We start from the raw sequence: 69,411 nt of genomic DNA, 5'->3' as shown, positions 1-69,411 counted from the left end.
AATATTATCCTACTTAAGATACAACTTTAAACCTTCATTATGTGATCAAGGAGGTAGGTCCCAACACCTTGCTCTTGTTCAAAACTGTCACACTCTTCTCAGCTTTTTAATCTCCAGCAGGACTTTGAAAATCATTTTTCCTTGTCTTTAGGAAATCCCTATTGAAATCTAGAATGCCATAGCCTTGAATGTGTAGCTTAGTTTTAGAAGAACTGACATGTTCATAGGGTTCTCTTTTTGTTGGTCAGTTTTAAACATATTCTAATTTCGACCATTAGTTCCTTTTTTTTTAAGAGTTTATTTATTTATTTGTCATAGAGAGAGAAGTGAGAGCAAGCACAGGCAGACAGAGAGGCAGGCAGAGGCAGAGGGAGAAGCAGGCTCCCCGCCAAGCAAGGAGCCTGATGTGGGACTCGATCCCAGGACGCTGGGATCATGACCTGAGCCGAAGGCAGTCGCTTAACCCACTGAGCCACCCAGGCATCCCTCAACCATTAGTTCTTTTTGATTCATAAATTTGGAGAAGTGATTACCAAATTTAAAAATGTATTGGGAGACTTGCTATATTTTTATTTATTTCTAATATTATTACTCTCTGGCCAGAGAACAACATCTGTATAAAATGTTTGTCACTGGTCAAGATCTACTTTTTTTTTTTTTTTAAGATTTTACTTATTTATTTGACAGAAAGAGACACAGAGAGAAGGAACACAAGCGGCGGGGAGCGGGGAGAGGGAGAAGCAGACTTCCCGCTAAGCAGGAAGCCCAATGTGGGCCTCGATCCCAGAACCCTGGGATCATGACCTGAGCTGAAGGCAGACACTTAAAGGCTGAGCCCTCAGGTGCCCGAGATCTACTTTTTTTTTTTTTTTTTAACACAATAAAATTTTTGTAAATGTTTCACGTGGGCTTAAAAAGAATGTGTAGCCTGCATTTGGGGATGCCTTTCCTGATCAGAGACCCCACCTCGAGTCTACCAGCTAGGCTCCAGGTGTCCAGAAGGTCCAGTAAGTCCTTCCCTGCACCAGTCTCCTCTGAAAACTCCCCATTCTTCACCACTTAGCAGAAATGTCACCTCCATGTCAAGCCTGTCATCATTTTTCCAGATTGAACTGATCATGAGCTCCTCACTGGACTTCTGCAGTGCCACTGTCACTGGTCCCCTGCTTCCATCCTTCAGGAACCTACTGTCCATCAGCAGCCAGTGTGCTCCTACCAAAGCAAGAGACAGATAATGTCCTCCGTCACTCCAAAATCCCCCAATGCCTTCCCAAGTACTTGAAGTAACAGGCAAAGCCTTTGCAGTGGTCGACAAGACCGTAAGCAATCTGGGCTCTAGCTGCCTCTCCAATCCCATCCCCCGCCCCCCTCCACCTTGCTTTGTCTGGTGCAGTCACATCAGCCTCCCTTCTATTCCCCAAACATGCAACCTTGGGGCTCTATGCTGATTACTCATCTGAACTAGAACATTCTCCCCCCAGTGTTGTGCAAGGTGGCTTCCCTTCCTTTAGGTCTTTGCCGTATTGTCCCTGTAATGCAGAAGGCATTCTGCAGTCATCCTATAATTAAGGGCAACCCTCCCTGCTGCCCCACCAGCCCTGGCGTCCCCCCTCCCCCATTCTATTTTTCTCCCCAGCAACCACGACAACCACCTTTCACACTGTGCACCGACTTGCTTATTGCTTTATTTTTTGTCTTCCCACCACTGAAAGGTAAGTCCCGGGAGAAGGAGGACTTGCCCTGGCTTATTCACCACATCTACAGCTTAGAGAAGACATTTGCGGCTAGTACCTGCCTGTGACAGAGTGGATGGCTATGAACTTGAAGAACAAAGACTGGCAGCTGAAAGACCTGAAGAGTGGGATGGGAGAGCCCTGGCTGGGAGAAGCCAGGAAAGGCAGTGCTCAGACTCCTCCTCCCAGAAGCCCACCATGAATAAAAGTTAATGGACTGAGTGGGGATCAGAGAAGCTACCACAGATGGAGGCCTGGGTTGGCGTCTCCAGATCTCCACAGGATGCAGGAGGCAAAGCTGCCTCACCTGGACACACACCTCAGAGCTGTCACACCAAGGAGAAACAGCCTTCTTGGCAGCTGAGGTCTAGTCACCGCTGGGATGCTCCCAAGAGGACCCCGACATGTGTCTGAATGAAGAGACCCTCCCCTGAACTCTCCATCCCCCTTAATCTCCTTGACTTTGCTCACGATGCTATTCCTATCTGACAGTACTTACTGTGTCTAGCTTCTATGTTCTCTTTTCTCTCTACCGCTCTTTTTTTTTTAATACTATCTTTTTTTTTTTAAGATTTTATTTATTTATTTGACAGAGAGAGATTACAAGTAGGCAGAGAAGCAGGCAGAGAGAAAGAGAGGAGGAAGCAGGCTCCCTGCTGAGCAGAGAGCCTGATGCGGGACTCGATCCCAGGACCCTGAGATCATGACCTGAGCCGAAGGCAGCGGCTTAACCCACTGAGCCACCCAGGCGCCCCCTCTCTACCGCTCTTAATATGAAACTCCTTAAGCGCAGAGACCGCTCCTGTCTTGTTCTGTGTCCCGAGGTCCCACTCCTGTGCCTGGTACATAGCATACACTCCATAAACGTTGTTAAATGAATGATTGTAGGGGAGAGGAAGAAAGGAGGAAAGGAGGAAAAACAGTTTTTAGGAATGAAGAGGGAGATAAAAGTGACATCACCTTTTTTTTTTCATTTCCATTCACTTTATTATTTATTTTATTTTCATCTTTTTAAAAAAGATTTTATTATTTATTTATTTCAGAGAGAGCATGAGCTGGGGGAGGAGAGAGGGAGAAGCAGACTCCCCTCAGTCCATTAAGCCTCTACCTTTGGCTCAGATCATGATCCCAGTGTCCTGGGATGAAGCCCAGTGTCCTTCTCCCTCTCCCTCTGCCTGCGGCTACCCCTGCATGTGCTCTCTGTCTCTCTCTGTCAAATAAAATCTTAAAAAGAGAGAGAGAGAGAAATCTTATATTGTATCCCGAGCCAGTGAAGTGGTATTTTTTTTTGTACATCAATTTTTTTAAGTAAGAAAAAAAAATACACTAGTGGGTAAATAGGTGAAGGAAGCAGACACCTCCAGCAGATCTGAAGAAGAAAGGAATTTATTTCCCACCTAAGCTCCGCTGTTTTACATGATTGCCCATCCTAGTGACTAACTTAGTCTTTGCTAAACTCCTAGCCAGGCTGCTATATTGAACCAGGACGCCACTTCCCCGTGTGGACAGTTGCCAATTTTCTCCCCAGGATATAAAAACACATTTAAGGACAAATAGGAGCCAACCCCCCCTCAGTTCCCCTTTAGGCTGCCCCCCATCATCTCTCAGACCTGTCTGCAGACCCCAGCGGGTTACTGGAGAGGGAAAAAGAGAACTTTCTCTCCAGAACTTCAGTTGCGACTCCCCATCAGCCCTCAGGTCTCAGGATAGGGCCTGAAGGGGGCGTGGCTTCAGCCATCGGAGCAAAGCTCCCAACCGTGTGGGGACCTGTCCCACATTAAGGGGCAGTTCGCACCCACAGAAAAAGATGGCCAGAGACGCTTCCAGAGCTCAGTCTGGGGAGGACTCCGTCCCAGCCCAGCAGGTCAGTCATCAGGAGGAGGAGACAGAGTTCAAAAGTGAGAGCCCGAGAGGCTTAAAAGTAGATAAAATCAGTCTTGTTTCTGGCAACCACTGGCACCTTCAGTGCTCAGTTAACGGGACCCAAAAGGGCACGGGAAGGAAAATACTAGAAAAGTGAACCTGGAAGACGGGCGTCCCACCTGCTAGCTTCGCAGGGAGGCTGGGTGGCCTCCCGCGGGCTCCTTCCCACCCAGACCTGGCCCTGCCATCGGTCCCTAAGTGGGGTGGGGGCGCCCGCGAGGACGCCCTCCCCCTGGAAGGCCACTGACCCGCGGGCCAGCCGCCGAGCCTCCCCGTCCCCCACCCCAGGGCCGGGCCTGAGCGGCTGGTGGCCGGGGAGCCCGAGCCCGCTGCCCGCCCTCCAGGGGACCCCGCTGCCTGCCCTGGCCGCCGCGGTCTCGACAATGCGCCAGTGCGCAAGCACCTCGATCCGGTCCCCGCGCGCGTCGCAGGCTCCGTGGCTCCGGGGAAGCCCCCGAGGTCCCCGCGGGCAGCGTGGAGAGAAAGCAGCGGCGAGCACCGAGAGGTCTGCGCTCTGCTGTCCGCTGGGGTGGGGGGTGGCGTTCGCACCGGTGCCAGGCTGGCGCCACCCGGGACCCGCGGGAAGGAGCGGACGCGCGCGCGGAGCCTCGGTCTGGAGGGGCGGCGCCGGGGCTGGAGCCCAGGCCGAGCTCCGGGAGGGTCCCCAGAGAGGGTCACTGTGCAGGGGCCACCCACCCCGGGACAGACTCGCGGCGCCGGCAGAGGCTGAACCCGGCCAGGGCGGGGACCGCGCCCAGCCGGCGGTTCTTCTCCAGGTGACCTCCGCCACCCCGACCCCAGACCCCTTCCCGGACCTCGGAAACCGGGCAGACGCTGCTTTCTCTCTCCCTCTCCCACCTCCAGCAGCCCGACCTGGGGAGCGCGCCGCGTCCGGGCCAAGAGACTCCTTCCTAGAGCTGGGGAAGCGCTCGCAATGCTAGAGCTCCCTGGCTTCCCAGTCGTTTGTAAAAAACAAAAACAAAGTTTTTTTTTTTTAAAGATCTTATTTACTTATTTGACAGACGGAGATCACAGGTAGGCAGAGAGGCAGGCAGAGAGAGAGGGGGAACCAGGCTCCCTGCTGAGCAGAGAGCCCGAGGGGTCCTCCCCAAGACCCCGAGATCATGAGCTGATCCTGGCAGAGGCTTAACCCACTGAGCCACCCAGGCAGCCCCATAAAAGAAACTTCTGCGAGTGGTAATGGTTTCCGAAAGCCCCCTACTGCGGAAGGCAGTCGAACGCTGAGCCTTACTTTATTATGGTTTTTAAAAAGGCAACACACGCATAACATTACATAAATTTACCATCTTAGCTATTTTTAAGTGCACAGTGAGGAGCCTCAAGTACATTCCTTGTTTGCAAAGAGCTCCGCAACTTTCCCATCCTAGGACAGTGAAACTCTGTTCCCATTAGCCTCCAGTTCCCCTCCCCCAGCCCCTGGTAACCACCTCCCTACTTTGTTTCTTTTCTTTTCTTTTCTTTTCTTTCTTTCTTTCTTTCTTTCTTTCTTTCTTTCTTTCTTTCTTTCTTTCTTTCTTTCTTTCTTTCTTTTTTTAAGACTTTATTTATTTATTTGACCGCGGGGGGAGCTCGCTGGAGGGGCGGAGGGAGAGGGAAAAGCAGGCTTCCCCCTGAGCAGGGAGTCCCTCGCAGGCACCACCCCCCTGGGGGCTCCACCCGAGAACTCGGAGATAGAAACCCCAGCCAAAGGCAGATGAGTCACGCAGGCGCCCCTCTCCTTTCTGTTTCTACGATTTTGAGGGCTTCATATGCTTCCTATGAGTGGAATCAGACACTGTTTTTGCCCTTTTTAGGTCGCGTCCTAGAGGGTCATCCCTGTGACAACACGTTTAATGGGAAGGTGGAAGCTGATGGTCCTTGGACTGGAGCTCCCACCATCACACCAGGCTTGGTCTTTGAAATGTCTCAGGTGGTGCTGAGACTTCCAGAGGGAGACTGGGGGAGGGGGCGGGGGGGGCACACTGAGCTGGCTTTGAGGGGCTGCTCTGTCCTAAGGGGTCCATCTCCCCTCTGGGCTGGTCTTCATGTTCCCCCACATTAAGAAACCAAAGAAAACCTGGAGATGTGGCCTTGCCCACCAAGAACTTGAGTCTGCACAGGCCACATCTTGGTGAGAAGAATCTCTCCCAGGGACTCCTGGGTGGCTCAGTCAGTTCAGCATCCACCTTCCAGCTTAGGTCAGGATCCCAGCATCCTGGGATCGAGCCCGTGTCAGGCTCCATTGGAAGTCTGCTTCTCTCCTTGCCCCTCTCTGCTCTTTCTCTCCCTCTCTTTCTCTCTCACTCACTCACTCACTCACTCAAAAACATAAATAAAATCTTAGGAAAAAAGAAAAAAAGCAGCCTCTCCCCTTCCCCACCCAATTTACACCCCTAGTGAGAAGGTCCTTTCTAGAAACAATCCCCACCCCTCTGGGGTGCTAGGTCAATTCACATAAAATCAATTAATTATCCTTGGGGGCAACTAATACATTATATGTTAATAAAAGTAATTAAAAAATAAAAATAAGAAAAGTAAATGTGTACTGTCGGGCGAAAAATCAGTTCATTAAAATAATCAGACAAAAGCCTTCAATCCCACCTTGTGATCATCCCAGCTGTGTCCTCTCAGGAGTGAAGGTCAGTTCAGGGGCACAGAGTCACAGCCTTGTGGACTATCATTTCCCCAGAATAGAGAAATTAGGAAACCGAGATCAGGAAAAGCTCACTTCTGAAACATGAAGCATTTGGGGAGCATTCTGAGTAAAACCACGGCTTCAAATAATTCCTCACTGATTTAGCAAGCTATCTGCTGAGCTGACCATTTTTGCAAAATGATCTTTCAGCACACGGGCTCCTAGAAAATTGAATTCTGGGGGGAAGGCTGGTTGGGCTGGCATCTAGGGAAGGATGGGGGTTTCCTGCCCCCTAGTGGCTTTGTGGCTAATGACAAGGGCGGCGAGACCACTTCCAGGCACTTCTCCCTTCCTCTCAGAGGAGGTGAGGAGGGAGAGGGCTGGCCTTCCCCAAATCATATACGCCTGGAAGACAGAAACTATGCAAATATCTACCGGCCCCTATTAGACACAGGGGCTCAAAGAACCTGCAAGACGGATCTCCATTGAAGCAGGTCAGTCAAATGATAGGAAGAGGGACGGAACCATGGTTACGGAGCAATGGGACAGGAACTGTCATATGGCACCGTCCCGGGTGCCACGGGAGCCAAGAGGAAGCCCCGTAAATCCTACAAGATGGTGAAACAGCACAGTGGGGACACAAACTTAGAAACAAATCCATAAACCGTTCATTTTCTGCGGCAGGTTACCGTCATGGAGAACATCAGCAGACTCATGGGAGAACGAATCCACACAGCAGAGCCTGTGCCTGTCCGAAGCCATGAAGGGCATGTAGACATTTCCCTGCAAAAGACACGCAGGCAGAGGGAGAAGGCAAACCCCGCAGGCGCTGGGCATGCTGTGAGCAGCTTGGGCGCGTGGGGAGACAGGGTCAGGCTGGAGGTAGGAAGACCAGCTAGAGGGTACTGCAGTAGTCCCAGCTCGACGTGCCTTGGAAAAAGGAACAGATCAATGATATATCTAAACGATGGCGACAAGGAAATAATTTTTAAAGAGGCTAATTCAGGGTTGCTCTGGCAAGTGTTCGGGCTGCCACATCAAAGGGAGGTCTGTTCACCGCACAGGCGATGCCTTATTTCAAAAAGCTGTGTTATTGTTGTTTAACTTCACTGATGGGAATTGTATGTTTACTACAACTTTGGCCAGATGGTAGTAAAGTGCCTTGTAACTAAATTCGCATATTTTGACAGTTTTTTGATGGAATGAAATGTCCTTGTTTGTTACAGTACTTATTAAGAAATAATACGCTCATTCGAAATAAGTCAATCAGAGAAAGACAATTATCATATGATCTCCCTGATATGATGAATTTGAGAGGCAATGTGGGGGTTTGGGGGGTAGGGAAGGAAAAAGGAAACAAAGCATAAGAGACTCTTAATCTCACAAAACAAACTGAGGGTTGTTGGGGGGAGGGGGGGTGGGGTGATGGACACGGGGGAGGGTACGTGCTGTGGTGAGTGCTGTGAAGTGTGTAAACCTGGCGATTCACAGACCTGTACCCCTGGGGCTAATAATACATGATATGTTAATAAAAAATAAAAAAATTTAAAAAAGAAAGAATATGCTCATTTATAAATGTTTCACTTGAAGTAGAGACACCATTTTCTCATTCACATAAAGGCTGGTAGCCATCCCAGACCGATTGGCTGTGGAATGTCTGGGGTCAAAGCCCTTCTAGTGGCCTTCTGGGAGACAGAGCTGTGGGAGACTCATGTTTGGGAGGGGTTGGGGGAGAGGGGGCACTTTAGCTTGGGGACACTGAGTCTCAGGCACTAGAGAAGTCCCAAAGGTCATGACTGATTCCTCCTTCCCTTTTAATTCATGTCAACCCCCCAATGGAAACAACCGAAATTAAGCAGGATAAACATGCTGTCTTCTCAAAAGCATCCAGGAAGCATTAAAGCAATAAGGAACTATGAGGCCAGAGCAAGAACTGAAATGCAAGGACTATGTGTTCCCTGTGGCCTGCGCCCCACCCCACCCCACTCCTGGAAAGATGAGAACTTTGATTTGCAGCCTCCCTGGGAGAGCAGATCAGAAACCAAAGCCCAGGGGGAAGGGTCAAAGCGACCTTTTTGTCCCTTCCCTGGACAAAGCAACCCCATCAGGGAAGACCGCTCGGGGCTCTGGTGGCCGCAGGAGAGGCTAGGTGCTGAAGCTTTGTCAGGGACTTGAAGGATTCGGGTAAGCTGGCGGCAACGTGCTGGAGGGGCACACTGTCACCTGACTGGGCCAGGTGTGTTCGCAGAGTGGTGCCCCATCAATTAGGCGTCTACCCTCCCACGGAGACTGGGAGATGGGCCACTCCCTGGTGGGTACAGTTCAAAGGGACGATACCCACATCCTTGAGAATGACAGTTCTGGGTCGTAGGACTGGGAGGCGGCTTTTTAAAAGATTGACATCTCCAAGGGGCGGAGACAGAATTGCAATGACAAGGTTTGTACAGTAAGTTCTCTAAGAAGGGGGAGATGGGGGGGCCGGAGTAGAGACAGACCAGTGTCAAGTTTGAAAACAACCGGCGACCCCTATGTCTGCGTGGCGGGAGTGGGTGGCGGGAGCACACACACCTGCTGGCGGGCTTCTCCTCACGCTCCTGTTACCGTCCCGTTCTGGCTGTCACCCTGGTGTCGGTTTCACAGCCCTAGCCCCCCCCCCACTGCCCCAGCCAACTACTTCTCAGCTTCTCCTCTCTTCTAACACTCTCCCAACTCCCCGTCCCCACTCAGTGGGTGACCTTGTCTTCTTCATTCTTTTTTTTTTTTTTCTTAAAGATTTATTTATTTATTTGACAGGCAGAGATCACAAGTAGGCAGAGAGGCAGGCAGAGAGAGAGAAAGAGGAAGGGAAGCAGGCTCCCTGCTGAGCAGAGACTCGGATTTGGGATCATGACCTGAGCTGAAGGCAGAGGCTTTAACCCACTGAGCCACCCAGGCGCCCATGTCTTCTTCATTCTTAAGGAAAACAGAAAGGGTGGGTCCAAGCACCCCACCGCTAAGCACCCCCCATCCATACCCACCGCACCTCCCAACCCCCGCACCTCCCCCCACCTCACCCCCTCCCGGCCTTGGGCTGTGCCATGGACTCCACCTGCCTTCCCAATACCTCGACGGACCTGTCTGACCTGGCCTGAGTCCAGCTCCTCTGACTGTACGCCAACCTCTCTTCTTGCCCCTTCTCAGGCACCCGGCTCTGACAAGTGCCCCTCGCCTGAGGCCATCTGTGTCCCCTGTCTCCAGGACCACTGCCAACAGCCTTCAACCAGGCGTGTTCTCTCATCCTCAAAAAAGAAAACTCCCTTACCCCACTCTCCCCTCGGACTACCACCCAATTTCTCTCCTCTTTACTGCAAATTTTGCTGGTGTTGTATCTAGACACAAGATCACCTTGGGAAGAAGCAATCTTTCCAAGTAATTACAATTTCCAAGTAATCTCTACACCCAGTGCGGGGCTCAAACCCACAACCCAGAGATTGAGAGTCAAGATCAAGAGTTGCAGACTCTACCGACTGAGCCAGCCAGGCGCCCTGCCCCCCAGCTTTAATCCCCCAGGCCTGGGGAGTTGGACAGGAAGAGCGGCGCCATCTGCAAATGACTGTGGGGGCCTAGCAGGCTGCGGGCTGGAGCAGAAGCGAGCGTGAGTCCCCCTGGAGCGTCGGGGCTGCCTCTCCCGGCTGCTGCCCCCAGCCCCACTCTGTGATTCCCCCAGGGAGCTCTTGATGTGTTTTCTTTCCTGTGCGTTTTGGTTTGGGGTTTTCTGAGTGGTTTGTTTTGTTTTTGTTTTTGTTTTTTCCGCTGATGCTGCTGCTATTTTTGGTTTTGTTTCCTGAACTCTTTGTTTTTCTGTCCCTTCTTCTCCAAAGGAGAGACTCAGCAGAGGGGACGAGCTCCAGGCAGCGAGGCTGGCATCTGGCAGGACCAGGCTGACCTTGCCCTCTGGCCAGGAAGCAGGAAGCCCCCCCCCCCAACCCCCTGCTGCCATCAAGGGCTGAGCAGGCAGAAGTGTTTGGAAAGCCTAGCAGGCCTAGGAGAAGAGCTGCTCCTTGACACCCGGTGCGTAGAGACCAAGAAAAAACACCAGAAACAGATGCCTTGTGCTCCTGCTTCTCTACTTCCCGAGGGAAAACTGTCCTGAGACACTTTCCTCTGACTTCTGCGACTGGGAGAACGCTCCACCCCCCACACTCCACCTCCCCACTCCATGAGGCCCACAATGGCCTCTTCCAGTGAGGTTCCGGAGCACAGGGCAGGGAGAGTCGTGCTGGCCCCTTGCAGAGAAGGGCCACCAAGGGCTGTCCTGCAGGCTGGCTGGCTGTGTCCTGCCGCGTTAATTGTAGGCAAGACCAAGGGCTCCCTTGTTGTTATGGAGATGGTCATTCTCTCTCCACCTCAGCTGGCAGCAAAGAAATGGAAGAGCTGAATTGCTTCTGGAAGGTTCTAGAGAAACCCAGACCAGACACAAGAGTCCTAGAGACCTGAATCAGTAGTGAAAATAGGAAGTTCTTAAACTGCAAGTGATCGATAATGGTAGCGAAACAGCTTTTTGGAGGTTAAAAGCGTGTTTGTATCAGGCCTCTGAAAGGTCAAGAGTGGTTAAAAGCTAGTGAGAGACCAGACTTTAACGTAAAGAAAACCACCCAGAGAGAAGGAACGCGGCAGCCTAAGGGGAAGGGGAATTTCTATGCCCTCCCAGGGCTTCTGTGAGGGGGGACAGCTTCACACTGGTTCTTCTCCCAGAAGTTTCTCCGAATTCTTCAACTTTGTTCACCTATAAAAAGCAAAGCTTTCGGGAGAGGGGAATGGGAAATCACGGTTTTACAGACGCGGAGTTTCCGCTTTACAAGACAGGAAGAGCACCGGGGACGGGTGGCTGGGATGGTTGCACAGGTCCTCGACTGCAAGAACCCTGCCGAACTCGAGATGGAAAGGGAAGGCTTTCGGCCGTGACGCGACCTCCACAGCAAGCTGTTCCTCCGCGGTGTCTGGGTCATTCCCCATCTTCGGAACACCGCTACGCACGAGGAGAGCTCCCGGCAGGCAAGGACCCCGCCTTGGCTTCCCGTGGCAACTCCATGGCTTCCCCCACAAAGCCGGCCCATGAGGGAGAGTGCCCCTATCCCGGGATGAATGAATGAGTGAGGGAAAGAATGAAGGAGTAAATGAGAAAAAACCCACACTCCTCCATTCTGGGTTTCTGGACGTATATCCCAGGAGTTACACATTCTCTGCCTCTGGCTTACCTTGGGATCCTGGCGCCGGGCCAGCTCCCCCGAGCTGCAGACTCAGCACAGCTCCCCCTCACTGCCCCCCGAGCTGCTGCATGCAGGGACCCCGTGAGCACATGCTGTCCTCCAGTGCCCAGCTTCCTGGGCTCCCACCAGACCCGCACCCCTGTCCCCAGAGGACCCTTCCAGAGCGGTGTCCAGGTGTCCCTGCTGCTGGGATCCCTGGGGACTTGTTCTGCAGACAAGGAAGTGGACATCTGGCCGCCAATGTTGGCTTCCCCAGCAGATGACGTCTCCTCTTAGGGCCGTAGTGGGCCTGGCTCCTGGCCCTTTAGTGGGGACCTGAGACTTGAGGAGATGGCGGCCGTGGGAGGGAATTCGAGGTGGAGACCAGTGGCTTGGGGGACGAGTGGCGGGTGCTGCTGACTCGGGCCTGCAGGGACTGAAGCGCGGGGGTAGGTCAGACCTCCCCGGCTCAGGGCTGAGCCCTGTGGGGCAGAAAATGAGCATCTGGAGGAAAAGGGCTACGAGAGGAGAGGAGAGACCCAGAGACCCAGAGTCTGTGAGACCCAAAGGCCTCCCTCACCTCCAGCCTGAGGCTTTGCTGGGGAACCAGATGCTGAGCCCTGGGCCTCAGCCTGGAGACTGAGTGTCACATCCACTCTGACAGCCTGGACCAGGTCACTGCCAGAGCAGGCCCCTGCCCCAAGCACTCAGGAAACGGGACCCCTCTGACCGTGAGCCCCAACCTCTTGGCTGTGACTCTCTCCGTCACAGTCCTGACCCCAATTTGGGGGTGTAGATCAGTGATTTCGTGATTATTGCTATAATCGTGGACCATCCTGGTGTTCTCTATTGAACGTAAATTCTAAAGGAACCAGAGAAGGCCAGAAAGCCAAGAAACCCAAAACACATACATAGCAGGTCCCCAAACCAAGCCTGGCAACTGTCGAATGCCAGTGGGCGCCGTGGTAGAAACTGACGCCTCCCACCTTTCAGCCCCAAACCTCCTCACAAGGCCTGTGCCACAGGGAAGCTCTCCGGGACGTCCTGTCTCAGACAGAGGCAGAGGAGTGGAAAGACGGAGGGACCACTCCACTCACCTCCAAGAGCAACTGTCTCCCTTCCCCAAGGACAGTCCCCTTCCTGCTTCCTAACCCCATCCTGCCTTCTTCTTCCCTCCCCTCCCCCAGTATTTTTGACCTTTTGGCCCACGATGTTTTCTGCCTCACCACACCTGTATTTGATGACATGTGTTCCAGAAGCATAACAAATCCTTCCTCGCCTGGGTTCATCATAATTTGATAATTATATGTCCAGAATAGCATTTTCTGATATGAACCCATAGATAATATCCTCCTGGTACCCCCAGTCCCAGGGAGGCCGGATGGTAGAATCCAGCTCGCACGGCCACGCAGCACCATGCAGGGCTTCGGGGACCAAGGACGTGAGTGTGAGCATTTAAAGAACCATCCCCTCCCATCCCAGCTAGGCGGTACCTGAAGGAAAGCTACACCTTCCTCCTTCCCTGTGGAATATCAGGGCTGGGCAGATCGGTAGGCATCTAGCCCTGGGCCAGCTCTCCTGGAGACACACCTCACAGTGTCAAGACCTTTAGATCCGCTAAGGGACATTAGCAGCAAGCATTGGGGTGTTGGGGTGGGTGTCAGCCACGAGCCAGAAAGAACCTCAGAGTCACTTGCCTCCTGCTTCTCAAACTCGGGTGCTCCTGCTCCGTGGGCTAAGGGCTAGTGCTAAGGCTCCGACAGACTAAATATGGATAGATAATAAAGAGTCATTCAACACGAGAACTCTGAGCTAAATAAAAATTTTCCTTTGCGGGTGGCGGCTTTGGGACGCCCCGCCAAGCCTGTCTCTGGGGCCAAGGACTGAGTCGACCCTTTCCAAGAAGCAGAGCATAATCAAATTATATTCTTGAAAGTTGCTAAGAGAGTAGATTATAAATGTCATCACCACACATACCCCCAAAAAAGAGAATTACGTGAGAGGAAGAGAGTGGTAATCATTTTACAACACACACACGTATCAAGTCATCCCATTGTACACTTTACTTATGTATGTTAAATGCCAATAATATCTCAATAAATCTAGAAAAATATTTTTAAAGTTTTAAAGTCCATTTCTTTTTAATAGATTAATTAATTAATGGAATTTAACCACAAAGGTGTGACATCCGGGGGTCGCGACACCTGGCCCACGATGTTTTCTGCCACACCACACCACACCCATATTTGATTACATGTGTTCCAGAACATGGAACGAAATAGAACGAATTAGAAGCACCAGGGCCATAAAATTCTACTTAAGAGACAGCGAACCCGGCGGGAAAGGCCAGGAACTTTCCGGGCAGGTAAAGCGGCACCGAGTCCCCGGTGGGAGGACTCTCTGCTGCCACCTGCTGGCGCTCGTCCGTTACACCAGCCGGTCGTCCTAAGTCGGTCAATTACATTTGCAAGAGAGTTCCCCAGCGGGGGAGTCCACTTCTCCCTCTCCCTCTGCCTCCACCCTCTCCCCCACTCCCACCGCTCACGTGCACTCTCTCTCTCAGATAAAGAAATAAAATCTTAAAAAATAAATAAGTAAAATAAAAGATACTTTCCCAAAAAAACAAAGGCATCTCACAGACACGCGTGCGCGCGCGTGCTCTCTGTACATACAGATAGAGCAATATATGCTGATTGTTCCAATATAACACATACCAATATGTCTTATGAATACAGATACACAAATCTGCAGCAAAATACAGACAAGCAAATCCTCAGCAAAATACTAGCATATCAAATCCGTAAATATACAAAAAGGATTATACACCACGAAAAAGTGGGATATATTCCAGGAACGCCGGGTTGGTGTGACATCTTAAAATCAAGTCACCCAATATGCCGTATCACTGGAATAAACAACAAAAACCACAGGATCAGACACAGAACAAGCGTTTGACAAAATCCAAAGCTCTTTGGTAATAAAAACTCTCCCTACATGAGGAATGCAGGGGAACGTCCTCAGCCTGCTAAAGGGCATCTGTGAAAAATCCACAGCTAAACCTCAGGCCGTCTCACCCCAGAGCGGATGCACCTTCCACTCTGCAGGGAGGAGGCTGAAGGTTGCCCGCTGCCCATTGTCCCCCTGGGTTCTTAGCAGAACCCAGGACACGACAGCCTGAGGGGTCACAAGAAAGGTCTCTCTCCCCTAAAGTCGCTCTCCCCCACATCCCAAACACCACACTGTCATGGGGCCTCTGGTCTAAGGCATTAAAAGCCCAGTTAGAACGTTAATTTTTTTAATAGATTTTATGTATTTATTTGAGAGAGAGAGGTAGCATGAGAGGGAAGGTCAGAGGGAGAAGCAGACTTCCCGCTGAGCAGGGAGCCCGATGCGCGACTCGATCCCAGAACTGCGGGATCATGACCTGAGCCAAAGGTAGTTGCTCAACCAACTGAGACACCCAGGAGCCCTAGAATGTTAATTTCATGCCAGAGGGTTAATACATGAAGCCACTGTCACTTGTAGCCCCTTGGTCTGAGTGAATTTTCATGAGCCCTAACAGGGGGCTCAGGCATGAGTCACGAGATGAGTATATTTTGGTGAGCAGAGGAAGGAGGAAAGCTGGATCGCAGGGGCGCTGAGAGCAGGCCAGGCGGGCATTGGGGGCACAGATACAGAAAGCTGGAGGTAAAGCTGGAAGGGAGGAATGGGCACCGAAAGCCAGCTGGCCAGGTCCAGTGCCACAGGGCAAGGAGCCCTGCCTGCCCCAACTGTGGAATCCCAGATGGGAAGGACAGAGCTGGCAAATGAGAAAGAGCAGACAAGCATCAAAGCCTGCAGAATTCTCTGAATTCACAACGGTTCCACTCTGGAGTGTGGACAAGGCATGGACCGGAGAACCAAGGAGGAAGCCGAAGGCTGCAGGAAGAGGCCCGACCCCAGTTCTGCCTTCCCAGCTGGGAGCCCGCAGGACTCTGTGCGCCTGTGCAAGCATGGTCCCCCCTTCCTAGAAGGGAGGTAAGAAGACTTGCTTCCTGTGTTCCTTGATGCACATGATGACAGTTTGGTGGATGGAGGTGTGCATCCTGCCTCTGCTGTTTGGACAGCACATCCCTGGCTAACTGCTGTCACTCTGCATGGATCCGTTGTCTCCCATAAAATGGGGGAAGTGGAGCCCACTTCAGAGATGGGGGGGGAGGACTGAATGAGACCAGTCTTGTAAATGAGCAAGTACCCATCCCATGGGGGTCCCTAATAAATGCTAGATTGTAACCCAAGCCTCAGGAGTGGGAAGCAGGCACGGAGGGACTGGGAAAGTATGCAGACATCAAATTTGAAATATGCAGACATCCCTGGTGCCCACAAAAACCAGGGAAGGCAAAGGACGGAGCAGAGAGTGGGAGCAGCTGTCTCATCGTCTGCCTCTGAGCATGCCTCTCATTTGACTCCAGATCTCTCAGCGCCTCCCACCAGTGGAACCACCAGCTCCAGGCTCCAACGGGCAGATCACCTGGAGTGCCAGGGGACACCCTCTATACCCAAGCCAGGCAGAGATCAGGCGCTCCCCCGACTCCCAGCCTTTAGGGATGGCTTTGCAGAGCCTGCTAAGGACACGGCACTGGAATGGGCACCCACCCGGCTACTTGGACCTTCACCAGCAAATTACCATTTCAAACAGGCTGCGAGCTGTGTGTGCTGGCTGCTTGACAGTTGCTCTTTTCAAGAATGGTCCAGAGCCTTCTGGGATCTTCCTTCCGAATGGTGGGCAGCAGTTGAACTCCAACATTTCTTCTCCCCACCAACACTAACTTTGCTAGCAGTCTTAAGAACGGAAATTTCAGGGGCGCCTGGGTGGCTCAGTGGGTTAGAGCCGCTGCCTTCGGCCCAGGTCATGATCCCAGGGTCCTGGGATCGAGCCCCACAATGGGCTCTCTGCTCAGCAGGGAGCCTGCTTCCTCCTCTCTCTCTGCCTGTCTCTCTGCCTACTTGTGATTTCTGTCTGTCAAATAAATAAATAAAATCTTTAAAAAAAAAAGAAGGGAAATTTCAAAAAGCTGGAAGGATTGAGTGCAAGCACTCTTTAAGCTGTTATTAAGAAATCTGCTAACACATAACAACGATAGAATGAATGAGAGGTGCCTCAGGTGCCTGTCACCGACTTCAAATTGTCAACACCTGTTCCCTGTGCTCCACCCCCCCCACCTTGGTTCCCACCCCTTGCACCCAGTCCGGGTCGAAGCAAATCCCAGACAGCGTTTCATTGCATACATATCTCTGAAATTAAAGCTCCTTTATTAACATAAGTACAATAACCTAATTATAACTGAGACGACGCTAATAAACTGTATTACCCAGTAAGCACTCAAACTTCCCCAGACCGAAGCATCCGCGCTTTGAAGATTTATTCACTGATGAAAACAGCCCACGGCTCTTGAGCTTCTCCCTGCTCTCGCCACTCCCAGCGCAAGCTTCCCTCCCTCTGGTCCTGAGGTTGGCGCAGGCGCAGCCGGGGACGCCGGGCACCAACCCACGTCACAGCTGTGCCCTCTTAGGTCGTGTTGGGCTATATGGAGCAAACTCGATTGCTGGTTTGGGGGCTAATGGTCTTCAGAAAGTGACTCCAATTTCCATCTTGTTTCCTCTTGAAACCAGGAAAGAAACACGCACCAAGAACAAAACATTTCTGTTCTTGGAATTTCCCCTTCTCTCCTCTCTTAGCCATCAACCTTCAGTTCATCAAAGTCGACTCTTTTGACTCATTTCCAAGGAGTCTTCTGAAAAACATCATGGCTCTGTTTATTCATTCCAGAAATATTTATTGACAGCCTCCGTGCTCTCTGACTTGCGTCTTCTTAAATGAACGCGGCCGGGGTACCTTGGGGGGAAACAGCCCTCCTTGCAAAGTCGAAGGCGCTCAACGTCAGTTCTCCAAACGTGCACTAGAGGGCGCCACCCTCCCATCGGCCTCTACTACGAAAGCCCGGCGTGTTGACGCCCCCAAGTTAGGATTGTTTTCTTACTTGAATACATTTTACGCATATGTGGAAGCTGAAGATGTACAACGTGTTGCTTGATATATTTCCATATTTTAGTATGACTGCAGTTCTACGATATCTATCACATTCCATAACTATAGGACGATATTGCTGTCTATGCTCACTCTGCTGTGGGTTGGATCTCTGTGGGTTATTCACTATACCTGGCACATTTACACCCATAAACAAGGTCAGTCTGGTCCCCTTTCTCTTTTTTTTTTTTAATTTATTAATATTTTAAAAATTTTTATTTTTATTTTTATTTCCAATTTATTTATTTTCAGAAAAACATTATTCATTATTTTTTCACCACACCCAGTGCTCCATGCAAGCCGTGCCCTCTATAATACCCACCACCTGGTACCACAACCTCCCACCCCCCCCCCCCCCCGCCGCCACTTCAAACCCCTCAGACTGTTTTTCAGAGTCCATAGTCTCTCATGGTTCACCTCCCCTTCCAATTTACCCAAATTCCCTACTCCTCTCTAACGCCCCTTGTCCTCCATGCTATTTGTTATGCTCCTGGTCCCCTTTCTCTTAATCAGGTTCTTAATACCTAACCACATATTCAGCCAAATGACGAATCTCACTTATCTTGCACCTTATAAAAGGAAATAACTCCATTTATGGGATGCACAAAGATGGAAAGATAGGAACTCTATAATTTCCCGAAAATAGGTCCGGGTACCCATTAGCCATTGGTACAACACCCAGGGCTTATGGGTTTTGTAAAATTATGAGGACGCTGAAGGCTTTTTCATTCAAAAGACTTTTTCATTCAAAAGAAATCTGCCAAGTCCAAATCAAGAAATCTTCGGGGAAATGTCTACAAGCAGCAGCATATCCACTTTGCTAACTTTGAAATGTAGTCTCAAAAAGATTTCATTACATATGAAACAATTCCTAGGAACAGACAACAGAGTGAACTATGAAAGATGTGTTTGGATTTGGTTTTGTCCTATTTACTTATTTTTGGTTTTGGTTTTTAATTACAAATACATTGAATCTTAGCTAAAGCTTTTTCTTCATCTGCTGAGATTACCATGTTTTTTCTCCATTTATCTGTTGAAGGGTATATTTCTTTAACAGATTTTTTTCCAACGCTGAACAATCCATGTCTTTGTTCAATAAAATCTTCTTGGCCATGACATATTTCTCAATAGATTTCAGGATTTGATTTGCTAATATTTATTTTGGATTTGTATGATTATATTCCTAAGCGACACTGACCTGAAAAAATCCTCCTTCGTTGTGCTGTCCCTGTTTGGTTTCATTTTCAAGGTTTTGCTTGACCTCATTAAGAATTTGGAAATGTTTCTCCCCCGTTCTCTGGAACTGACTGTAATGATCCCCTCTTCACAAGGGGTTGACACACTGTCCCAGTTAAAGCCACCTGGGCTTCCCATCTTGAATTGGGGGTGGGGTGGTGTTAGTTGATGGCTGGTTCAATTACCTTAGGCTCACAGGAATATTCAGATTGTTTAAGTCTCTCTGGGGAATTTATGTTCTTCTAGAAAATTATCCATTTTCTGTGACTGTAAATTGACATAAACTGTGGTATTCTTTTGTGATTTTTCAAAATCTGCGTCGTGCCCATAGCTACACGCTCCTTCCCATTTCCAGCATCATTTATCCATGACTTCTCTCTTTTTAGCTGGAGATTTCTCTATTTTATTTGTCTTTTCAAAGAATTGGTTTGGGTTTTATTGAGTCTCTAATAGTATTTTGTTTGCAACCCTATCAACTTCTGTGTTCTTCTTCGAGCACATTCTGTTGTATGTTTTCTGACATTTTAAGCTGAGCTCTTCACGTTTTGATTTTCAAACTTTCTTCTCTTTGAATGAGTACATTTAAGGCTAAAGTTTCCCTCTAATTACTACTTTCATTGTACAGCACAAGTCCTTTGTGTTTTTTTTTTTTTTAGATTTTATTCATTTATTTGCAAGAGAGAGAGAGCATGGGCAAGGGTGAGGGGCAGAGGGAGTGGGAGAGGAGGAAGCAGGCTCCCCGCTGAGCAGGGAGCCCAGTGCAGGGCTTGATCCCAGGACCCTGAGATCATGACCTGAGCTGAAGTCAGATGCTTAAACAACTGAACCACCTAGACACCCCCTATTTTTACTTATTTGAGAGAGAGAGACAGAGAGAGAGTGAGTGCAAGTTGTGGAAGGGGCAGAGAGAGAGAATCTCAAGCAGCCTCCTCACTGAGCACAAAGCCCCATGTGGGGCTCGATCCCACAGCCCTGAGATCACAACCAGAACCAGAATCAAGAGTCAGACGTTCAACCGACCGAGGCACCCAGGCATCGCAGTACAGCATACGTTTTGAAATGCAGTGTTTTCATAACCATCCATTCATAAATACTTTGCCATGTCCTTTACATTGTCATCTGTGATCTGTGAATTATTAGTGTTTTTTCAAGTGTGTTTTTAAGTCCTTGAATATACAGAAACTTTAGTTATTTTGTTATTATTTGTAATTTTATTTCATTGAGTTCACAGAATATGATCTTCCAGTGATCTTTGGTTTTTTTTTTTTTTGAGAGTTATCTAATAAATGGGACGATTGTATTTATTGGTCCTACTCCTCGATTTTCTCATATTGTTAAGATTTCCTGCATATGCTCCTGTGATGGTCAAGAAAACAGTCCCATTTTGTAATACTCACCAGACAATAGGGAGACGTGACCATAAACACTTTCCAGCTGGGGGGAGGCAATAGGAACCGAGAGACGCTCCCCAAATGATATTTTTGTTCCCATCCCGATGCTACACCCAGAGCACAAGTCCAGTCGAAGCCGACATTCCGGCATTCATGCAACCAGGCCATCGACCCGTTCCCTGAGCTCCCAGCGTCAGACAGCCCCGTCCCAGACCTGCACATTTCCCCCGAGTCTTTGAGGGCTTTACACACAAGAAAAGGAATCATCCGACGATGTTCAAATGCTGTCACTGGAGATCGACCAAAAACATGAGAAATTAAATCTGTTCTTTTTAAAGATTTTCTTTATTTATTTACTTATTTACTTGAGAGAGAGCACAAGTGGGGGTTAGTGGCAGAGGGAGAGGAAGAAGCAGGTTCCCCAGTGAACAGGGAGCCCGACGCAGGGCTCGATCCCAAGACCCCAGGATCATGACCTGAGTTAAAGGCAGACCTTTAACCAACTGAGCCACCCAGGCACACTGAGAAATTAAATCTTAAGAAAAAAAGGGCACACGGCATATGGCTGAGAGTGAGGGAGAGAGCAGAGAACCGGCTGGACAAGCAAGACAGCCACTGCCTGTCAGTTCTCCCCCATCCGGGGACACGTGCTCCGGCACGCCCTCATAAGCCCCCATGACTGACACTGTGGGCACCCCACCCCGACCGACACTGGCCATAGGGACCCGTGTGCCTGCGTCACAGGCACCATCCCAGGGCTCACTGGCAATGTCGGCAATGCCGGGAGAAGGGACTGTATCCAAGGGACTCACTCCCTCAAGGGACAGTGGCTGGTCCCACCAAAAGCCACCTTGGGGACTCTGCGTGTGAGACAAAGAGGACACCCAGGGCAGGAGGCAAGGAAGCCACGGGCAGTGGCAGAAAGCAGCATTAGTGCCAAGGTGGAGGGGCCGTGGCCAGCGCCAGACAGGAGGTGGGAAAGCTGGCCAGTGTGTCGTCCTCCTTACGTTCCCACCAAGACCGAGCCCTCCCCAACCCCAAGAACTCCGCGTGGTCCGTTCTTCCTCCAGGAGCCCCAAGCCACACACACACCCAGGGACTTCTGGCAGCGCTCACCTGCGGAGAAGTCCGCCTGTCCCCTCTGTCCCTCAGCCTGTGTTTCTCTCACCTCCCAGGGCCCCCTGGGCACCCCAGGCCACCCACCTCCAGAGCGCCTCTGGCCCTGCACACAGAGACAGTTCACACTGCTTCTAGAAACAGAGGCTCTCTTGAACCCACATGCTTTAAAGTTAATGTCCAGGGGGCGCTGCTTGTCCCTAGAAGACAAGGAGAAGGACCAGCTCGTCCCCTCACGAATGAAAGAATTTCAGGTCCTTCCCACATTTCAGAGGCCCCTATCCCCAGGGGCTCCGCCTAATGATAGCTTTTAGAAAAGATTATTATGAGGGCACCTGGGTGGCTCAGTGTGTTGCATGTCCGCTCTCGGAGGCCGTGGGGGGATGGAGCCCCGAGCCAGGTCCCACGCTCAGCACGCACTCACTCTCTTTCTTTCAAATAAATAAACCTTTAAACAACTAAAATAAAAATAATTATGATTAAACACAACAGCTAACATGTTGTCTTGAAGCATCTGCCTTTGAAGCTGCCCACGTTCCAGGCTAGTTCGGGACGAGCAGAGAGAATTTGTTTTCCGTGGGTTTAACCGAGGACCTTCCAGAAACAAAGGTCTGCTCCAAGGGGTCTTTCTGTCTCTGCCGCTAGAAACTGCAGTCATCCCTCCTCAAGAAAGAAAAAAGCTCTAGTCCTACAAGCATCTGCTCTGGAGTAGAGGAGGCAGCGGCCATAGGAAGAGCGTGGCTGAGTCCCAGGAACAGTGTTGGGACCAAGGCGGAGGTTTCTGCTCCGTGCAGCCCGAGAGAGCCCACACAAGCGGTACAGAAGCGACGGCGGAATTCCATCCTTGAAAGAAACTTCAGAGGGTGGCTCGTCTGCACGGCTCATTTCCTGCATCAGAACTAACTGTGGTTCAAAATGGCAAAGGTCTTGGGGCGCCTGGGTGGCTCAGTGGGTTGAGCATCCACCTCTTGGTTTTGGCTCAGGTCACGATCTCAGGGTCACGGATCAAGCCCCGTGTCAGGCTCTGTGCTCAGGGGGGAGTCTGCTCCCTGTTCTCTCTTTCCTTCTACCTCTTCCACTCCCCTACCTCACTTGTGCTCTCTCTCTCTCTCTCAAATAAATAAACAAATCTTTTTAAAATATATATTTTAAATTGTAAGGGTCTTGCAAAGCCACATAGCAATACTAGACACCAGTCCTTGACCCTTGGTCTAGATTCGTGGGCCTTGCCTCCATTTGGGAGGGGCCTCAGAGCAGCTGGGGAGGAGCTGCCAAATCAGCACTTAGGGCCTCACGCCTGGCCCCCCGGGAAGGAGATGGCCACCCCGATCTGTTCATCTACTGGCAGTTTTTTGCTGAAAACCTATGGGTAACTGGCCCCACACAGAACTGAATAAAGATACTTTTGATCTCTTGCGCGTGCAAAGCGCTTCAAGCTTGAATTCCTCAATACATTTTCTTAGTCTGGGGTCTTCCTAGAAGCGGAGCCTGAGACAAGGATTCTGCCCAAGGAGAATAAGTACTATTGAGAAGTGCTCTCTGGAGAAGGGGAGTGGGAAGCAAGATTGGGTAGGGAAAGAGCCAGTGATGGGGTCTCGGCTGGAAACTGGTGTCCTTGGATCCCCCCCCGGGGGGGGGGTTCTGAGCCCGGGCTGCACTCCAGAGTTCACCCCCTACCGTGTCAGCCTCAGTAGGGGTTGGCTGGGGCAGCCCATAGCCGACCAGCTTGAACCATTAGCAGCCGATACTCACAACAGCTCAGAAACGGCAGCTGGTGCGGCGCCAGCAGCATCCATAGCAGACATCCTTTCGCTGGGGCGTCATTCCCATGAGGGCCCGGAGGCCTGGCCATGTTTGGAAGGGGCTCAGACAAAGGGGAGAGGCGGACCCACAGAGTGGGGGGAAGAACTGCTTCCTCACCCAGGACTGGGCCCTTCTGTCCAGGTCAGGAGAGGTGCTGCTGGCAAACATCCCCAGGATGGGGTGTGGACGGCTGGGCCGGGGTCCTGAGCCCTGCTGGAGGCGGCAGCTTGTCTCCACACCCAGGAGCAGGCCTCCGAGGAACGCGCATCTCCAGCTCCTCCCAGAAGGGTGAACGGAATGTCTGAGTCAAAAGGCCAGCAGGGGAGGAGGGAAAGCGACAGTGCGGAGTGCCCACCCCGCGCTGTCTGCAGATCTCACTGACATGCAGCTCCGGGCTCGGGTCCTGGAATGGGGCAGCCACTGTGCAGGGACAAGGTCCCAGGTGGCTCGATGGTGCTGGTCGGAGCAGGAGCGACGTCCTACCCACCAGGAGCCCACTCACTGCTTCTCCTTCTGGTTGCCCCTGGTGAACCCGCCCTTCACTGGCTCTCGGACCACGGGCTCCAGGAGGGGCCGACCCCTTGGCGGCAGTGCGGGCCCGGCCTGGCCATTCAGATCACTGCCTTCTGCCGAAGGGCTCAGGCCTTTAGGGCAGGAACCGAGCCTCAGCAGGCCGAGGGCTTCTTCTTGTCCTGTGTGCGAGCTGGGGAGGCAGCCCCCAAGAGAAAGGGCAGAGCCAAAGACGGCCTGGCTGTCACCATCAAGTCCCTGCACGGCTGCCCCATGAGCCGACACGTCCCCATTTTGTCATTAGTCCATTTGAGTTGAACAAGAGTGCTGCCGGATGGACCCCCAGCAGACCCAAGTTCAAAGTCCCCCTCCTTGAGTCACTGCCCCTCAGGATTTTTTTTTTAAGATTTTATTTATTTGACAAAAAAAGACAGAGACAGCAAAAGAGAGGATGAGTGGGGAGGAGAGGGAGCAGAGCCTCCCCGCTGAGCAGGGAGCCCAACGCAGAGCTCGATCCCAGGGTTCTGGGATCACGACCCGAGCTGAAGGCAGACGCCTCTCCGACAGCCACCCAGGCACCCCTGACTCTTGGCTTTTGGCTCAGGTCATGATCTCAGGGGCAGGAGATGGAGCCTGAAGTCGGGGCCCACACTCAGCGGGGAATCAGCTTGAGATTCTCTCTCGCCCTCTGCCCCTCCCCTCACTCATGCTCTGTCTCTCTCTCAAATAAATGTTTAAAAAAAGAAAAGAAAAAAGAATAGGACACAGAAGCAAGGTTCCGGGGTGAGCCTTGGCCGTGATCAGGGCCAGTGCCTCGCCAACAGCAGGAGGGAAGTCACTCACCCACGGGGGCAGGCGGCCAAGCTACTCATCGCTGCGATGCTGTGGCTTTTGAGCTATGCTTTCTCCAGCCTTCGGCCACCACGGGACATAAGTCCCTGGGACAGAACAGAGGCAGAGCTAGAAGCCACCGCCCTACTCCCAACTGAGCCCCCAAATGACCACAGGTCACACCAGCTGATGTCGAGGGAACATTTATTCCACTTGGTCAGCCCCGGCCGGTCTTAGTGGCCAACGGAAATATCCAGCCCCGACACCACGGCACTCCTGCGTAGCCATGTCGGGGGTCCCTCCTGCCCCGCTGCCCCAGATAAGGGAGGACCTGAGGGCCCCTACGGCCATTACTGCCCCGGGGGAGCCAGCTCACGACCCAGCAAGATGCACCCACGCGGAGCTCACGGGTCCTCTCCTCACCGCCAGTCCCCGCACAGCCTCCAGCACTGGACCCATCAGCCAGCTGACAAGTATTTCCTGAGTGTTAGGAGCCCAGCCCCGTGCTGGACCCTGTTGGGCTTCGAGAAGACATGGCCCGTCCCTTGCCCTCGGGGAGCTCACAGTCTAGCTGGAGACCCCCCCACACACATCCACATGCGTGCGCACGGACAACCCGGGGTCCCCGAGGGTGAGATGGCGTGTCAACACAGGGACTGTTCGGAGGACGAGGATGGAGGGCCTGGCGGAGAAGAGGGATCAGCAGGGTGGGGGAAGGGCCACATTTTGGAGCAATTCCAGGGAAGACAGAGAAGGCAACAGTGGGTGCGGGCGACAAGTTACAGGGAAGGGAGAGAGAGGACAACCAGCAGAGAAGACAGTGCATCTGCGAGGCTCCCTCCAGGCGGGCGAAGGGTCAGATCACATGGAAGCTTCTAGAGCACAGACTGCCTCCTCTTCCTCTGCTCTTCCCCTGAGCAGTCTGATATCAGGACGAGGCGGATGGCAGGTGGCCCACAGACCCTCTGTGCCAGACCGCATGGGAGACACCACCAGCAAGGTCCCAGGCCAGGAGCTGGGGAGGCCTCCCGACAAGCCTGACCAAACCTAGCTTGGCCCTGGGACCTCCCAGCAGAACAACTGCACTGAGACCCACACAACTTACATCGCTGGGCTTGGAACCAAATCCCATGGCTATCGGCCTCTCCCCACCCCCAAGGACTGCACTAAAAATAATGGCATCACGATCGGTTGGTTGTCATCAAAAACCCATCCCAGCCCTAATCGCCCACATCTTTTCAGGTCAAGTGGTTCAGTCTGAGGAGGCCAGTGAGCTCCAGGCCAACCAGCTCAGGGTGAAAACCAAAGTCGTCAGCCCTGTCCCACTGTCCACACCAGAGCACTGGCAGGCCCCAGGAGTGAGGCTCGGTCTCCCTGCCCAGCCGTCTCCACCCCATGCCCAGCTGCAGCTGAACTCCTGGTCTGGCAGGGGACGGCCCGCCGCGGCTAGGCTGCTGGAAGCAGGATCCCTCTCCAGGTAGCCTCAGTCCAAGTTCATGCTCACCCCACATCCATAGAAATTCCAGCTTTCCCCGCCACCTCTACGGTGAAATCGAAGTCCAGGCTGCATGGCAAAAACCAGCAGCCAGGTAGCCACCACAAGCAGCCCCAAACCAGACAAGAGCAAACCCAGCCCAGCGAGCCTCCAGCAATGTTCGCGGAAGGGAGAAAAGGTTCCAGAAGCCTGATGCACGGTCAGGCCCAAGAGAAGAGAGTGGAAGGGTCCCCTCCTCAGAATCCTTTATTCCTGGACGAGGGCAGGAAGCTCAGCCGGGGGAGGGAAAGTGCTACTTGTGTAGTGACCCAGGCTCTATGTCCGGTGAAGAATGAACGGCAGGTTGTGTCCGGGAGCTCTGAACTTGTTTGTAGATTTTTGTGTCTGCATGAGTATGCGTGTTTTCCTGGGGAGAAGGTTCATAACGTTTGTGAGATTTTCCAAGGGCTTCATGCCTCCCACGGATGAAGAACAGTCGCTCTGAGCGCGACGCCTGCGGCAGTTATGGCCACACCTGGGCAAGGCTTTGCCTCTAGAACCGGGTCTGCCACCGACTTGCGGCGTTCTCTTAGGCAGGTGCAGAGAAGCCGGCTCTCCACACAGGCATTGTCCCTGTGGCCACAGAAGAGTGGACAGTGGCCAGGCCGCCAGGATGAGCTCTTCTCCAGCTGTGACTCCCACCAGGTTGGGGGAGTTTTTCCACCGGGGCACAGGACCCGCCTCCAATTCCAGGCTCCACGGATCCCCTCTGCAGGACACCTCCCGAGATAGGTCTTCTTACGGGACTGTATCCTTATGCCAGCAGGCAGGCCCCCACGGGGTCCCATTCCTCGTCTCTGGGTCCGGATGTGCCTGACACACCGCTCAGAGGGCCTGCCCACTCCACATCTGTTCATGGAGACAAAGAAACCAGGGTCAGGTCTGGGGTTCTGACACAGCCCTACCCAGCCACCTGCACCCCCCCCCCCGCTCCCTCCCCTGACCCTGTGGCTAGGTGGGAGCTGTCAGCTGGGCCACCCTGCACTTGTCCGGAGCTTCGAGCCACTCCTCTAAGCCCCCTACCAAGTGCTCTGGGATTATCGGTCTATTTTACCACTGAGACAACTTGAGTTCAGTGCGTTCAAGCTCCAGATGTCCCAGGTCCCGGTTTAATCTCATCATCTCTGCCACTAAGTACTTGTCCACATAGCAGTGGCCACCTGGTGGCAGGCCAAAGGCCACTGACCCCCAAGGAGCCACGAGGCTCTAAGAAAGGGTAGAGGGTGGGGACAGGTCTCCGGCACCTAGCAAGGTGGTGGCACAGGCTAGGCACAGAGCAAGGGCTCGGTGAGTGCAGGTCCCCTCCAATACTCCAACTCCCTTCCTCCCAACCCACTACTGTGGATGCCATGCTCCCCCAGACCCCCACACACCCAGAGGCACTCCTCCCCAGGATCCTACCACGTGGTCTCCAGTCCCCCATCCTTGACCCTTCACGTTCCCACCAGCAGGAGCCTTCCTTGCAGGCAGTGCGGTAGAGATGAAGGGTCTTGGGGGCCAGGCTTGCGCTGCTCCACCACTAAGCACTTAGGGAGATTTGGAGCAAGCTTGGCTGAGCCTCAGTTTCTTCATCTGCTACATGGCTCATGACGCCTGTGCTCTGGAGCACTGACTTGGAATCGGGGACCTGGGGGCCAGACCTGGCTCTCCCCTTGGTCAAGCCTCTTAGCTAGGGGCCTCATTCTCTCTTGCCCAGATAACCCCACAACCCTCAAGGCTCCTGCTCACCCCACTCTGACCTGTCCCCACAGTGCTTCCATTTCTCCTTGAGCTGAATGTCTGAGATCACCATGCTCTCCTCATTAAACACCTTGGTGTCCTCTCTCCCAGGCCACAAGGTCCTTTGTAGGGCAAATACGAGCCTCCTCTATCTGTGACCCCTGCCTCAGAGACCCTCCACCTTCGCTCTCCCTAGAGGACTTGTATTCAACCCCAGAACCCAGTTTAAGCCATCAGAAGGTCTTGGGGACACCAATCCCCTCCCCCACCCCACAGAGCACTTTATAGTCTGTCCCTTAGGAGAGCCTGCAACCCCCGCGTTGGTAACAAGTGTCCCCACCGCCCCCACCAAGGTTTAGTGTCTGTACCTCCTCCCAAGAGCACAGCACTTGGGACACACCGGGGTGCTCAGTAGAAGTTTCTGGAGCATTGAGGTCATCCTCTTTTATCTGGTCATGTTTAACTACAATCTTTACACTATGCCAGGGAGAAGTCCCTTGTTAAATGCAACTTACAGATGAAAAAACTGAGTCATGAAGTGATGTGACTTCTCAAGTACCCCAGAGAGTAAGTGATGGGGCCAGGAGGCCTTGGGGGCTGGGGGTGGCCTGGGCATTGTGGAGAGGGGCCTCTCCAGTGGCTTCCAACTCTGACATTCTGGGAATGAAGATCTAGTAAGAAGCTAGTCATAGCCCCAGAGCATCCCACCTCTCCTGCCTGTCCGCCCCCCAACCCCTGCCCAGGCCCGAGAGGGGCCCTGGGTGGCCCTTCGGTCTCACCTACTCTAGGCCGGCTGAGCATGAGGAAAACCAACGCAGGGGCGCAGAGGCCAGCCAGAGGGTGCAGAAGACACGGGAGGAGGCGTCCCAAGCCGGGCAGCGGCCCACTCCTTCAAGACCCCGAGCCAGCCCTCCCCGTCTCCAGGGATCGCGTCCAGAACGGGGGCGGCGGCCGGGCGCCCCCTCCGGGAGTCGTGGACACGGCCCCGGGGCCGGAGAGGGGCGGCGGCGGGCCCGGGGCGCCTCAGAGCACGCGGCCTAAATGGGCCGCGGGGCCGTCGGGCGCGTGGCCGTGGCTGCGCTGGTGGGTCTTGAGCGAGCCCTCGCGCGCGAAGCTCTTGCCGCAGCGGGCGCAGAAGTAGGGCCGCCGCTCCCCGAACACGCCGGGCCGGCGCGGGTGCGGCGCGGGCATGCGCGCGTGCGTGCGCTGGTGGTTGAGCAGGAAGCGCGGCTCGCGGAAGCAGCGGCCGCACTGCGCGCACTGGTGCGGCTTCTCGCCGCTGTGGATGCGCTGGTGCGTGAGCAGGTTCTGCTTGAGGCTGAAGCAGCGGCCGCACTCGGGGCAGGGGAAGGGCCGCTCGCCGGTGTGCGTGCGCTGGTGCACCTCGAGGTTGTGCTTGACGCTGAAGGCCTTGCCGCACTCGGGGCACACGAAGGCGGCCGCGCGGCCGCCCCCCGCGTGCGCCTTCTGGTGCCGCACCAGGCTGGGCTGCTGCGAGAAGGTCTGGCCGCACAGCGGGCAGCGGTGCGGCTGCTCCTCCGCGGGGTGGTGGATGACCAGGCCTCGCTCGTCCCCCAGGCCCTCCTCCCCGTCCCCCGCAGGGGACCCGCCCCCCGAGGACGCCAGCTCTGTCATGGGCGCTTCCAGCCGCAGTCACCAGCCCCTGGGGAGGCAGAAGCGGAGAAAGAGGAGTCAGAAGAGGGGCGGTGGGGGAGCATCCAAGGATGAGCCGGCCCCCAAGCTCAGGGAGGAGATTGCACTGGCGGCCCACAGCTTCCGCATCGGCCCCCTCTATAGTCTTGTTCAGGCCAGCGTGAACGCCCCTCTTTCTCCTCTACCCACTAATCACAGCCTGCCCCTCCTTAAGGCCTTTATCAAGTGCCACCTCTTCCCCAAAGCCTTCCCTGACCCCTCCGGCCCCTGCTGAACCCTACGACCCAACCCCATGACCCCGAGTCATCACAGGCATGCAGGTCAGGCCCCCTCTGTCTCCTGGCCCTGTGCCTGCCCTAAGGACAGAGCCGTCTCCCTCTCATATCTCCCCCACCAAGCACTGTGCCCGCCACACGAACCATTGGATAAAGGCCGATAGGTGACATTAGGGGGCTTCTAGCATTACAAGTAAGGCTGCCCCTGGATAGGTCTTATCTCTCCAACTAGAATCTCAAGGAGCGGGGTGCATCCCCAATCTGGAGGGAAGGGTGGGGTCACGCTGTGGGTCGAATATATTTTTGAGAAGCTTAAAAGAAGAAACAAAACAAAAACCCTGTGGAGCGCCTGGGTGGCTCAGTGGGTTAATGCCTCTGCCTTCAGCTCAGGTCATGATCCCAGGGTCCTGGGATCCAGCCCCGCATCGGGCTCTCTGCTCAGCAGGGAGCCTGCTTCCTCCTTTCTCTCTCTGCCTGCCTCTCTGCCTAGTTGTCATCTCTGTCTGTCAAATAAATAAATAAAATCTTTAAAAAAAAAAAAAAACAACCCTGTGAACTTGAAAGTGATCTCAATTAAACATGAAAGGCAGCAGCTCTCTGTTTATCTGAATGAGGCTTGCCCCTGAAAGGTCTGCAAAGCCTTGAAAGGGAGTGTAAGCTCCCAGGAGCTGGTCTCAGCTTGATTCCTCTTGGCATCCCCAGGATACAGACGCCTGGCCCAGTGCTCCAAAAACACCCCCAAGTTCTACTCTATCCCATTCATGCCGGTTCTGTGAGGCTTCTCTTCCCCAGGGCACTACGTTCCTCTTGAATAGTTTGCCACTGTCCTCACAGCAACCCTGGGGAAGGAGCAGGGCCTTTCTGAGCCCTGCTTTCTAGATGGGGTAACTGAGGTCAGCTTGCTCCCCCAAGGTCACACAAGGTGAGCCAGGACTAGGCCCTAAGTTCCCTGACTCAATGGCAAAAGCTCTTTTCAATGAACCAGCTGCTCATAAACTAACCTCCCCTCAAAATACACACACACACACACACACACACACACATGCGCGCGCGCGCACGAGCGACCACTACCACTCTCCTGGCTGCCACAGAGTTAGAGACACCCAAAGCACCACTGCCCCTGGAGGAGGTCACCGTCTGCCGCCACCACCTCCCTGTCCTCCCAAAAACCTAGGGCTCCTGCAGAACACACAGACCTGCTCCAGAGTAGGCTGGGGGCACTCCCCTGCAGCCTCCATCCCCATCAGGGACCTAGACCTCCACGCAGGCCTTCTCCTCGCTTCCATTTCTCACTGCCTGCTACAACCTCAGTCGACCTATCTGCAGAGTGGGATCTCCAAGATCCCCCTTTTGTCTCCCCCTCCCCAGGCCAGCGTGGAACACACACTCACCCTGGAGAAGGGGACAAGTGCTACTTGCAGCAGACCCCACCCACAAGGCTTTCCCCAGCTAGCTGCATTGACATTTGCAAAGACAGACCATCACAGTCCTCTTGGCCAGACTCAGCAGGGCCTTGTCTCCAGGCAGCCTCCGGGCTCTCCCCAGGCAAATCCCTGAGTAAGGCCCCCCGACTACGGAGAAGGTCTAAAGCAATGGCCCCCTTTTCTCCCCCAAGTTCCTCCATCCCCTCCCGCACTCACAGCCCAGGCTGCGCCCCTGTTCCTCCGGTCTCCAGCAGTGGCTCCTTCCTCTAGAGTCTGCGCTGCCCAGCGCAAATACGGTAACTCTCCCGCAGCTACTCCCGCGCCCCTTCTCCCTCGCCCCCATAAAGACGGCCAGCTTCCCGCACCGCCGTTTTTATGAAATAGCTGCATGAAATCAAAACAGCTGACCCCACCCACCCAACCTCCGCACACAACCGTGCAAACTCCCGTGGCCCGAGCGACCCTGGAGAAATATGGTAAACTCTGCGCCGCAACCTCGCCCCCACGAAAATACGTAGGCCTCCCACCCTCCTGCCGCAACCCACCCCAACCGGCTGCAAGCCCCGGCTCCCTCGGGGCGCGGATGCAACCCACCCCCCAGCTCCCGCAGCACCCCCGGGAGGATCACGCAACCCCGGATAAATACGTAATTAAGTCGCGGCGCTCCCCGCTCCAGGAAAGGGTCTGCGCGGCTCCCGGCAAATACGGTAGCGCGCCCGCAGTGACCCGCCCCCAAGGGTCCGGCACCGGCCTCGATAAATACGGTAATCTCCCGCCGCGGCCCCAGCCCCGGCGGCCCGGGACTCACATGGCGCCGCCTCCCGAGCCCGTCGGTCTCCTCCGCAGCGCCGCAGTCGCCAGCGTCGCCGCAGCCGCACAGCAGCCCCGTGAGGCTGGGAGGTCTAACTCGCCAACGACCTGGCTGGCGGAAAAAGCAGGGCTGCGAGCGCTGCGCCCGCCGGGGCGGGAGAAGGAACCGGGCGGGAGCGGGTTCGGGAGCAGAACGCCTCGCCGGGCGAGACACCCCAAGCTCCCGGGCCCCCGGCCTCAGCCATTCCCATTTCAGGATCGTCCGAGGCCCCAAGCCGGCAATTCGAGCCTCTTCCTCACCTCCCTCATCCTAAAGCCGCGCTGGCCTGGCCAGGCCCACGGCCTGGCCCCCAGAGCCCAGGAAGCGGGGTGTGGGGGCGCTGGCGGCATAAGCGGGGGTGGAGGGGTGAAGGCAGGCGGCTGCGGAGCCTGTCGGAGCCGGGTGTCGTGGGTGGCAGACAGCCATCGCAGGGGCAGAATAGCAACTGCCCGAACTCACCGTGTTGCCAAAGCATCCCCCACCCCACCCCGGACCCTCTGGCCCGGTTTATGCCACCAGGGCGCCAGGGGACACGGAAGAAGTGACACCCCAACTGTCCCTGTCTTCTCTGAACTGGACCCATTCCGCTCAAGCCAAGATACCCCACAAAGAGCCACCAATGACACCTCCGTGGACAGGGCTGGGCTGAATCCCAGCCTTCACCTGTCCTTCCATAATAACACCCCTTACCTATACCTTACTTGTCTTTTTACAAAGCCGTTTCCATACATTATCTCATGGGAACCTTCCAATAACCAGGTGCCATCTAGGTTGCAGGGGTATCATTATCCTATTTTATAGATGGGAAAAGAAAAGAAAAGAAAATTGAGGCGGCGCAGCTTCCCTGGAGACCCGCAGCCCTAAGTGGCCGAGGCCGCTGGGGAAGGCAGGCCCACCAGCCTGCTCAGCCTTCCTGGTATCACTCTGGTACCTAGACCCCCAAACAGAAACACGGTGCAATGATCGTGGCTGGAAATAAGCTTGTCAAGAGTAAAAAAAAAAAAAAAAATAAGTGCTTTCGAATTTACACTTCATAGATAAAGAGGCCAGAAGGGAAAGTGATCTTTTTTAAGTGGAAAGTACTAGAGGAATATCAAGTAGCCTTTTTCTCTGTGGCCCCTGGTAGCTGCCAGGTGGAGGGCCAGGCAGAGCATCTTACAACAGATGGTGGACGTGGCTGCTGGGGTGGCATCAACCCTGAGGAGGGGCTTGGGGAGACACAGGCCTCCTGGCCCCATGAGGCAGCCCCCGCTCCTCGGCAGGTTTCAGTGGGCGCTCCTGGGAACCATACAGTTCCTGGCAAGGTCCACCCGGAAATACACTCAATCCTTATTCTCAGCACCAGATCTGAAGATCGTCCCTGCGGGCTCTCGCACCTCGCTCTGTGAACCAGTTGATCCCAGCAGGTCCGCGTCTGGCCCTCTCAGGCCTCTCCAGGACCCCCCAGCCCACACCATCCATGGTGTTCCCATGGCAGCACACTGAGCTAAATGGGGCTTCTCGAGCGAGACATCCCAAGGAGACTGGTATTTAAAATAGAGGCACCAGGGACGCCTGGGTGGCTCAGTTGGTTAAGCCGCTGCCTTCGGCTTAGGTCATGATCCCAGCATCCTGGGATCGAGTCCCACATTGGTCTCCTTGCTCAGCGGGAGCCTGCTTCTCCCTCTGCCTCTGCCTGCCACTCTGTCTTCCTGTGCTCGCTCTGACAAATAAATAAAATCTTTAAAAAAACAAAACAAAACAAACAAACAAATAAATAAATAAATAAAATAGAGGCACCAGGGAGGGAATTCTGGGAAGCCAAAAGAAATGAACCCACCAGGACAGATGTTCTCATGACATTGCCAAAAGGACCCCCTAACCCCTGATGACCCGCAGCCCCCCTCTGCCCAGGTGCTGGAGCTTTGCTCACGGAACAGCCACGCCTCCCACCTGCCCAGCTCCTGCTACAAAAGTTGCCGCTGCCAAGAGCTACCGGCTGCCATCCCTTCTACAGGCTACAGGAGAAATGGGGACACTTAGTCAATGACCAGGTTTTTCAAAAACAAAACCAACAATGCACCCGAAGATATCACTCATGTTTTTAGCAGCATTTCCTAAGTAAGCTATGCCAAAGCCGCAAGGCACACAGTTGGGGGACGGGCGTGGGAGGGAGACAGCCCCTAAACTCCACCCTGTCTCAGTGGGCAATGCCAAGGGCCCAGGGCTCCCAGGGCCCCCAGGCTCCGGGAGGCCTCCAGTCTCTGCTCTGCCAATGACTGAGTTCTTCTGAGTCACTTCATCTCTCTGATTTCATACACACGCACCCCGCGCAACACACACACACACGCACATATACATTTCCCCCCATGGTTCTCATGTGCTGTGGTGGACACAACTGAATGGAGATGGGGAGTCTTTCTGCAAACGAAGCCACACTTCTTCATCCAGGTGGGGCTCGTAGTGGGCATGGCAGCCACCACCCCTCCACGAAGCTCATGTGACAGCTGGATGTTGGACCCTAACAAAGGCCTAGGTTGCTCCCAGCCAAAGCATCCCAGGGAACAGCAGGCGTGTGGCCCCCTTATGGACAGAAGTGTGGACAGCTCAGCGGAGCCCTGGCGGGGACCCTGCTCCTCTCTCCCACACGCAGGGGGTGGGGGCATACTAGATGGACCGTCTCCCCCGCACCCCCGTGTGCTTCCCGGCCAGCCCCAGATAGCTGCTCCTGCACATCCCAGCCTGGGTTTCCTCCAGCTCCTCCTGCTTTGGGCGGCATCCCAGGGTTTTCCGCTCAGCTGGGTCACCGCTTCCCTCCTGACTCACTCCTCCCATCTCCCCTAACTGGACAGGGATCACTATACACCCCGTTCCAAAGCACCATGTTCTGGCTTCAAACTGCAGTTTAGCACACACCTTTGTTTTCCCACCAGGTCGTGGGCTCCAAAGGGCAGGGGCTGTGTTTCCAGCATCTCTGGATCCCAAGGGCCCAGCATCGAACAGGCCCTCAGCCGACTCTGGCAAATGAATGCACACACATCCGTAGGCTGCAGCCGCCAGCACAATGATGCAGCGTAAGGAATGAGGGTTTGCGGGCAAAGCCACAGCCCTGGCAGCGAGGGCCAGGAGACCCACCGACGCACGGTTGGAGACGTGGGGCTGTGGGTACAAGGTCTCATCTACTCCAAAGTTCTCTCTCCTTGACTTTATTTTTTTTTTTAATTTTTTAAAAGATTTTATGTATTTATTTGACAGAGAGAAATCACAAGTAGATGGTGAGGTAGGCAGAGAGAGAGAGAGAAGCAGGCTCCCTGCCGAGCAGAGAGCCCGATGCGGGACTCGATCCCAGGACCCTGAGATCATGACCTGAGCCGAAGGCAGCAGCTTAACCCACTGAGCCACCCAGGCACCCCTCTCTCTCCTTGACTTTAAGACCCAAGATGTGACCTAGGATCAATTCAACTGAGTCCTTAAATTGGCAGCTGGCCTCCTAACACAGGTGGAGACCTCCTTTTTATGGGATGGAGCTCTGTTTGGAGAAAAACCTGTGCTTCTTTCCATACTAAACTTGCACCCACATAAATTCAGTTCCGCAGCTTCTCATGCCACACTTCAAGTACTCACTAGGCACATGAGGCGGATGGCCGTGGTTTTGGACGGCACATTTATAGAACATTTTCCTCACCCCCAGAAAGTTCTCCTGGACAGTGCCTGTCTAGGGCACTGCCCCCTTCCGGTCTGAGTAACCTAGGAGGCACTACTCTCTTTTTAACCCAAGGGACAACCTACGGGATGCCATTCATTTTCCTCTCTTCTCAGCCATGATCCAGTGAGAGCAGTGACATATGAAAACATACTGTTTCCGGCCCCAACACTTCTCCTCTTGCCAAAAGGTCAAGGGCATATATTTTTTTTAGCCAAATGGCTTAAAGAATAAAAGGAAATGTTCTCAGAAGCATCCTCCACTCCCCCAGATGCTGTCTGCCAAGTCTCCGCTGGTCCCGCTCTCCCCCCCAACCCCATCCGTGCACCGGCCCGTGGGCCTCCCAGCCTCGTCCTCCGGCAGCTCCCCAGGGCGGGGGCTGAAAAGCAGGAAGCCCCATCCTCCTGAGGTGGCTGCCAGCTTGCTGGCCGACTCAAGGCTTAGGTTGCTTGCCAAAGAACCAATGTTTCCCCAGTTCCTGGGTCATTTTTCTTAGCTCCCAGCCTGCTTCTAGCAAAGGAACACACGGATGATGCCGGCAGTTCTGGGAGACCCAGCTCCCAGCTCATCTGGCCTGTGGATCCCACCGCAGTCCTGCACTTACCTGGAGGTGGACAGGACAGAAGGCCTTTACGATTTTGATCTGCTTATGTTTGTTTCCTGTTCGCCTGTGAAACCCTTTTCTCTCCGCATGTTCTAGAGCATTCGGGATTGTAAACCCCTGAGACAGATCTGACCTTCCTCTCTGATTTTACGACATGCCTCTTCCCAAGCATTCCCTGGCCTACTTTTACTATTTTACAACGAAGGGGGATGAAAATTAAAGTCGACAATGCCAGGCCACCCTTGGAAAAGCCGTTGGTTGTGGCAATGGGAGGAGCTTGGCTAACAGGCGGCCTGCCCTGGGTTTGTGACATGACCTGGTGGGCCGCAGCATCCCCTCTTCCCTGGAGTACTCCCCGGCCACGGTCACTGACCTCACAGTGAGGCTAAATGACATAGTGAACAACAAAGCTTTGTCAGGGAGCTGGAGCTAGGACAATGTATTCAAGAGCTGACTGAGCTACATGTGTATTAGTGACTTCCCATGAAGGTGCATCAACTCAAGGTCAGGGACCATGGTTGCTATTGGCTGAATTGTGTCCCCCACCCCAAATTCATATACTGAAGCCCTGACTCCCTCCCAACAATGTAATGGCATTCAGACCTGGGTCCTTTGGGGGGCAATCAAGTTTCTATGAGGTTCTAACTGGGATCTTCCTTGATGACATTAGTGCCCTTACAAGAATGTTCCCCCGTCCCCCCGCCATGTGAAGACACAGGGAGAAGGCAGTCAAGGGCAAGCCAGGAAATGGACCCTCACCAGGAACCAGATCTGCCAGCACCTTGATCTTGGACTCCCCGCCTCCAGACTGTGAGAAATAAATATCTGTTGCTTAAGTCCCGTTTGTTGCGGTGGCCCAAGTACCTGGCACACAGTAGGCTTGTTAGTGAGCCAATGTGGTACCATCCCCTGACCTGGCTAAGGGGACACGCGTCTCAGTAATTCTTCGCTCTGACGGATGTGGCCCCGTCCCCTCTGTGACCCAAAGCACCCATCTGTGACATCAATCACTGTGAGTGAACAAACCTTCTCATACTGGCACGGGGAAGAAGGCTGCGTTTAGGCCTCATTAACCCCAAGTCCTGCCAACACAGCTGTTGGACTGCTTTGGTCATTAGGCAGAGGCCATCTGGATGAGGACACCTTCAATGGTATAGAAAGTCCCACCTGAGATCCTCAGCGGCTGTCTGCGCTGCCCCTCAGGCACCGGAATCCCCGGGGCTCCGGGGTCTGGCAGGTCTATCCCTGCGGACAGCGGCTTTCCGATGCAGGAGTGGTACTGTGGGATGCCTTCCTGGAGGAGATGGGCTTGCTTGACTGGGTCTCAGGATTTGCTAAGCGGCAAAGTGGAAGAAGATGCAAACGGCCCATGTGTAAAGCAGGTTGTGCTGAGATCCGGGGCACTGGACCTCCCTGTGCAGGGCAGCCTGGGAAAGGGGCTGCAGGAGGGGGCAGGCATTCTGGGAAAGTAGGAGAGCACCTAGGGCCTAGAAAAAGCCTCGCTGGAGTGGGAGCCCAGCTCTCACAGGGACGGCAACCATGGGGCACAGCGGGCCCAGGGGGCGAGTTCACAGCAGGGCTTGTGACGTAACCAAGCCCAGGCCCAGGAGTGGGCCACCCAGCTGAGTGCTAACCATTCCTGGCACTGTGTCCCCTGAGCGAACCGGATCACCCCCCCAGGTCTTTCTGTGATGTTACAAGGAGAGCCCCTGCCACATGAAAGGAATTCAACAGAATGTGAGAAAGTGGTGACCGACCAAGCAGAAGCCAGAGGAAATCTGGATGAAATCTGAAAGCTCCTGGAGGAGGCAGCACTTCCCTGAGTTCAGAGAAGCCGGTGGGCCCCTGGGAGGGGCAGGCAGATGCGGTTCCTCCTCCTAGAGAATGCTATGGTCCCCGCTTTTTCCTCGCACCTCCCGGCCATCCAAACCCTAGTACCCCCACCACCCACCTCTCGGGCAATTCCCTTCCCTCCTATGGGACGACACCAGCCAAGGCCACAGGCCCACACGGGAGCCATGGGTCCTCCTGTCAGCACCAGGGCCCCAGCACCTTGCTCTGGAAGGGGCCTCTGAGGCGGGTAGGGGGCTGGAGGTGGGTAGAGGTTGAGTAGGGATGTGGGAAGATACCAGACTGGTTTGGAGAGGGCGAGAGAACACTGCCGTCCACTCCCAGCAAGAACCAGGAGTGAGGAGCTGGTGCCTAAAGGTCACTGTCCTGGTCCTGAGGATACCACAGCGCATGCACAGACTTGGGGTTCCAAAAGGGAGGCTTACAAAGGACAAGGAGACCACGTGAGACAGTCAAGCCTTCATTTTTCTCTTCTGCAACACTGGCTTTGATAAAGACCCAAGTCAGCGACAGCCGTGGGGAGCGCCCCTGGGCTGCTAAGTCATAGCAGCACACGTGGCTCTTTCCTGCTGCAGGGCCCTCCCAAGTTACCAAGCCTCAGCTGCCACCGCCCCCTTACACTCCGCAGGACCACCACAGGCATACAGGCCCAAGGGCCGGCCCGCTAGGACAGCACCCTGGGCTTTGGGGCACTCATGGCGAAGGACGACCAGGGAACCATTCACTCTCTCCAAAAATACACAGTGAATGGCCATTAAGTGCCGGGCATTGTCCTTGGCACTGGGACTATGCTTGGCCCGCCTCAGCCACCACCACTGGCTTCCATCCTTGCCATCAGTCTGTTAAAACTCCCCCGGGAGCCTGTCCTCTGGCAGCGGACAGCCTGCATGCGAGTCTGGGGAGCCTCTCCCAGAGCCCTCACAGCCCCCTCATCCTCACTGGGGTCTGAGGACTGGGTTCCACGTCTGAGGGACCGAGGGCCACATCCAGGCTCCAGAGTGAGATTTGTATCATCCTACCTCCTTCCTCAGCCCCGCCTGGGGCTGTCCCCTCGGGGATGCTTCTGGAATTCTGTCCTCTAGCCTTCAGCGTCTTGAGGAAATCACTCTTTCACCGGGTTCTACCCCCGAGGGTTGTAAAAACCGCCATTAGTGGCCCCCGCGGCCCCTCAAACATGCCCTCCCATCCCCACCGCGTATCCGCTGCGTCTTGCGCACTAATGCGCCTGATCCTTGGCGCCGGCGGCGGGCGCCAGGGTGCCGCGGTGCACGCGCTGGTGCTTGAGCAGGTGCTGCTTCTGGCTGAAGCCACGGCCACACGCGGGGCACAAGTAGGGCCGCTCGCCCGTGTGGTTGCGCCGGTGGCGCGTCAGGTTGGGCTTCTGGCTGAAGCGACGGCCGCACTCGGGGCACGGGTAGGGCCGCTCGCCCGTGTGGATGCGCTGGTGGATGGTGAGCGCCGACCACCACGAGAAGCTCTTGCCGCACTCGTTGCAGATGAACTGGCGAGGCTCGCCCGGCGCGCTCAGGCCGGCCCGCGCCCGGCCCCAAGGCACGCCCCCCGGACCCCGGGTCAGCTGGGGGTCGCACGATGGCTGTGGCGGCGCCGACAGGCCCGAGGGCGCTTCGGACGGCGGCTCGGAGTGCGGCGCCGCGTCCCGCAAGGCGGGCCCGGGGAGCGGCGGCTCGGCGGCGGGGGCGGCGTGTGCGCGCTGGTGGGCCCGCAGCGCGGCGCGGCTCGGGCAGCTCTGGCCGCAGCTGGGGCAGCGCGCCGCCTGGGCGCCGGGCAGGTGCGTGCGCTGGTGCTTGAGCAGGTGCTGCTTCTGGCGGAAGCTGCGGCCGCAGTGCGGGCAGGGGTGCGGCCGCTCGCCCGTGTGGTTGCGCAGGTGGCGCGTGAGGTTGGGCTTCTGGCTGAAGCGGCGGCCGCACTCCGGGCACGGGTAGGGCCGCTCTCCCGTGTGGATGCGCTGGTGGATGTTCAGGGATGACCACCACGTGAAGCTCTTGCCGCACTCATTGCAGATGAACTGGCGCTGCTCGCCCGTCCCCGCGGCGCCGGAGATCGCGGCCCGGTCCCCCGCCTGGCGCCACCAGCCCTGGCAGAGCCCCAGCCAGGCCCACTCGGGGCGGCCCCGCGGTAGCCCGGGCCGCAGGCGACAGCTCCGGCGGGTGGTGGCGTCCCGCAGCAACTCCTGCAGCCCCGCGCGGGCGCCCTGGCGGTCCCGGGCGTGCGCGCGCTGGTGGATGCGGAGGCCCACCTGGTGGCGGAAGCAGCGCGCGCACTCGGGGCACGAGTGGGTGGCGGGCCGCGAGTGGGTCTTCTGGTGCTTGAGCAGGTGCTGTTTCTGGCTAAAGCGCCTCGCGCACTCGGGGCAGCAGAAGGGCCGCTCGCCCGTGTGGTGCCGCTGGTGGCGTGCCAGGTTGGGCTTCTGGCTGAAGCTCTTGCCACACTTGCCGCACGGGTACGGCTTCTCCCCGGTGTGGGTGCGCTGGTGGATCTTCAGCGACGACCACCAGCTGAACCTCTTCCCGCAGTCCAGGCACACGAAGTGACCCTCGCCGGCAGGAAGAGCCCGGCTTGCCAGCTCCCCGGCCTGCTCAGCGGGAGGGGCCCACCGTGGACCTCCAGTCTCCTCCTGTCCCCCCAAGGCCCGAGGCTTCCCCATGGTCTGGCATGGCGGGAGGCCCCGATGCTGCTGCCGGAAGATGTTTTCTTTATCCTTCTCGGAAAGCACGGCCTGTGGCCCCAGCGTCTGCAGCAACCACTCCGGCTTCTCCTGCTTGATCTTCATCACCAGCCCATCTCCTGCCGGAGGCAAAGGGAGAAAGGATGGGGAGAGTCATTCACTGCCCCCTGGGCTGGAGGGATGGAAGTGCCAGGAGTGAATGAATGAATGAATGAATGAGAAAATTTGGTGGGAGGAAAGGATACGGAAGAGAGTGTAGGAGGACGCGAGGGGGCAGAAAGAGGAGAGTAGGGATGGTAGAAAGGACAGAGAAAGGCTGCTTGGGATGTGCTGAAGGAAAAGTACCAGAAAGGAAGAGAAGCTGCTGTTCCAAGGCCACATCCCGCCCCACCTTTTCCACCAGGAGGCCCCAAGATGCAGGGAAGGTCTTCCCACCCAGGAACAAGCAGAAAACGGCCATGCTTCAGAGCTTCTCATTCTTTTTCTAAAAGAATCCATGCGCCGGGAGCTTGGAGAGCAAGTGCATGGCCAGTGCCCCCACGGTGGGGTGACCACGCCCCACTTCGCAGCCGATCGCTGTGCCACCCGGCCCAGCGCCTCACCCTCCTCCACCTTGGCTGTCTGGCAACTCCACCTTTCTTCAACAAAACCAGGAACAAGAAAGCAGGTCGGAAAGGTCCGAGCACCCAGAACAGGTGCTGTCCTGCCCTAACTAAGCCCCGCGCACTTCAGTCTCAGGAGTGCCCCCCACCCACTATCGCGAACCTACCTCTCAAAGCGAGCTCGGTTCTACTGGCGTGCTCTGTCCCCCTTTCTCACCGCCCCACACCGGGACGGGATAGGCCTGCGACAGGCACAACAGACAGACTGCAGGATTTGTAGGAAGGTTAAAAGCTGCAGAAACTAACGGAGGAGTTAGAAGTCCAGACGAAAGGAGGCCTCGGGGGTTCTGGCAGTGTTTTTGTTTTGGTTTTTTTAAGCAAGAGAGAGCCCAGAAGTGGAGGGCGGAGGCAGAGGGAGAGGTAGAGAATCTTACACAGGCTCCACAGAGCAGGATTCAGGGCTCTATCTCACCATTTGGAGATCAGGACCTGGGCCGCAATCAACAATCAGAAGCTTAACCCACAGAGCTACCCAGGGGCCCCACTGTTTCCCCTCTCAATCTGGGTGCTGGTTTCACGCACGTGTTCTCTTTATATGAATGTATAAAGCTTGTCACCTGTGCACTTTTGTGTGTTATACTTCAACAAAAAGTTTACATTTAGTAAAAAGTAGGTGAAATGAAACAGTTGGGAACAAAAAGAGAAACTTAATTCTGGTATTCAAAAGACAACAAAATAAACCCAAGGGAGGTAGGAAGAAGAAATTAATAGATAAATGCAGAGACTACAGGGGAAACATAGAGATATAAAAAGGATTCTGAAAATCATAAAATACTAATGCATAAATGTATGAATTTGAAGAATCTGTATAAAATGGATGATTCTGTGAGACCATATAAATGAACAAAACTAACTCAAGAAGAGGGGGGGAAAAAAGAAAGAAAAGTCCTAAGAGAGAGAGAAAAGAAAGCTAACCTTTTACCTCAAAAATGGGTAAGAAGCCCCTTAAGTATAAGAACAGCTTTTACAGGGGCACCGGGGTGGCTCAGTGGGTTAAAGCCTTTGCCTTCTGCTCAGGTCATGCTCCCAGGGTCCTGGGATGGAGCCCTGCTTCGGGCTCTCTGTCAGGGAGCCTGCTTCCTCCTCTCTCTCTGCCTGCCTCTCTACCTACTTGTGATGTCTGTCTGTCAAATGAGTAAATAAAATCTTTAAAAAAAAAAAAAAAAAGAACAGTTTTTACTAAAAGTCCAAGGGAAGCATTAGCCCAAGCTTACAGTGACTGTGGGAGAGGAGGGGGGCCCACAAGCTAGCCGATCCAGTGTCAACAAGACAAGGGCAGAGCAGGCAGGAAATTATAGGTTTCGCATTTGAAAGCAGACACCAAAAACAAACAAGCCAAAACATTGGCAAAGCAAGTTCAGCAGCATTAAAAGAACAACAGATGACCTTGCTGGGCTCTTACCCAGCCAGGAAAGCAAAGATGGCTCAATATGTTCATGACATTGACTTTCTAAACAGGAAAAACCTGACACAATCTCAATCCATGTAAAAATGTTGTATGATCAACTCCAACATTTCTGGGGGGAGAGAAGGAAGAAGGGCTGGAGGGAGGAAGAAGTAAGTTCTCAGCGAACCAGGCCTATGAGGAAACTCTCTTAGGCTGACACAGAACCTATACTAGAAACCCCAGCAGATATTACAGCCCAAGGGCAAGGGATTAAAAGCCCATTCAGGTTAGGGAGGAGGTGACTGCCGCTCTTCAACACTGTCCTTGAGGAACTAGCCAAAGCATGCGGGAGAAAAGAAAACACATATATAAATATCGGGAGGGAAAAATAAAGTGTCATTTGCAGGTAATTATTAACATAGAATGTGTAGGAGAATCTACTGACAAAATATTAGAAATCAAATAGTTTAACAGGGTACCTGGGTGGCTCAGTGGGTTAAGTGGGACTCTTGATTTCAGCTCAAGTCATGACCTCAGGGTTCTGGGATCAAGCCCTGCATCGGGCTCCACACTCGGCAGGGAGTCTGCTTCAGGATTCTCTCTCTCCCACTGCCCTCCCCACCCCCTCAAAATAAACAAATAGATCTTAAAAAAAAAGTTTCAGCAAGCTTGCCAGATTAAAAAACATACAAAAACTCATAACTTTTTTTTTTTTAAATGGCAATAAAAGCTATAAAAATAACTGGGAATAGACCTAACATACACACATAACTTACAGCAAGTAAACTATTAAACGTTATTGAAAGGATAAAGAAAATGTAACTAAAAGGGCAGCTACATCACATTCCTCTTCACTCCAAAACAATGTTTAAATTCAGTGCAATCCTAGTTAAGTAATTACAAAATTTCTGATGTGCATACACTGTCCAGATAATTCTAAAAATGAAAAAGGAAGAATTTGGCTTATACAACACTGCAAGCTAAGACACTACTACTACGCACATATGAGGTATGAGGATGATCAAAATCCAGAACACGGCTGGCACTGGATGCTGGCGAGGATGCGGAGACCTGGGGACCGTCGGGAACCGTCAGCCGCCGCTGCTGGGGAAGCCGCAGGGGGCAGCCCCTTTGGAAGACAGTTTGGCAGTTTCCGAAAAAAGAAACGTACTCTTTCCATTCCATAAGAAATCACTCCCCTGGGTAATCTCGCCAAGGAGTTGAAAACTTCTGTCGACACGGAAACCTGCACACAGGTGTCCCTAGCACCCGGAAAAAACCGAGGAGAACAAGTGTGTACGTGCGTGTGCTTGAGCATGAGCGATTTCCGATTTCTTGGAGAACAATTTGATGGTGCCTATTAAAATTATAAATGTACCGAAACTTCCACTTCCTCCACCCAACAGTTTCCCTCTGGGTGTTCATCCTAATAAAATCTTTACATAGGACTGCACAGAGGAATGTCCACAAGTTTTTACTGCAGTGCTAGTTGTAATTAGCAAAAGCAGGAGGCCAGTCTGATTACCATCAGTAACAGTTCCACAAAATGATCTCTCCCTTCGTAAGAAGGAATAGTAGGCAGCAACTGAGAAAAATGCCAAAGAGCCATATATACATGGAGGTGAAGATTCCCAAAACATGTTAAAACAAACTAAAAAAACCTGGAAAACAACAATCAGTCGTCTGACCCAATTTATGAAAAATAACACGCTGGCTCTCCACGTACAGACATAGGCGCACTCGAGACGACCCACACGGAAGCCTGGCGGTGGGCGCCCTGCAGATGGTGGGGCCAATAAAGGGCTAGATAAGAGAAGCCAAGGGGACCCCCACTTTATCTGCGTTGTTTGAATTTGTATGAGGATATTCAAATATTAGTTTAAAATCTTAATACCTGCATTGTTCAAATTTTTTGAGAATTTTCAAATATTAGAATTTTAAAATCTTCAAAATATTTTAAGAAATAAAAAGAAAACCTCACTTAGAACCTGGCAGGTTCCAGGGCCAAAGAGCCCAGCCACCCCTCCACAGCCTCACTGGCCACCACGAGGACACATTAGAAGATGGGGTGGCCACAGGGATGAGGTGGCAGGGTGGGGGCTCAGAAGTACCTGTGAGGGGCCAGTTTTCCTCCCGGCAAAACGACCCCGGGAGGCCTCCCCAGGTGCTCGGTTGTGAGAAATCACTTTAGCAGGAGTCACCATCTGAAGATCAAAGTGGTGATTCAAACTGCACATTGGCAGGAATTGAATACCCAACTGTAATGAGGGTACTTGACTATCAGCGGGTTTTAGATGCCCTGAAATGTTGGCCAGAGAAAGTACTTAACGGGCTAGGTGTCCACACTAGCAGTCAGGTAGTGAACCCAAAATACACTCAGGTAAGCAGGGCATTGCTGTCTCCAAGTGACAGGCTCCCAACTATGTCCCAGAGCCCCACAAGTCACTGCCTTGCTCTGATTAAACCTGACCTTGATGTTCATCATGGTGGCTGATGGCTGGGAAGGCTCGCCGTCTCTAGCCTAAAAGATGGGCCTGGCTGAAAGCCCAGAGAACATTCCTGTCCACTGCCATCAGGCCCAGAGCAGACACAAGTGACTGGGTTGTGTCTGTGTAGGCCCCTCTGACACGTGTGCACGGGGACTTCGGGCCTTAGGGATACCTTCCCTCAGGGCTCGGGTATTAACACAAGGAAAACAGACCTTGGCCTGCCTGCTGAAGGAGTCCTAAAACAAAGTTTTGGCTCCTCTGTCATTATAAAAAGGATAATTTTTTAAAAAATTCTAAATGGTGGGGCACCTGGGTGGCTCAGTGGGTTGAGCCTCTGCCTTCGGCTCAGGTCATGATTTCAGGGTCCTGGGATCGAGCCCTGCATTGGGCTCTCTGCTTAGCATGGAGCCTGCTTCCCCCTCTCTCTCTGCCTGCCTCTCTGCCTACTTGTGATTTCTGTCAAATAAATACATAAAATTAAAAAAAAAATTCTAAATGGTTCAGATAAAACACAAAGGTGCTCAATGGGGAGCTACTGCTCAATGGTGACAGTGTCTGGGGCGATGGAAATGTCCTGGAGATTGTGGTGGTGCTTGCACAATCATGTGAAAGTACTTATACCACTGGCTCCTGCACTAAAACTTGGTTTAAATGGTCAATTTCACATTGTGTATATTTCACCACAATAAGAAAAAACACATAAAATAAATAGAAATTAAAAGGTACTTAAAAGAGGTAAGCTCATAATTATCTGAAAAATTTGGCCATCCAGAAAGAGTCCTCCCTCCCTCCCTAAGGCTGGCCGGCAGGTGCTGGGAGCGGCGGAAGGCCCGGAGCTGGCAAGAACGTGGCTGCGACCCCAGGGGCGCCCAGGACCCCGCTGCCTCCATCCTCTAGGGTCAAAGCCGCTGTTCTTCCACCTCCTCTCTAAGACCCCAGAGCAACTTAGAGGCTGCCAGAGGTGGGGAAGAGGGCCCTGGCTGACCCCATCTCTCATGCCTGAACCAGGAGTCTACTTGTGTTTCCATGGGAAAATGTTCCTTCTGCCAAAACGTCTGAAACCACCTGTCCTCGGTTTTACTGTAATTATGGTAACATCAGCCTCTCTTGCGCTCTCATACACATACCCTGGGGGTTCCCAGGCTTCAAACTGACATGGCAGTGGTGGGGAGCTGGCCTGGGAAGTGGGGTGACTATGCTCCCTGAAGTCTGTGTCAGGACCCGGCCCCCAGGATGCGCGGTGTCCATGTGTTGCCCCACCCCACCCCACCCCATCCCCCCGCAGAGCTGGATGACTCGTTCCTTTGTTACCCTACTGCCCGATGCTTGTCTCCATCTTGGGTTCGTTGTGGTGGTTATTCTGGGAAGGCTGGGGCTCTGGGGTCCATGGGACAAGGCCCCTGGAGGGGAGGGGAAGTAAAGAAACCAGAGTCATTGACCCAAGGGGCGGGCCCTGCCCCTCTCCCAGGCCCAGAGCCTTCTGGCAGCAGGGTGCTGCGTGGGCCGGCGATGCTGGGGGCTGGGGGGCCTTGTGCCCAGAGCACAGGCCTGTCTGCTCACAGCAGCACCTGCCTGGCAATTTCCTCCCCACGGCCCATGAACTCAGAGACCCCAGGAAGCTTCCATGGACTAAACCGAAGGCACTTTCCTGATCAAAACCCAACAGGACCTTCTTACCCAGAGGTCTGGTTTTCAGTGTTGGATCAGCGTGACCGCCCACAGTTAGCCAATGCCTCCCTTGCCCTCCTGGCCTGGCTTTCTGCACAGGTGTACGCACACCCTCTGCCTAGCGAGGCCCCATGGCCTTCGGTCATTTTCTTAGCTCCCGAAGTCTGTCTTCTTTGCCTCCTTCGACACGACCTTCTACCTCCCAGTCCCGCTCTGCAATTCAGCAGCGCACAGGCTCCTAGTGAGAGCAGCACCTCACACTCAGGGGGAGGACAGGGGACAGGGCGGGGAAGATGGGCCTGGCAGAGGAGGCCGCAGCGGGATCCCACCTGTCCCTGTACTCCCTTACCTGTGCTCACACCAGCCAGGCCACACTCCATCGGCAGAGGCCTCCCGGGCACCAGCGCTTGCCTTGCTATCTGTGGGGGAGAAGGGGGCAGAGGAAGGAGAGCTGGCCAGTGGGACAAGGACCAAATGTTCCCCCGCCTCCCCCCCGTCATCTCGCAGAACATTTTCCCTCTTTATCAAGAGCTTCTCTGTCCCCGACCTTGGTTGGAAGTGCGGGGCTTTTGTAAACTTGCACACATACCTGCTAGGCAGGTCAAACAGGCATTATTCCCATTTTAGGAGGACGAAACTGAGGCCAGGGAGGGCCCCTGACATGCCTCGAGTCACAGAGGCAGTGGAATGGTGGTGCCCAGGAGGCCCCCGCTCTTCCAACACCCAGACCATAGCCTCAGGCCCACGGGCTCAACATCAGTGGGAGAAGGTAGGGTGTGGGGGGGTGACAGATGCACCCCAGCTAAGCCTGGAGACCCGCCTGAGTGGTCGTGGAGATGCCTGGAAAGGCAGGGCTGTCTCTGCCTTCAGGGTCCTTCAAGGTCGCGCCGGTCCCGACTGCAAGCCATATCACACCCAGGCCATCTGGGGGACCCCAGGGAAGAGTTCATCCATCCCGGGCTCACCTTTTTCCCTTGTTTTAATGTTCAAGGTTTTGGACACGTCCTAACTGGCTCATTGTCCCGAACAGGTCAGCTGGGGGGGCCCAGGCTCTTCCCCAGATCCCTGCCTGGCCCTCGCCTTTCAGTCTCTGCCCCAGTGCCACCTCCTCCGAGTGGCCCTTCCTGTCACAACCCTAACCCCACTTCGTATTCTGCCGCAACGCTTTTTGCCACCTGACACAGTATGTACTTGTCTGCGTACCCCCTGTCACCTCACTGCTGAACGCCCCGGCCTGGGAGGAGGACGCTTCCGGCGGTGGTGTGTGGCCTGACCGCTCGGCCCGCTGACCTGAACTGGCCTGGGGGGCAGGGGCATCATTTTCTGCACTTGGTGCCGTGGGCTGCCTCTCCTGACGTTGTTCCACCTCGACCCCTCGTGCCCACACTCGCCAAGGCCCAAGTGAGGATCCGCAGTCCGTGTCGCCCACAGCCCAGGTGCTCGGCTCCCCCTGCTGCTACCAAGGGGCTCCTCCAGGTCCCTCAGGGCTCTCTTCCCGGCCACCCCCGAAGAAAGCCGTCTGCTCTTGCTCTCCACCTCAGGCCCTCAGGAAACCCCATCCCAAGGGCATCCCCCCCCTTTCCCAGGTCCCCTTCCAACAGCCACTGTGGTGGTGGGGGGGGGGTGTGTGTGTGCAGGGACCCACGCCAGGAATCTAGGCCCTACCAAGATCAGGGCATCAGGGCAAATATGAATTTTAAAAAGAGAGAAATCGTTTTCCCTGGGGACGAAGGGAAAGAAACTCCGACCCTTTCTTTTAGAGCATTTACTTGAGAAAAGTTGTCATCGTGAATTTCTCTCTGCCCCTTTGAGAGAGGCATGGAAAGCTTTTCAAAAGCTACACAAGCCTCTTGCCAGTTTTAGAACCCAGGCCTCCTTGAAATGTAAACACCAAGGGAGAGGGTGACCCATGGGGGGGGGGCGGGTTGCTGACTTCCACAGGGCTCCAGGCTGCAGAGCCATCTCCTGTCATAAGGATAGAGACCGCACTGCTCCTTGGGAGAAAGGCCATTAGCAAACACAGGCGGCCACCCTGTGGCCAGGTGAGTTGAGGATGCACTCCGGGTCACAACTGGTGCCATCGGGGAGTCCTTTTGCTTGAGGACGAGTTCCCCTCTATCTGGTGGCAGGCTGTGTCTGGTCTGCTGGGCTGTGTCACTGGGTTGGGGGGGCCAGCGGCAGGGGACCTCCTCCTGCTTTCCTAATCTCTAGTGCGCATTTCTATCTGCTTTCCTACTTATATGATTTAAACAAAAACAAAAAACAAAAAACTTCTTTCTCTCCTCCTTTTGTGGGGAGCTTTTCAGAGTTAGCAGGAGATTTTGTTTTCGATTCTATTTCCCCACCAGGGGTCTACTGTGCACCCCTACTGTGGCTTCTTACAGAGGCTAAAAGCTGCTTGTGGTGCAGAGAAAAAGCAGGCAGGGAGAAGAGGGGAGGGAAAGGCCCAGCAGGAGGGCATTGACGCCACCTCTTCCAGCCAGGTTACTGTGTGTCCCACACCTTGGGGTGGCCTCTCTCCCACTGGAGATTCGATGTCCTCCTGAAGAGGGTCAAAGGACTGGCGAAGGGGGAAGCTATCTTAATTCAGGAAAACTCAGAGGGTCCAGAGGACCGGGGCCACAGTTCAGGGTGAGGACAGAGGGTAGGGCCTTGACCTTATTCACAAAACACCCACACAACACAACAAGGGGCCTCTTGAGCCCAATCAGATGGGTCCTACTTGATCCATTCTGTCTTCCCAGGGGTATTATTACGACCTATAAGTCAGCTCTGGTGGCAGGAAGGCTTCAATTCCCGGTGAGTAATTCACAGCGAGCTACAGAGCAGCTCCCTGTGTCCCTGGGTATTCTGTCCCCACCACACCAGGGCTCAGGGTGGTCCCAGTCAGCACAGGAATGGGAACAGAGGGGAAGGGACCCCCATGGGCCCCAGGAGAAGAAGTAAGAAATGAGAGGGCCGGGGACGGAAAAGGCACAGAGGACAGGAATGGGGGGCAGGCCCCCATGTCTTGAGGGCACCTCCCACTGTGTGCTCAGGTGGGATGCCTCTAGAAGACGGGCCAGCAGGTGTCCTACAGGTGAAAACCCCAAGAAAGCTGAACAGAGGGGAGTGTCTACGTGTGGCCACGTGTCTGCAGGTCAGCCAGGCGACCCTTCCTCTTCTGCCTCTGCCCTCTACGCTGTCCTGCAGGCCCCTCTGGCTGCCACTCACCGCCCCCCTGACCCTGGCTCCCCCAACGTGGCCTGGCACGCAGGCTGCCCAGCAGAACGGCCCCGCCGACACAGAAGGCAACAGGGCCGAGCCGGCTCCCCCGCGGTGCCCACACTGAGTCTCGGAAGGCTGCCTAGCGACCACTCGGCTCCTGGCCCAGCAAGTTCTACGAAGGGTGGGACACACACAGGGGCTAGGTCTTGGGACAAGGCCCTGGGCACTTCCCCCTTCCCGGCACCTGGCTCTGGGCCTGGGCCCTCCCCGGTGAGGCTGCAGTTGGGGTGCGAGCCCCCTCTGAGAGGGGCTGGGGGGCGGGCGGGGCAGCTGCTCACAAACCTCTCTGCATGCACAAAGGGAGGACTGTGCCCGCAGCAGGTGGTAAGGTCTGGGGGCAGGGGAAGGTAACAAAGAGGCTTTGCTCCCAGCAGAATCCTGGGGGCAGGGCGGGCAGCGGATGGCAGCTGGGGCGAAGAGAAAGGCCACAGACAGGAGGGGCAGCACAGGGACGCGTTCCCGTCCCCCCACACCCGCCCAACCACAGGCCCTTGGAACTTTTCCACCAGCTGCGCACGACCTTCACAGAGCAGGCCGCAGGCGGGGCAGGGGAAGCGGATGTCACTTCATGTGTCCTTTGTCACTGGCGGAGCGGGGACTGGCCCCATGCCCCCACCAGGAGCTGAGGCTGGGAGGGGTAGCATCACCCCAAAACACAGCCCACAGGCCCAGCCCGCAGGCCCTCCTCAGCCACGAGCTCCCACCAGGCCCACACCCAGGTCCTCAACAGCCACGGCTGCTCCCCTACACCAGCAGCCCCCTTGCCCCCACAGGAAACCGCAGGCGGGGGGTGCTCTTCCCCAAGTGCTCCTTCCACGTCCAGCTGACCGCCTTTGCCACACCAGCGAGACTGCCGTGCGTCCTGAATGGCCCACATTTCCATTAGCCACATCTTTCCGGCCCCTCAGCTGGTCTGACCCCATCTTGTCCACAGCGCATGGCCCATCCCCCAGCCACCGGCCCCCCACCCCCCAGGCTCTAATCGCTCTAATCTGCCTGGCCCACTCCCCGCTTTCTTTCCTTGGGAGTTCCTGGTTCCCTGCAGGCAGGCCCTGCTTCCCATCTCCTTGCCCTGACCCCACCGCGCTGGCTCACGCAGGTCAGATGCCCAGGGACCCAGACTCGAGACTGTGGCTCAGGACAGCATTTGTAACTGGGTGGCCCCACTCAGGCTTGACCCCAGTGGGGGGTGCTCTCAGAGTGCTCCCTAGGGGCCCAGGTTCTGCTGCTCCTAACCTCACTTACTGAGGGGCACGGGGGACAGCCCTGAGATCTTGATATTGACTTGGCCATGGAAAGAAGGGTCCTCAGCCAAGACCCCCATACGGACAGGGAGAGGGTCCCTAGCCGCTGCGCACCAAACACTTAGCAGGCATCGCCCATTTCCTCCTTCACAACCAATTCTGGCTGAGGAACCACGGCACCCAGAAGTTAAACCATTTGCCCCAGGTCACACAGCTGGTAAGAAAGAGAGCCAGAACCAAACTGGGGTCAACCTGGCCCCACCAGAGTTCCTTCTTGGGGACCATGTCGCCTCCTAGAATAAAGTACGGGACTTACCAAACCTTAAACAACCTTTCCCTTGTTTTTGGGAGGCTGGTTTCTATACCCACACTTGATTATTCAAATTTATATAAGTTAACTTTTAAATGCAGATTCTCCATCACTCCTGGCAGCATTTCAAGCGCTCAACGGCCTCATGGAGCCTGAGTTCCCGCAAGGACAGCCGAGGACATTCCTAGGTTCCTGAAGCCCCATGGGATGGCGCCGAGCTAGCCCATGGGCTCCGGGCAGACAGGGGCCTTGCTCCGTTCACAACCACACCCGGCTTTCTTGCACTTCACAAATGCTGCATTTTTTTTTTACAAACTGAAGGTCTGTGGCCAATCTGCGTGGAACATGATTTTTCCCGACAGCCTTTGCTCACTTCCTGTCACTGTGTCACATTTTGGTAATTCTCACACTATTCCAAACTTTTTTGTTATTACCATATTTGCTAGGGGGATATGTGATCGGCGATTATGACCTGAGGAAAGGCCAGATGATGGACAGCACGTTTGGGCAATGAAGTATTTTTTAACGAAGGCATGTACGTTGTCCGTGTAGACATACGGCTGTCACACACGCAGTAGATACCGTATCGTGTAAATAAAGCTCACATGCATCGAGAAACCCAAAATCCACTTGATTCGCTTTAGCGCGGTATTTGCTTTCCTGCAGGGGTCTGGAAATGAACTGTGCTATCTCCAAGGTGTATCTGTTGAATGAGTGAATGAGTGAGTGAGTGGAGGAGGGAAGGGAGGGCTCCTCTGCCCCCAGTCCTTGGTCACTGATGACAACCATCTAGGGACAGGGGATGGTGTTTTCCACTGGGAATCCAACTGCAGTCACTGTCAGTGGTGTTTCAGGTACAGTATGCAGGGATGGGCACCTGAGAAGAAACGGGGGTGAACGCTAAATGCACAGACACAACCGGAAACAATCCTAGCTAACATCTAACACAGCTAAGGAAAGCAAGGTTCAGAGCGGCGAAAACACAGAGACGCTCCTACATAAGGGAAGAGCTGCAGAACTGTATGTAAGGTACAGAGAAGCTGAGACCTTCAGAACCCCACAGACACCAGCGCGTGCAGGCACGAGCCACAGGAGCACGACACAAGCGGTGCGCCCGTGAACGCGGGAACGGGCATCTGCGCGCGACTCCGCTACGCTCCCAGCGGGCCCCTGCTCCAAGAAAGGGAACTCAGGGAGCCGGAAGCGAGGCGGTATGATCAGGGACAGTCACCACCTGTTAAGTGCCCCAGCTGTTTCGGAATCTTCAGAGGCCCCCAGCACCTACACAGTCACCCCAAACTCTGCTCCCCGATGTGAGCGGGCTTGGCAGGAGGAAGAGGGTGTGTGTGGACTTTCCTGTTGGGACCATCTCAAGGCCACACACCCCTCCCTGTATAGGTCACTGGACCCGCAACAGCCCTGGGAGGCGGGGTCTGGGCTACATGCATGTGCCTAACAGGGTAGGAGTGGAGGGGGCTGAGTGGACGGTGGTAAGGAAAGCAGGGCTGGAGGCTGGGGCCCCTGAGTGCCAGGCAGGGGGGCTGGACTTGAAGCTCTGGATGCTTCTGCTGGCCTAAGGCTCAAAGTCTCAGCTTCACTGAGGGGAAGGAGGCAGTCTGTCCTCTGTCATGCCCCTGGACATACCAGACCTCCAACCTTCCTCTCGTTGAGGACACACATACCAGTGGCTTTAAAATGTTATCAGAAACACAGTGCAGCTGCCACCGGGGCCCCAGGAGACCTGCTTCCCATCTCACATGGCCCCTGGGCCCACAGACAAACAAGCAGGCCCAGAGGCCCTAGCTCAGACCAGGGAAGTGTTGCCGCCACCACCTAGAGGCCCACCTTCTCCCCTCACTCTAGCATGAGCATGCCCAGGGTCCTTCTGGGCCTCCCAAAGGACTCCCTACCCCCTCCAGGGCCTCCACCCCATCTTCGTCTCCCCTCACTTGCCCAGCTCCCCCAGAACGCCTCCGTCTTCTCCGGCTTCCCCCAGCCCTGGACCAGGGGTCCCGCGCACCTCCCGCTACGGCCCTTCTTCCAAGCCCTGCCCCCTCTGCCTCTTCTGCTCCAGCACCTTTAGACCTCGGTCTCCCAAACACTGCGGCCCTCAGTCCTAGGACAGGAGCGAGTGGAAAGGATGGGCCATCATTCCACAGAAATTCTTAAAATTATTATTTGGAAAATACTAACACATATTCCTTCGGATAGACCTGTGCTCTCAAGCAAGCCGGGAAAACAGTGGGAAACATTCACAAAGTGCAAGACGAATTACTTCTAGGTCACCCCCTCCCTGCCGCCCACATTATAAGGACTGTACCTCAGGGTTGCCCTGGTAAGAACAGCCCAGTTCAATGACCTCAGGCTGCTTTCACCGGCATCACCTGGGAACCAGGTCCACCGACAGTGGGGGCAGCTGCTTTATCCTGTCATGCCTGCCCCCCTCCCAGAGGTCCATGACGTAACCCCAGGCCCATCTCCGAGGCACCTCTTTCCAGCACTTCTGCCTCCACGCATCCAACATTCACCCTTTGCTAGGACTGCCCCACCTCCCCTCCCTACCCCTGTACCTGTCCCTCACCAGTGGCCTCCACATCCCCAGGCTCTGCTCTTCCGTCTCCCTTTAGAGGAAAGAGCAGCACGCACACTCCTCAGCCCCAAGGTCCAAGACTCAAGAGCCCAACCAGGGCCTGGGGAGCCCTATGACCCGATCTGAAGGCAAGACATGAACCGAACTGCTGACAACACTTTGAACAGATGTCACCTTCGCGTTCATAAACACTTTCCAACGCCTTAGAGCTTAGAACGGGTAAGGAGTGTCCTGCCCCCCAAACCCCCCTCTTGTCAGATGAGGAAAGCAAAGCCCAGAGGTGATCCCCCTTGCCTCATAAGAGTTAGACTGAGGTCTCCTTCTGCACACTCTGACCACACTCATCCCTCCCAGCCATCGCCGCACTAGGAAATCTTGGATTCCTCAGCTTAACCCTCATGGGGGGCAGGGAGCAGGTGCATGGGGTTGGCCCACCAGCACCAAGTTCAGAACTTTGTCCTGGGTACCCCCTGCCTCTCCCGGGGGGACAGTGGTCTTCATCAGGCCTCTCAAATCCACCAACCCCTCTCACTGTCCAGAATACAACTGTCCCAGCGCACACCTGGGGATGGTTGTACCAGTGCTGTTTTTAATACCTCCAAGATCTCCCACTGCCCCCCCACCCAGTTCAGGCCTTACTTCTTCTTGCCCATTGACTGTTCCAGTTTTTATAGCTTATCTTGCCCCTCCATAATCCATTCATCACCCAGAACTCAAAGCAATTTCCCCCAAATTACAATGAGGACATGTTACTACTTTGCTCAAAATACTTCCCAGTGGGTCCCCAGCACTTTCAGGTTCAGCTAGAAATTTCTTGGCAAGACCATTTAGAACCCGCCTCTTCCCGCTTCTCCTGCCTCCCAGCTCCCCATTGTCCCAACACGTGACTCTCTGACCTTGCAGCATCTTGGCTGGCCTGTGACCAGTCTTGGAATACTCTTGCCCAGCTCTCCTCTGGCCAGCCTAGATCAGGGACCGCTCTGAGCAGGAAGACTTTTTTGGATATGCCAGGCTCAGTTAGGGGCCCTTCTCTGTTTGATCTGTGTACCCACCCAGCCTGATACCACGTACATGGGATAATAATAATTTATGTGTCTCCGCAGCAAGACCGTAAACAGCTTAACCTGGAGTATTTCTCTCTCCCCAACACCCAGCCCAAGGTCCCGTGTGTTGTAAACCATTAACAAAAATTTTGGTAAAGAAACACAATACAGAAATTTAAGTCCAAAACGGATTAGAAGCACAGAATCATGGAACCTTAGAGTTGAAGGGAGACTAATACCCTCTAATCTCTTCATTTTACAGATGAACCCAGGGACCCCAAAAAGAACAGCTAGCCGTGTAGCCTGGACGTGAGCCGGTCTCAAGGTCCTGGGCTCTGACCACACCCAGCCCCAGGTCTGACTGACCCCGACACACTCCAGGCTCCGCCCTGCCCAGAGGACGGGAGGAGGCAGCATCTCTGTTAACCTCCCCCTTTAGGAGGAGCCCCCAGCTCCCACACCCAACCCCCACTGAGGTCTTGACTCCTGTGCCCATTTTCCTGGAAAGGAGTTCCCCCAACACACGCACACGCACACGCACTTCCAATTTCGGTGGTGCTTCCCCCTCATTGTTCGCCCTCGCAATCTTCATGCCCCCTCACTGAATCATTTATTAAGCAGCTACTCTGTGTCACCGTGCGGCGAGCCCTGGGGTTCCTGCCCTCCAAAAGCTCGGTCTCTCCGACACAGCTGACACAGCCCCGAACACAGGGACAGCGCTTGGGCAGAACGCGCCCGAAGGGACCAGGGGTCAAGCCCTCCGCTCACCACCCCGTCCCTCCTGCTCTCACAGGCCCCCTCCTGCTCTCTGCCCCGGCCTGCAGCCCCCTCCCACGCACGACCCGGGCCCCTTTCCCCAGGGGCTGTTGTGTGGGGGTCGGGAAAGTTCGGGGCCGCAGCGCCAGGAGCTCAGGGGACCCCGAGACCCCCCGCGGCCGCCGCCAGCCCGAGGGTGGGTGGAGGCAGCGCGGGAGGAGCGGGCCGGGCGCTGGCCCCACAGCACGGTCCGTCCCTCCGCACGCCCCTCCCGCCCGGATTCGGAGGGACTCGGAGGGAGGGGACGGGAATAAATACCTTGACTTTGTGGTTAAGGTTAACGGGAACTGCCACCCCGGGGCGACTTGGGCACTGGGCTCTCCGGCCCCGCCAGTCCCGGGACAGGCGGGGCGGGCGCCTGCCTCTGATTGGCTAGCGGGCTTAGCCATCCCCGGGGCCGTCCCGCGGTCTGATTCCCCGGGGCCGTCCCGCGGTCTGATTGGCCGCGCCGCTCAGATGACCAGCTCCGCCCTATCGGAGAAGTCCGCGGGGCGGCCCCTTTGTTCTCCTGAGCCAATAGCCCTGGTGGGCGGGCTGACCCCGCCGCCCGCTGAGCCTCGCGGGGCCCCGCGCGGCGTTAACGCTTTGGCTGCTGGCGCGCGAGTGGAGTCCAGGGCTCCGAGGGGCGGAGGGGCGAGGGCGAGGCGGCGTGCTGGTGACCGGACAGCGCCGCGGCACCCCGTACTTCCCCTCCGCCGCGCGCTCCCTCCGGCTCTGGCCCCGCGGACGCGCTGTCAGATGGAGCCCGTCGTTCCGCAACTCTCTGTCCGACTCAGGACGCGCCCGCACCGCTCTTGGTGCGCCGGGATCCGGGAGGACAGGACGCACGAAGCCCGCTCTGGCGCTCATACTCGAGTGTGCATGTGACATGGTGGCACTTGGTACACCAGGTGTTAGGGTGAGAAGCTGTGTTGTACGGATCTCGCGCTACCCGAGAGAAATCGCCGTCCGCACCGCGCGCGGCGCCGGGCACGTCGTGGGCGCCGGATCACCGATCCTGGGGTCTCTATGAGAGAGACACGCCGAGACCTCGTTACACCCACCCCCCTTGCTTTCTTGTCAGGAAACCGGTCTGAAGAGGTCACGTTCCTGGGTGGAGTGTCCCAGCAGGGGACACTCCAGGGAGGGTCTTGACTGCTCCTGGAGACCTCCGGAAAAGAGAATTTTCTCTTCCACCCGCACTAATTGGAAGCAAATGTTCCTTTATGCCAACAAGGTTCCTCACACTGCTCCCTCCAGCCCGCTGGGTCAGCTCCCACTGGCAGGATTCTCTCTGGAGCTGCAGAGAAACTGCCTTTGGGACTGGGGGTTGATAAAGACCGAGCTGGCCTCTCTCTCCCTGAGACATCGACTGTGCAGCTGGTGGGCCTCTGGTGGGCCTCGTTCTAGTGAATCAGTAGCCGCCTCCTGGGCATTGCCTTGGCCCAGCTATTGTTTGGCTTCAGGACAATAGACATTGTTGGACTGAGATTCTGTCCGATTTGCCACTAACTTTTGTGCAGTTTTTCTGTCTCTGGACTTTGACTTACCTGTAAAAGAGTAATTTCCTAGTTACATACTTACCTTTCCTGACTTTTGCAGGACCCAAACTGGTTCTGTTGTCTATAGAAATATGTGTAAAGTATAAAAGCCTACACAGAGGCCAGATACCACTAGGCCATCAACTTTTTCAAGAATCTGGTCCATCTCTTTATTTTCTAGAATACCTACTGGAGGTTTACCAAAGGCTTGTGGAATTCCGGTGTTCTGGTCCCAGATCTGTCACTGGTCATGAGTGAGAAAACCCACTTGTCTTGGGCATGTTTCCTCTACAGAGTGAAAGATTTCCTCCAGATTGGCTTTTTATGACCAAGGGTATTTCAAGGACGGAAAGAATGAAGCACATCTGGGATCCGATTTACATTAAGAAAAAAGAAAAGACAGAACGGGCTGGGGAGAGGGGAGAATGAAAGACTTCGGCATTTAAGAAATATATGTCTGCATTATTAAATTTTGACAAGATAATTGACTTCTTGTAATTGTATTAAAAAAGTGGGGGGGGGACCTGGACACTTCAGAAGTGTGGCTCCTGTCAGCAGAACTCTGACCCCTCCAGCCTGAGCAGTTCCTCCCTCAAGACTGCTGTCAGCGTGTGCCATGCTGAGCAAGGACTTGGGAACTACCAGGTCCTCTGAGGGACCCAGGAAGGACCCATGGACAAGTTCACTCTGTCCTAGCTTGACCAGCCCCCTCAAGGCCACTTCAGTGACTTCCCCTGAACTTTGGACCTCTCCTCACCATCTCTGCCCAAAAGCAGGTGCAGCACAGAACAAATAGACACCCAATGCCAGCATTCCCCACCCCCTCCAAGCATTTCCTCCAAAGGTCATCTTTCACAGTCAGAAACCCTGGTCAGATTCCCTCGTCCTTATCCTTTTCCCCAACCCCCAAGTACAAACCTTAGATGCCTGAGGACCTGGCTCCTGCTCCCTGCTCATCAGCCCCAGACCTTGACCTACCTGCCTGCCCCCCGAAAAACATTGCTTTCCTTCCCTTGAATCCCTGGGGTCTCTTAAAGAGATACTGATGTGTGGCTTTCTTGAGTCAATGCTTCTAGTCTCTGAAAGATAATTTGCCATTAACTATAGAGGGCTTTTTTTTTTTTTAAGATTTTATTTATTTATTTGATAGATAGAGATCACAAGTAGGCAGAGAGGCAGGCAGAGAGAGGAGGAAGTAGGTTCCCTGCAGAGCAGAGAGCCCGATGTGGGGCTTGATCCCAGGACCCTGGGATCATGACCTGAGCCAAAGGAAGAGGCTTTAACCCACTGAACCACCCAGGCGCCCCACTATAGAGGTTCTTAAGTGGCTCCATGAAGGCATGAAGTGGCTTCAACCAATATGAAATTTGGAAGCTATCTGCTTCCATCCTTCACGAGCCACTCACCCCCATCTCCCTCCCTCTGCTCATTATTTGTGTACACATGTATGTCCAGACTTAGGCCTCGTGGAGGTAAGGACAAGGTCTCATCTTGGTAAACCCCTAGTTGCCATCACAACATCAGGCATGGTAGGCATTTAATAATTTTTCCACCAGAGGTGCCTGAGTGGCTCAGTGGATTGAAGTCTCTGCCTTTGGCTCAGGTCATGATCCTAGAGTCCTGGGATAGAGCCCTGCATCGAGCTCTCTGCTTAGTGGGGAGTCTGCTTCCCTTCCTCTCTCTCCGCCTGCCTCCTGCCTGATTGTGATCTCTGTCAAATAAATAAATAAAAATCTTTAAAAAAAAATTATCTTCACCAAAGCAGCAGCATACTCTGTTCACCCAGCAAACACGTAGTGGTGGTCAGGAGCCTAGGGTCCAGGAGTCAAGAGACCCGGGTTTAAATGGCCTCTGGTGATTACCAGTTACATGACCTTGAGCAAATGTTTTTATCTGTAAAAGAGGAGTACCTCCCAACCAGAGATTATGTGAGATCACTTAAGTAAACTTTGCATGGTGCGGCTCCCATAAACCATGGTGGCTATTATGCATGGTGTGCACAGGCTGGATCTATGCAGAAATCACTAAAACTGGCAGGAAAAGGGCCTACGGATACCTGTCAAGAACAGGCACTCTGATGTGTATGAAACGGTGCAGGGAAGCATCAGCGGGCTGGCCAGGAAGGCACTCTAGGACATTCGGATCAGACCTTTTCCTCCGGATAACTGGCCCCTGCCCGGTTCAACTTGACCCCACAGAAAGTTGACCCCACAGAAAGCTAAGTCCCTACAGAACTAGCCCCACCCACAGGGTGCACCCAGCCTCCCCTGGGAAAGAACGGGAAGTGAGGTGCAAAGGAGCTCAGGTGGGGGCACTCCTCCCCTACCCCCCTCCCCTCTCGCCCCTCCCCCCATCCCAGAGCAGAGCTCCCTGCTTCTCTTTCAAACTACACAGCTTCCCAGGAGCAAGGAACACTCAGCCACCAGCTCTAAAACCAAATCTTTATTCTCTAGTTTGAAAAGGAGGGTGAGTGGTTGTTCTGTTTCATTCCAGAGAACAAAACAAGGCCCAATAGGTAGAAATTACAGGAAAGTGGATTCCATTCATCATAAGGAAGAATTTCTAACAATTAGAATTAGAATTATCCTACAATAGAACCAGGGCCTCAGGAGGTGGGGACTCCCTGTCACCTAAGTGTTCAAGCAGAGGCTGGGCATCCATGACCTAGAAATGGGGAAAGGGAAGCTCGCCCCTTTCTGCCTGTCCGCTGATCCTCCATGATCAACGGGGCAGTCCTTCCCACCATGTTGAGCTCTGCAACGAGTGGAGGGTTGGGGGTGTTCAGACAGAAGCCTGGACAGGGGGCTGCTGACAGCCAGAGGATGGTCTAAGTCATGGGAGGGTGCTGCGTTGATCTCAGGGAGGGGGAGCAGAGCTGAGCAATAACAGTAGTTGGGTCTCTCGGAGCCCCAGTGCCTATGCAGGGGCAGGAGAAAGGGGACGGGGTGGGACAGGTTAGAGCAGCGCGGCCTCACCTCTCCAAGCTGGAAAAGCCCCAGGTGCCGTCTAACAAGGCCAGCAGGTTCTCCCGGGTGTATCCAGCTGGTCCACTTTTCCTCCCAAGAGCTCATTTACTAGGGGACTACGCCACACCTACTTCCAAAAAAAAAAAAAAAGAGCTGAAGGAACTCTAATAAAAGACAAGGACATTAAGGCGTTAACACCAGAGGGGAAGGGTCTTCCTGGCCCCTGGTGGCCCCTCCAGCAGGAGGGCTCAAAGGGGTAGGTGGAGCTGCTATTGCTACTTTTCCAGGGCATGGGACAGTCAGGACGGAACCTCAGCAAACACCAGCTGGACGAGCCGCTTCCCTGGTGCCCTGGTGCCCCGGGGCGGGGGCGGCGGCGGCGGCTGGACCTCCCTCTCCAACAGGGCCCAGCCCACTGGCTGCTCTCCCATCCCTTGCCTCCACCAGCGGCAACACAGGCCCCCCCCACCCGCAGCCCAGGCCCACGGCAACATTCTCCCGTCAGAGACGCCCAGGGTACTCCCCCACCCCCTCGGCCTCCGCAGCCCCTGCCCGCTCAGACGTCATGCTTCTTCTGATGGGCCAGGAGCTTCTCCTCGTCGTCGAAGGTCTGGCCACAGATGGCGCAACAGAAGGCGCCGTCCCGGATGTGGCTCTTCCGGTGGGTGATGAGGTTGGACTTCTGGCTGAAGCTGCGGTCGCAGTCGGGGCAGGCGTAGGGGCGCTCGCCCGTGTGGATGCGCCGATGGGACACCAGGTTGGACTTCTGGCTGAAGGCCTTGCCGCAGTCCGGGCAGACGTACGGCTTCTCGCCGGTGTGGATGCGCCGGTGGGCCGCCAGGTAGGGCTTGTGGCGGAAGGCCTTGCCGCAGTCCGGGCACACGAAGGGCCGCTCGGGCGCGTGGTCGCGCCGGTGGGCCGCCAGGTGGCTGCCCTGGGAGAAGCGGCGCCCGCACTCCTCGCACGCGAAGGGCCGCTCGCCCGAGTGCACCCGGGAGTGCGCCACCAGGTGGGTCTTCTTGCCGAAGTTCTTCCCGCACTCGGCGCAGGCGAAGGGCCGCTCGCCGCTGTGCTGCCGCTGGTGCGCCCGCAGGAAGCGCTCCAGCCGGAAGCTCCGGCCGCAGTCCTCGCAGCTGAACAGGGACGGGGGCGCGGCGGCCGCGGCGGCCGCGGGCGCTCCGGGGTCCTCGCGCGGAGGCTCGGGCGCCCGCTCCCGAGCGGGTTTCAGTGCGGCCTCGGCGGCGGGGGGCTCACACGAGGCCTCCGGGGGGCCGGCCGGAAGCTGGGGGCTCCCCGCGCCGGGGACGCCCGGGGCCGACCCTTCGGACCGCTTGTGGATCTTGCTGTGGGACAGCAGGTTGGGTTTGTGGCGGAAGCGGCGGCCGCACTCCGTGCACGGGTAGGGCTTCTCGCCGGTGTGGATGCGCCGGTGTGAGGTCAGGTAGGGCTTATTGGTGAAGCGCTTCCCGCATTCCGGGCACTGGTGGGGCCGCTCGCCCGTGTGCACGCGCCGGTGGGCGATCAGGTTGGGCTTGTGCCGAAAGCGCTTGCCGCAGCAGGCGCACTGGAAGGGGCGGTCGACCGCGTCTCCGCCGGGCCGTGGGGCGGTCACGGCCGGGCGGCCTCTAGGCCGGGGCCCCAGAGCCTTGGCCGCTGCCTCCTCCAGGGCCTCGGCTACGTGAACCCGCTTGTGAGCGACTAGCTGGTCCCACTGGGTAAAGCTCCGGCCACAGTTGCCGCATATGAAGGGCCGGGCCTCCGGGGCTGGGGGGTGGCACCTCCGCGCGTGCGCTCGAAGCTGCTTCCGCCGCCAGAAGCGTCTCGCACATTCAGGACACGCGATGGGCCGCTTTGCCGCCGAGTGTGCTCGCAGATGCAGAACAAGGGCCACCCAGCCTCGGAAGCTCTGCCTGCAGAGGTGGCAGGCGAAGCCCAGATCTGGGGTGGCAGCCGCGTGGACCTGGCAGTGCAGGGCCAAGAAGGGCGCGTGTCGGAAGCGACGGCCGCATTCAGGACAGGGTAGCGGCAGCCGGGCCTGGCAGTGCCGGCTGTGAAGCCACAGGGCCACCCAGCCCGGGAAGTGCCTTCGGCAGTGGGCACAGCGATGGGCCCTACTGGGGGCTTGGCCGCCCGACTGGGCCACGGAAGTGCCTTGTAACCTCAGCCCATGGGGCTCCTTCTCCAGGGTCTGGGGCAACTTCTGGGAGGGCCCAGGGACCTTGGGCTGGGCGGGACCCATGGCCAGGGGGCCCTTGCAGCGCCGTTCCAGCATGGGTTCTTCCTCTGCTGAGGGTGGAAAAGCAGTGTCACTCTGGGGATCAACTTACCCTGCCCCGATTCCTCCCTGGCCGACCCTAGGCCCGAAAGGAGCTCATCCCTCTGAACTCCTAGAGCCCTTGAATCTGGACTATTCTGTTTCCTTGTCTGTTCTACATCATTTCAATCCTGCGCTTCTAGATACCGTTTCAAGTACATTTAAGTATTTACTAAGTATTTGCTAACCCTGGAAACTACCAAAAGGGAGGAACTTGGACACTTCCTGGAATCCCCCTCACGCCAGTCACCCCGTGTCTGGCATGGAGTAAACACTCCAGCATCGGCTGGACAAATATTCCTGCCTTGGGACTCATCAAAAAACGTGGTCACCTCTCCCTGTGGTGCTTTTCACTTTCTACAAGCGCTTCCCTGCTGCCCCCCGGCTCGTTTCTATTTCCTGCCCCTACATTTGAGCTTCCCAGCAACAGTGAGGCAGGACAAGACACGAAGCTCCCAGTCTGACAGATGAAGCAACTCGAGGCATAAAAAGGAGAGAGGGGGCTTGCCCGAGTGGACACAGTAAACCAAAAGCAGAACCCAGACTGTGGAACAGGCCTTCTAAACTCCCAGTCCAGTGCTCCTGCCTCTGCACCTGGGTTTATAAAGTTCCCACAGAAAGAAACTCCCACGGCCTTTATCATATTTATCCTCTACTGGGCTCTGATCAAACCACAGGGGAGCGTTCTGGGCCTCTGTGACCTCAGTCGCTCAGGGTGGAAGCGGGAGAGCAGGAGACAGCAGCGCTCCTGGGAAACAGGAGGGGAGTGCTAGATGCTAAGGGTCAGGTCACGGCCTGTCCAGACTGTGCCCACACTCTGCCTGCCTGCCCTCCTCTACCCACACACGATTAGGACATGGCAAGGAGAGCTCTCCCGAATCCAAGGAACACCCACAGCTGGCTACCCTTGGGGGCCCAGATCCCTGCCTCCCCTGGGGTGGTAGGGATCATTACCAGGGCAAGACTGTAATCCCTGTCCGCTGCCAGGTCATGCCCCAACCCCACCAGAGGCTGCCCCACATTCCACTCTTCCACGGTGCCCGGGAGCCCAGATTCCTCAAGGAGAGCTTCCTGCAGCCACTGAGGGGTGGGTGGTGCTGGAGCCTCCTAATGGACCTTCACTGCCAGCTTACAAGCTCCAGACACATCCTCAATTCCCTAGCGCCAGACTCCTCTCCAGGAGCTCAGACATGACTCATTCCCCATGGCCAGACTGAGCACAGGGAAAACGCTGGTATGGGAAGGGGGTCCTTCCCCGCTACAGGTGACTTCCTTCCTCCAGGATGAGGAGATCTGAGTACTGGGGCTGTGGAACCATTTAGGAACCCAACAAAGAAGGCCAGACTCTACCCTGGAGACTGTGGAGCTGGAGATGAGGCTTTTTCCAGCCCCTCCTGGGGATGTTCCTGGGGATACTTCTGCGGCTGCAGTGCCGGCTTCGGCCCACACTCTGGTAGCCCCCAGATGTCAGAGAAAACTGCAGCAGTAAAGACACCCCTACCCCCATGGCAGAGCTCAGACCTCTGAGTGCAGAGAGGCCAGCCTTACCTGCGGGGAGGGGAGAGAAAACACGCATGAGGCTCTGAGCTCCTCCAGGGCAGTCATCTTTGTGTCCTCGCCAGCCACCACCCCTTCCCCCACCCAAGACCCACACCCTGAGCGGCCCAGTGACCTTAATGGATACTGGATTAATCAATGAATGTGCCCCCTTCACCAAGGAAGTACACGACAGCGTTTGGGGGTCATTTCCTCCACGGGTAAGGTCACAGCATGAATTCTCCATGCTGATGGCCAAAGGCCGGCCGATGGCAGAAACTCTGGAATCCCTGCGGGCTCCCCTTCCCCCACCCTCCTCCCAACAGGAATTCCAGGCCCGGTTCCCAAGGGGCTGCGTAGGGCGAGCTAGTGTAGCCAGGTCTCCGCCACAATCCCCTTGCGCCTCTGGATGGCAAAAGGTCGCCGAGACCCCACACGCCCCTTTTGTTTACGCGCGTGTCCCCCGTCCACGTCGCGGACACACGGCTCCGCGCACTCCGAGTGGGCCCTTTCGGGTCCCCACGCAGAGCGCACCTCGCGGAGCCTGTGCGCAGGTGCGCGGGCTCGCCCCCCCATTCGGTCCAGCACTGCCCCCCCCCAACACAGCGCACACACAGTCACGCGCCCGGCAGGTAGGGCCGCCCGCCTCGGGCCCCCGTGGAACCCAGCGCCCTGCCCGGGACGAACCTCTCCGGCGGGGTGCGCGGAGGCGCGTCGCGCGTCCATGAGGCCGGAACGCCGGCGCCGGCGGCCGCGCTCCCCACCCCGCGCGGCGACAGCGGCAGGTTCGAGTTCACAACTGCCAGGCCCGGGCCCAGCCCCCCCGCCGGTTCCCAGCGCCACGTGACTACAGGAGCTGCCGAGGGTCAGTCGCGGGCTGGGGCCGGCGGCCGCGGCCGGAGGGCGGGGCGGGGCGGGCGGCGGGGCCCGTCCCCTCCGCGCCCCCATCCCAGCGCCCTCTCGCGGGCCGGGCCGGGGGCAGCCGCCGGGATCCCGGCTCCGTCGCCATGGCGACCGCAGCCCGGATTTTCCGGGACGGGCCCGGCTCAAGTTTCCCGACCCTTTGTCCCTACGGAGGACGCGCGTCCCTGCGCGACCGCGTGGCCGGACCGCCGTGCCTCGGCTGGGCCCGGCCTCGCTGGCTTCCTCCGAGAGGGCGCCCGCCGCCCTGGGGCCACTCGTCCACGGGTGCGGCGGCCGCCGCCGCCGGCCACCTCGACCCCCGGCCGCGCTGCAGCACCGAGTGATGTCCCCGGCGGGGCGCGGCGCGGCCGACGCGAGTCTGCCTTCCGGCTTGTTCACTAGCGGAGAAAGGAAAGGCCCGACCGTGTGAACTTTAGAAGAAGAATGTCCCTGTTCCAGAAATTACCGCGAGCAGGCGTTCCCGGCTTCCCCGAGCCGGGGGCGCGGGCCAGGCCCGGGGGCCGCCCTGGCCGCGGGCCATGTCGCTTGGAACCGCGCGGCCGCGGGGCGGCGAGCGGGGAGGCAGGTGCGAGCCCGCGCCCGTGACTCACCGCGGAGCAGGTGGCCGCGGCTTTGCGAACCGAACGCTTCCTGGGTGTTCCAGGCTAGGACGCTGTGATGTACTTTTACACTTTTCTACAAAATCGATGTTAATCGTGCATTCATTTTTAAAACACTTAGATCTGTTGCACCAGTTCTATCGGAACTAGAATATAAAAATCTCTCATACTTTTAGTTCCTGGGGTCATTACATTTCAAATTTTGGTATGTCTCCTCCGGTGTTTTTTTCTATACTTATCTATGCATGTGTGACGTAATTGGGATAATGTGTTGCAAAAAAAGGTATTCTGCCCTTTTCACTAACAGTATTGTGAGTTTTCTCCCTTTTTTTAGATACTCTCTTGTGATATGATTCTTAATGGCAGCACAAATGTGCAAGTAAACTTTCTTGGTTTTCTGTACCATTAGAGATTCATCTTTTATTGCGCATGGCTGATTTTAAAATCCGAGGAGTGGGAAACTGATGGATCACAGACAATGTATACTTTTAAAATGCTTTCTAAATTATCTTCCAGGAAAATTTATTAGCTTTCCCTTGAGAATGCCCATTTTTCCATATCCTTGATGATGCAGGCTGTTTTTTCAAATTTAAAGTCATTATTTGCCATTGTTTTGAATTTCATTTCTTAGATTACTAGTTAGCTGGCTCGTTTTTACACATATTTATTGCCTTTTTGTATTTTCCTGCGGATTTGCTTATGTCCCTTTGCTCACTTTATTTGTCCATTTTTTCAAGTTGGGAAATTTGGCTTTAGTTCACATTGTTTGGGGGTTCATATCTTATCAAGTAAAAGGCTACTATGGTTTCTGCCTTTGGGGTCCTATATAGTGCAGCCCTGCATCCCAAATTAAATTTTATGTGTGTATTTTTATCACAGAAAATAAGTTTTAATATAGTGTAAGTACTCCCCCTACACACACATTCCTCCCCTGCCCCCAAATAAATTTTCTCAGCTACAGTCACTCATTTCTTCTTCTGAATAAACTTTAGAATTTGTCAAATATTTTAAAATATTGTCAATATTTTAAAATCCATTTGAAGAGATTGAAGATCCCTGTCCCCATTTTATTTTATCTCTCACAGTCTTATTTTATCTTATTTTATCTCTCACAGTGGAAGTTTCTATTTGTAGATTAAATGTATAAGTTGTATACTTTTTATGTGATAAAACTGACGAACATGAGAAGAAAAACTTTTGTCCGATCATGTCCATTAGCATATAGCATATCGTACGATGCATGTCCAGTTTGATGGCTACAGAAGAATGGATTTGTCTGTGGGAGCATTCAGAAGACACTCTGTTTGGCAAGTAGTTCACACACTCAGCGTGGGTGGAGCCCAGCATGGGGTCTTGAACTCAACAACCCCGAGATCAAGAGCGGAGCTGAGTTCAGGAGTCAGCAGCTTGACCAACAGCGCCACTCAGGTGCCCCTAAGATAGTCTAGTTTTTACCTAAATACTTAGTAAGATAGTTAATATGTAGGGAGTCCTTCTGTTATGTCAGACAGTTTTTGCTGCCTGGTGGGTCCTGGTGGGTGATAAACTCCTCACACACACATTTCAGTTAAATCTCTTAACAACCCTAGAAAACCTACTCTTCTCTTCATTTTACAGATGAAACAACTGAGTCTCAGAGAGGTGGAGGAATTTCCCCGAGGCCACACAGCTAGATAGGGGTTGATAGGGAACCGGCCCTACTCTTCACCACTGAAGCTGTACGTGTGGGAAAAGCATGGAGTGCTGGGCCCAGCGCAGAATAAATGAGATTCCTATCAGCTCAGGAGTAAATGCGGCGCACCTCTAATGCTTCCTTCCCTCCAGGGGGAATCGCTTTGCGGACCCCCCCGAGTATCTTCATCTGTTGGGAACCTGTCTCACTTAAGCCCACAAACTACTCCCTCACTCTCCAGCCCCCACTAGAAGTGTCTCCCCCCCCCTCCCGCCCCATCAGGAGTAAGCCACCTGCTGTAGCTTCCTCTTTTGGCCAAAGCAAGTGATGGGGCCTTCACTCTGCAGAAGGGAAAGGAACACAGGAGTCCAGAGGGATTCCCAGGCATTCCTGCCAGCCAGGAATTCCAGGCCTTGGTATTTGGGACTCCACCTTCAATATCCCCTAGAGGAGGATATGGGGGATGGTACCGCAACCAGCCAAAGGGCCTAACCCAATGGAGACTGTCTCAGCTCTGACCTGGTTGCCAGAGAACAGTAGGACTGTACAGGGTAGAGGGCCCACCAGGCAGCAAAATTGGCAGGGCCTCTGGGAGGATCCTCTTCCCCTCCCACCGTGCCTGGCCCCCACAACTGGATTAGATGGCAAAGTACATGAGCACGCCGGGGCTGAGAGGAGTAATGTCTGCAGAAATTCTTTATGAAGAGGACCGAGTACGGCTTAGAGCAGTCCCGCCTCTGCCAGCGGGCAAACCGCACCCACCCCTCGCAGGTACACGGTCCCAGGCCTCCCCATAGGACTCACTGCACAGCCAACAGATACTGAGTTAGTGCCCGCCCTCTGCCACCGGCCATGTGCGGGGCCTCATCGTGAGCCACACAGAAACAGACCGTGCTGTTTTCCCATAACGTGGAAGGACTTTAAGAGGACTTCTCCGCCCAGTTTAGCAATGGAAGTCTTTCTTGGGGTAGCACTTAATATGAAAGAAAACCAAGCCATTTGTTGATAAACTTTGAATGGATGACTGTTGAAAAGCTGGAGGAGAGCAGGAAGCCAGAGAGAAGAGAGAACTTCACTCTAATGCTACTAACAACAGTGGGGTCGGGCTTCAGAGAGCATCCCGAAGGCGGACAGGAAGCCTCGCGGCAGTGTGGGGAGGAGGCAGGAAGGTCCCACGCTGAGCTGTGTGGAGGCCACGCCTGCTGGCCCCTCGCAGGGGCTCAGGCAGCGCTCCATCCTCATCCTTCCAGGCACAGACCTGGGGAGAAAGCAGCCGCCACCCGCGCTGAGGAAGACCCCGAGTGTCCCCGGCCTGCACCTCTGGCGAAGGGATCTTGCTGCGTCATGTGGAAACTCCCCAGGAAAAGATCGTGGCGCTCCTCCTTGCACGTGGCAAGGTCAGCCTGTAAGAGCTGCCCCAGACCGAGATGTCACCCAGACGGCTGCACCTGACTCTGCTGTCCCAGACCTAGTTCCAAGGGTCTTTTTCTAAAAGGAAAATCATGGGGTTGGTCGAAAGGAAACCAGGTAGAGATCTGATTTGCTGCGGTGAGGCCAGTGCCTGGGCGCCTCCCAGCTGCGTGCCCCCTGCCCCCAGCCCTGCGCAGCCCCTCAGGCTGCCCCAGGCCTGTCCCCTCCTCCCCACTCCCCACC

At 55.0% G+C, this 69,411-nt stretch overlaps 3 protein-coding genes and 1 long non-coding RNA gene across 9 annotated transcripts; all 4 read right to left on the bottom strand.

Annotated features, from left to right (window-relative positions):
* Nucleotides 1–24,660: 24,660 nt before the first annotated feature.
* Nucleotides 24,661–28,628, bottom strand: LOC122904174. The gene is made up of 2 exons (XR_006384161.1): nt 28,506–28,628; nt 24,661–26,856 (listed from the first exon to the last, which is right to left on the bottom strand). It is a non-coding gene; the product is annotated as an uncharacterized LOC122904174 (long non-coding RNA).
* A 121-nt stretch (nt 28,629–28,749) lies between these two features.
* On the bottom strand, nt 28,750–29,361 carry LOC122904173 (zinc finger and SCAN domain-containing protein 2-like). The gene has a single exon (XM_044244647.1). The coding sequence runs from the start codon at nt 29,359–29,361 to the stop codon at nt 28,750–28,752; it is 612 nt and encodes a 203-aa protein (XP_044100582.1).
* Nucleotides 29,362–38,512: 9,151 nt separating this feature from the next.
* ZNF775 (zinc finger protein 775) lies at nt 38,513–56,552 on the bottom strand. Its single transcript, XM_044246833.1, has 3 exons — nt 56,486–56,552; nt 47,307–47,376; nt 38,513–40,870 (listed from the first exon to the last, which is right to left on the bottom strand). Exons 2-3 carry the CDS (start codon nt 47,335–47,337, stop codon nt 39,282–39,284), a joined length of 1,620 nt encoding a protein of 539 aa, XP_044102768.1. The 5' UTR covers nt 47,338–47,376; nt 56,486–56,552; the 3' UTR covers nt 38,513–39,281.
* Nucleotides 56,553–60,174: 3,622 nt separating this feature from the next.
* Nucleotides 60,175–65,391, bottom strand: REPIN1 (replication initiator 1). Of its 6 annotated transcripts, none has more exons than XM_044246830.1 (3): nt 65,251–65,391; nt 64,378–64,575; nt 60,175–62,999 (listed from the first exon to the last, which is right to left on the bottom strand). In XM_044246830.1, the coding sequence occupies exons 2-3, from the start codon at nt 64,532–64,534 to the stop codon at nt 61,270–61,272; spliced, it is 1,887 nt and encodes a 628-aa protein (XP_044102765.1). In that variant the 5' UTR covers nt 64,535–64,575; nt 65,251–65,391; the 3' UTR covers nt 60,175–61,269. The 6 variants fall into 6 exon arrangements, with proteins under 6 accessions (XP_044102765.1, XP_044102764.1, XP_044102766.1 ...); XM_044246829.1 differs by having other exon boundaries at nt 64,378–64,504; XM_044246831.1 differs by lacking the exon at nt 64,378–64,575.
* Nucleotides 65,392–69,411: the final 4,020 nt, after the last annotated feature.

This window comes from Neovison vison, chromosome 4 (assembly GCF_020171115.1).
Source record: "Neovison vison isolate M4711 chromosome 4, ASM_NN_V1, whole genome shotgun sequence".
Taxonomy (NCBI): Eukaryota; Metazoa; Chordata; class Mammalia; order Carnivora; family Mustelidae; genus Neogale; species Neogale vison.
Note: the sequence above shows the minus strand (reverse complement) of the source record. Positions and strands in the feature narration are given on the sequence as shown.

Excerpts from the sequence above, each read along its gene's own strand:
- ZNF775 (XM_044246833.1), bottom strand. The coding sequence starts at position 47,337 with ATGGAGTGTGGCCTGGCTGGTGTGAGCACAG. Across the intron at positions 40,871-47,306 it reads CCTGGCTGGTGTGAGCACAG|GAGATGGGCTGGTGATGAAG; the intron begins GTAAGGGAGTAC and ends TGCCTCCGGCAG.
- REPIN1 (XM_044246827.1), bottom strand. The coding sequence starts at position 64,810 with ATGGAGAATTCATGCTGTGACCTTACCCGTGGAGGAAATGACCCCCAA. Across the intron at positions 63,000-64,377 it reads CCAGCTCCACAGTCTCCAGG|CAGAGGAAGAACCCATGCTG; the intron begins GTAGAGTCTGGC and ends TTCCACCCTCAG.
- LOC122904173 (XM_044244647.1), bottom strand. The coding sequence starts at position 29,361 with ATGACAGAGCTGGCGTCCTCGGGGGGCGGGTCCCCTGCGGGGGACGGG.